We start from the raw sequence: 72,089 nt of genomic DNA on the forward strand, positions 1-72,089 counted from the left end.
CATTACCTTCTAAACAAACACGTATATTTTTTTCGTCCTCACAAACCTTTGGTGGGGCCTCCTAAGAGAAATTCCTAACATATCCCAAAGCTAGGCTGTGATGTTATCTTAAAAAGATAACTTTAAAATACAAGTAGTAGCTACAAATTGTAATTTTTTTCAAAGTGTATTCATGTATGGTAAATACAGTGTATAAGTTAGTAACACCATGTAATTTTTTCTTAAAAATAAGATAATTTACCTGCTTAATTTCTCTGATCATTCTCCCATTCACCTGGTATTCTCATTAGATGAAGCTAGAAAGAGGAGACCATTCAGATTCCTGAATGTATTAACTGTTGATGAGAGATTCTTGGGTATAATTGATGAAGTATGGAAACAACCCACACAAGGATCGTTTATGTTTCAAGTGTGGTAGAAGCTGACTAAGTGTAAAGAACCTCTCAAGGTACTTATGCAAGCTGAGATGGGGAATCTTGAACATAAAATCCAGGAGGCTCGAGATAGGGTACAAGCAATACAAATCCAATTGACAAAACACATTGATGAAACATTATTGTTACAAGAAAAAGATGCTATGCAGGAGTTGAACAAATGGTCAGACATCCAGGAAAAAGTATTTAAGCAAAAGTCAAAAGCTCACTGGATTAATGTCGGGGATAGCAATAACAAGTATTTTTTCGCTTGCATGAAGGCTAGAGCAAATGCAAACAATATATCCACTTTGAGGAATGCTCAGGGGAGAACACTGTTGAAACATAGTGACATTGAGGAGGAAATCCTTAGTTTCTATCAAGGACTGTTAGGTACTGCTGCACCTACCCTACCTTGTGTTGATATCACCATCATGAGACATGGCCCTAGCTTGAATGTGAAACAACAAAGGGAAATGATTGCTGCTGTATCTCAAACAGAAATTCAAGAGGCTTTATTTGCCATTGATGACAACAAAGCCCCAGGCATAGATGGATTTAATGCTCACTTCTTTAAAAAAGCATGGGGAATTATTAAAGAAGATGTCGCTTTGGCTGTCCAAGAGTTCTTTTTGGAGAGTAGAATGTTGAAGGTAATTAACAACACAGTGGTAACACTTATACCAAAATCCTCCCATCCTGAAACCATTAGGGACTTTAGACCTATAGCATGCTGTTCCACATTGTATAAGATCATCTCCAAAGTTATCTCAGCTAGAATCAAGGGAGTGATAGATGGGCTGGTAGGAAGTTGCCAGTCTGCATTTATCCTAGGGAGGGTAATCTCAGACAATATTTTGTTAAGTCATGAGTTGGTTAAAGGTTACACAAGAAAACAGCTCTCACCTAGATGTATGATAAAAGTGGATCTTCAGAAAGCATACGATTCTGTAGAATGGAGTTTTATTCAACAAGTATTACAAGAGCTTGGTTTTCCCAGTAAGATGATAGCATGGATTATATGCTGCATCTCAACAGTGAGCTACACCTTTCTAGTTAATGGAGGATTAACACACACTATGCAAGCAAGGAAGGGACTTAGACAAGGGGATCCCATGTCCCCTTATGTCTTTGTGCTGATTATGGAATACTTGAACAGGTGCCTAGGGACTCTGCAGTCAATACCTGATTTTAATTTCCATCCAAGGTGTGAAAGGCTAGGAATCACTCATTTATGCTTTGCTGATGATCTCCTCTTGTTTGCAAGAGGAGATACGGGGTCTGTCATGCTCTTAAAGGAGAAATTTGACCTCTTCTCGGCTGCTTCAGGATTGAAGGCAAATCTGTCTAAAAGCCAGGTGTATTTTGGTGGGGTGTCTAATAGAGTCAAAGAGGAGATTTTACAAGTCTTGGGGTACGAGATAGGGGAACTACCTGTTAAATATCTAGGGGTTCCTTTATCAACGCGAAGACTCAATATAACCCAATGTATGCCACTAGTGGATAAGATGACTGCTCGGATAACATCTTGGATGGCCAAGGGGCTCTCCTATGCCGGGAGAATTCAAATGATCAGATTTGTTTTGTTTGGGATCCAATCTTACTGGGCCCAAGTGTTCCTACTTCCACAAAAGATCATTAAGCTTATTGAAGCAATATGTAGAAGCTACTTGTGGACAGGGCAAGCAACGGTATCAAGAAAAGCATTGGTGGCATGGGAAAGAGTGTGTTTGCCTCAGGCTGCAGGGGGTCTAAATATACTCAACATGAAACTATGGAATCAAGCGGCAATTAGTAAACTTTTATGGGCATTGAGTCAACATAAGGAGAAGCTTTGGATTACTTGGGTGCACACTTATTATATAAAAAATCAGAATATGTTCACAATGGCAATACCAAAACAGGCATCATGGATGGTGAGGAAGATCCTAAATATGAGGAAGTATTGGCACACAATCATAGCTAGCCCTACTTTGGTCAAAAAAGAGAAATTTCACATACAAGCAGCTTATATAGCTTTGAGAGGACCTGTAACTGAGGTAGCTTGGAGTAGTCTGATTTGTCACTCAGTTGCAAGTCCCAGGACAGTGTTCATTCTCTGGTTAGCTTTGCTTGGCAGGCTTAGAACACAAGATTTACTGATCAAATGGGGCATTGATGTCAACGGAACATGTGTGCTATGCAAAAATGGGCTGGAAACACAAGAACATCTGTTGTTCCATTGTTGCTTCTCTAAGAAAGTATGGCAGGAGATGTTAAGCTGGCTAGGGTGGAGCAGAAATGTAGGAAACTGGGAACAAGAGTATACTTGGGTGCAACAGGCTGCTAAAGGAAGGAGGCCACAACATGTGCTACTGAAGGCTTGCTTTGCTACTACTGTTTATGGAATCTGGATTGAACGTAATACACGGCTATATCAGAATAGAAGCATAACCAGTGAGAAGTTAATTCATGAAACAAAAACTTCTATCTGTATTAGAGTTCGAAATAATAAGAGGTTGTTTGAATATATCAGTAAGTTGTAAATAGATTACTGAGAGGTATAGGAATCTTGAATTGAGGGCAGTCTAGGTAGAAAGTATCAGGGGTAATGAGTTTATCAGGTAGGGAGAAGACGAGGTTGCTTTGGTTTTGTTCAAAAGGTTGGCTGGTTAGCTAACAGTTGCTTTGTATAGACACACTTGGTGATTAATAAAATATCTCTTTAATTGCCAAAAAAAAAAAAATGTGATCTTATAGAGTAAACAATTCCATACACTGGCGGTATATATAACATAAGGTACTCAATATATTATGAATAGATTCACTTGTAACTACCTAATTGTGTAAATATTTTGCACTATAAACTTACTCTCATTACTACTATATAGTATACACGGTTGTAGGCTTAGCTAGCTATATATAGTAAACATGTATTCGGCAAAAACATAGACTTCAATAATTAGATTATTCGATCAGCTTAATTAGGAGGTCACGGGTTCGAGCCGTGGAAACAGCCTCTTGCAGAAATGCAAGGTAAGGCTGCGTACAATAGACCCTTGTGGTCCGGCCCTTACCCGGACCCCACGCATAGCGGAAGCTTAGTGCACCGGGCTGCCCTTTTTTTTTTTTAATCAGCTTAATTAGAAAGAAAATGGCAGCATGTTCATCTCAGTCAACTATTCCACAAGCATCCATAATCTCAAAGAAGCTCGTCAAACGCTTGTCTCCTACTCTTCCGACTCAAAGATTACACAAGCTCTCTCTTATTGATCAAGCTTTTAGCAACTATTACATTCCCTTTGCCCTTCTCTACACCAAACATCAACTAGATGCTATCTCAGAAAATAATCCTACTCAACTATCCCAACTTCTGGAGGAATCTTTGTCAAACATCTTGTCCGCTTATTACCCTTATGCTGGGCGGCTCAAGGATAATGCCACTGTTGATTGTAACGATGCGGGAGCTGAGTTCTTTCAGGTCCAGATCGATTGCCCTTTTATCTCGAACGGTGCAATTATTGAAGATTTGGTATTTCCCAAAGGATTACCTTGGTCAAATTGTACAGATCGCGCATTACTTGTAGCTCAACTTTCTTACTTTGCTGTGGAGGCATAGCTATTTCTAAACTTTCTTTAAATGTATGTTATATGTATTTGGCTCATATGTCTTGACGTCTTGTATCCAATATGTATTTGAGCTTCTTGCCTTGTATCTGAATATATATGAAGACAAATATATTCAGATACAAGACACTCACGCCAAATACATATGACCAAATACACTCAGGTCAAATACATATAGATACAAATATGAGCCAAATGCATATGGCGAAATACACTTAAATGCAAGGAGAAAAAGTTAGGGAAAATATGTAAGAAAAGAAATATTGTTGGCCGGGTTCGAATCTGGGTGCCCAATAACCACTTTACCCACTCCAACTTTATGTATTTTGGTGTAGTTATGAATGGTAATTTATAAAATCACTATAGTTACTAAATATAAATAAATTAAAAAATAGTTATTATCAATAATTATCTCTTAGAAGAATCTACACCAAGTAAATTATTATCAATAATTATCCTTAGCATATTTCTCTGGAAATTTACTTGCCATGGCTACCCCTAAGACTTAATTATGAATAATAACTATCTTATTTAATATTTAATTTTAGCAGCTATATTATTCTAAAATTACATTTCATAGCTACCCAACTATATTTCAATTACTTTGTTTCATCATCTCCTAAATAAACGGTCCATTAGCTATTCCATCGGTCCATGAGATCTCACCTCTCTCTTTATCTCTCTCACCCTTCTCTTTCTCTCTCTCTGTTACCTATCTCACTCCCAGATCTGTTTTAACAGAGGGAGTATTATAAACAACTTATTTGGCATTTGAAATGCAAAAATTAAAGTTTAGCTCCTTTTGAAGGGCAATCCGTACAATTTCTTCATTGTTGTTACATATCGTTCAAAGGGTTTTTTTTTTAATGCTTCCGCCTGAGCGTTGAATGTTGCCGGTGGAGTTGGTGGAAGTGGTGCTGGTGCCTGGTGTGTATAATCGGTGGCTTGAAAGAGGCGATGATGATTTTGTAAAATATTGCTAATTCCCTTCTCTCACTGATAATGGCGCTATTCTACCGCCCCTCCAGTATGAATCCAACGCATACTCCACCTCCTATGAGAGTTGTGGAGCTTCATGCCCACCAAGTGTTTGATAAAATGTTTCACTATATTTCAGTGTACTATTTCAATATATTTCGTTGTATTTCTAATTTATGAAACAGTTTCTGATATATTTTATTGTATTCCATTGTATATACGCATACTACAATTTTATATTTCTTAAACAATCAACCATATTTCATTGTATTCCAGTGTATATTTTTCTGTATTTGGAAGTATTTCTAAAAGTTTGGAATGGAGTATTTTGGAGAGAGAAATGTGGTTGTCATGATTATTGTTGGTGGTGGAGGAAGTGGCAACAAGGAAAGCAGTGGAGGATCTCCAGCCAATGGCCGAAGCTCAGCCATAACAATTCATCTGTTAAATCTCCATGGATGGGCCAAAAGAAGAGGAAAATCCTTCTTATGTTTGCTGATCATGTGGTGTTGTTTATCTTATGAGTGATGAAGAATAGTATTGATTATATCAATATGATATTGTAGCATCATCTAGGAGCAAGAGAATAGGTTGTTGGTGTAGAAACACCATTGATGAGAGTTGTGGAGCTTCATGCCCACCAAGTGTTTGATAAAATGTTTCAGTATATTTCAGTGTATTAACAAACAGTATATGAATTTTCAGTAAATTTCAGTGTATTATTTTTGCCATTGATTATGTGTATTTCACTGTGTTTTATCTAATTTCAGTATATTTTCGGTGTATTATTTTTGCCATTGATTATGTGCATATCAATATATTTCAGCGTATTTCTATTTGGAATGGAGTAATAGGGGGAGAGAAAGACATGAGCTTTTATTGAAACATCAGCCGTTATGCGTGAAATATGGTTAATTTAATTTGACTTACCATTTAAAAAGAAAAAGAAGAATTTGTTCAAAAATATAGCTTATTTTTATTCAACCCGATTTTGTATGTCCGTGTATTTCACTGTATGTCAAAAAAAAATAGAATGAAATCAAAATTACCTTGTTGATAATCGAATTTTTCAACTGTTCTTCACTACGACAATGTAAAATCACTCGTTCGTGAATTACAGAGTGTATTAGCTCGAATCAGATTATTGAAAAAATTTCAAAGATTAAAGAAAATTTTACTGTATTTTTGGAAAGAGAAGATGCTAAGTTTTTTTGAATTCAAAAACTTTTGAATGGAGTGAATGTGATTGATAGACGTTAGCTGTAATGGAACCTCATGAGGTTTGCGAGAATCATGGAACCATTAATACAAATTACCATATAATTTGAAAAAGATTTTTATTGCCATAAATATAGTCGTTTTTTACTCAACGGTCGTGTTGTATTTTGCTGTATTTCAAAAACGCGAAATTCAACTGAAATACAGCCAAAAGCTGCTACGAATTATAAATCTTTAACTTGTAGCTATAACTTGTTAGAAACTACTAAAAGGTAGCTGTTTGTATAAGTTTTACTATTTCTCTCGAACAAGATTGGTGATGACTGATGGGTCTTGTGCTTACAGTCTTTTTCATGATTGGGCTGAGATAACTCGTGGTCCAAATTGGCCCAAACCATCTCTTTCTCTTTAATAAATATGCTGAACAATCTATTTTCCCTCCGGACCCCACTACTGGTCCTTTCCTTTCTCCGGTATTCATGTCAAACAAAAGTGATTTTGTACGAAAAAAGGTAATGCTCACTAACGAAAAATTACGTGACCTAAAGGAGATGGTTGTTGCAGAATCACAAGTGAAAAATCCATCACGTACAGAAGTTGTCTTGGCCCTTCTATTTAAATGTGTCACTACCGCAGCAACGATAAACTCTGGTTCGTTCTCACCATCTTCGATGCATCTAGCAGTTGATGTACGAGCAAAAGTTGGTTTGCCCTCAAATGCTATCGGAAATCTTCTCGATATCTCTTCAGCATCAATAACTAGTGAAGATAACACGGAAGTATCAAAATTAGTGAGTGAAATGAGAAAGTCAATTGAGGTGGCTTACAAAAGGGACAACATTAATGACAACTTATTTGTGCCCTTATTACTTGAACTAGCTAAATCAAGACAATTATATCAAAATTATGGGGCTAATACGTATCAATTTACTAGCTTAGTGAAATTTCCATTACATGAAATTGACTTTGGATGGGGAAAGCCTACAAAAGTGTGCGTCCCAAATGGTCTAAATTGCAATTGGGCGCTTTTGTTGAGTAACCAAGGTGGAGGACTTGATGCATATGTGTCACTGAATGAACCAGAAATGTCTCTTCTTGAACGTGACTCCGAGCTACTTGAATTTGGTTCTATAGTTCCAAGTTGTTAGAAATTTAATAAATTATATTTACTGTGTGGTTTGTTTCTATGTCTAATTTGTTGTAAGTGTCTGCCTTCTTGTTTGCTTTCACCGTTTTCATTTGTCTGTCTTACTTACTAGTTGAAGAGTGAAAGAATATCTTTTTTGATAATTATTTGTGTGAATACTTTCTAAATATTTTAAATTGTTAGCTACTGTGACTTATACTAGTACTTTTTATATAATTTCTAAATATTCAAATTTTATTAAAAAAAAAATGAAAATTCTATGTCCTAATTCACACTGAACATTACTCCCTCCATCCCAAAGTAAGTGTTCAATCAATAAATGCAATGTGAAGTTTATCAAATTACCCTTATTTATTAGATGATTTTTAGAATTGAGCAAATATTAAAGAGGATTACTTCTTTAATGCTAAGAGCATCGTTGGAAATACTTGCAAATTTTTTTCTTGAATTCCTAAGATGAAACTTATCTTGGGACTAATTTTTTTTGCTAAGATGACAGATATATTGGGACGGAGTGAGCAATTAGTTTGAGCATCGTACTCTGAATCAAGACATATATAAAATTAAAACTAGAGGAAATACTCCCTCTGTTCACTTTTACTTGTCCGGTATTTTAAAAATAAATTTTCATTTTTATTTTTCACTTTTACTTGTCAAGAAAAGATAAAAAAAAAATCTTATTTTATCCAATATTAATTACTCACTTCAAATTATTTTTCAACTAATTAATATTAGATACATTGGTAAATTATACACTTAATTTATTATTTCTTAAACAACATAAAAATTAAAAATGGACAAATAAAAGTGAACAGATAGAAGAATTATCTACTTGTCTTCCTAGGGAAAGAAAATGGTAAAAGCATGTTGATTCCTGCCACCAATTCAATGAGTAGAAATGGTATAAAGCTACTATAGCTAGCTTTAGTACCATTTCTACTCATTGTATTCTCTTTAATTTCTGTAGTGTAAATTGGTTTTTGTCTTTCCTCTTACTCCACTTCACTTAAGAGTTTGAGCAACTTAACATAAATTAATTGGCTGATTAAAGGGGGAAAAAGTCAATGCACTGTTAATCAAATATATTGTGTGCAACAAGCTATGTTACTGGTAAAAAAAAAAAAAAAAAATCAATATAATGCTATTATCATTTTGTTCCCACCAAAAGGACTTAATATTGAATCCGGCAGACCTCGCCGCAATTAATTTGGGCATGGGCAGAGCACAAGTTGGGTTTAAAATTTAGACTACTAACATTTAAAAGGATCAGAAAGTGCACTACACATTATCTTAAATGTGTAATATCTTAAGATGGGCAGATTTTATTTTTTTTAAAGTCACGTGACATTTTTTAAATAAAAAATAAGCTAAATAATTTTTTTAAAAAAATCATCAACGAAAAGGGTATATTTGTGTCATTTGTGTAACGACAAGAATATATATGCACTACTTTTTAACGAGAGGTATATCTGTTCTAAATCGCAAAATTAAAGGATGTATTTGCACCTTTTCCCTTTATGGAGTGGGCCTAATGCAGTACCTATGTGGCACATAGAAATCGCATAGCCTATAGAGCACTTCACCTTGACACTCTTATGTGGCGCCTATATGACGATTGACGAGCGTTCGTCTACTGTTACTTCAAATTTGTCCTTCAAATATTCTAAGGGGTCGTTTGGTACATGAGACAAGGATGATAATCCCGAGATAAAACTTGAGATTAACTTTATTTCATGTTTGTTGGGGTATTGGCTAATCCTGAGATAACTTTTAGGGGTCGTTTGGTTTGAACACAAGTTATGATGCGATTAATTATGTTGGGATAAGTTATACCGGGATTATTTATGTTGGGATTAATTATCATGATATTATTTCTTATTGATTGTTTGGTTTGTTGTATTAAAAGTAACATGCATTGCATAACTTTTAAGAAAAAATTGTTTGTTTACAAAAATACCCTCCACCTTATGTAGTACAAAAAGGGTTTTGAGAACCTCAGGGCTATTTTAGTCAATTTCACTATTTTATCCTGGGATAAGTTATCCCAGAATTACTATTCCACCCTCTGATAGGTATAAGTTATCCTAGCACTATTTTTAATTCTGGGATAACTTATCTCACGATTAGTAACCAAATAAAGGATAAGGTGGTACTAAATTTTTATCCCATCACTATTTTTACTTATCCATCATACCAAACCATCCCTTAGACTAAAATGGTGGCTTAGTTATCCCATATAAAATGTGGAATAACTAATTTCATGGAATATCCCACCTCGTGGGATATCCCGCCATTGTACCAAACGACCCCTAAATGTTTTAATGCGCTCCCTCATGTGACGCATTTCTTGGGGTCTTGCCTTAGAGTTTCCAACTTAAAATCATTAGGCTCGTTTTGAATATTGGAAAATCTCTTCTAATAATTACTTCCTTAGGCATGTTTACATGTCTCGAGATTTATTAGATTTAAAAAAATTCCTTTTCTGATTGATGTATAATATAATATGCTGTACAAAAGTCCCTATATATACAATTTAGCTAGTATATAGTGAATAAAAATCTAACAAACTTAACGCCCGTCCTATTCTAATTGATTGTACAATAACTGCACTAGTATTTGCATTTGGTATAAAAATACTTGGAAGATTCAAGAAGCTTCCAAGCAGGGTAAAGTACGTATAAATACATATTAAGGAGAAATATTTACGAAACGTGACGATAGTTTTCTATATACAAAACATAAAATTACAAACCCTATACAAAACATGCTTTTTTTTTTTTTTAAAAAAAATATATATATATATATTTATTTATTTATTTTCGCTCAAAATTTATGTATGAAATGTGTATATCTCGCCCAAAGCTTAAAAAGTTCACTCAAAATTTAGTATATGAAATGTTTATATCTCGTTCAAGGCTTAAAAATCCGCTCAAAATTGTGTGTATGAAAATGGTATGAAATTTGTATCTCACTCGAGGCTTAAAATTTCGCTCACACTTTCTTGTATAAAGTTCATGTTAGATTTCTGTAAAATTAATACAACTACAACAACATTGTATACAACTTTGATACAACATTTAAGACTTAAAATAATCGCTCAAATTTTTGTGTATGAAATATATATATCTTGCGCAAGGCTTAAAAAGTTCGCTCAAATTTTGTATATGAAATGTGTATATCTCAATCAAGGCTTAAACATTACGCTCAAAATTTTATGTATGAGAATGGTATGAAATGTGTATATCTCGCTCAAGACTTAGAATTTCATTCACATTTTTCGTATATAAAGTTCATATTAAGTTTCTGAAAAATTAATACAACTACAACAACATTGTAACAACTTTCGTACAATATTCAAGACTTAAACTTTTCGCTCACAATTTTGTGTATGAAAATTGTATTAAAAATTTCGCTCACACATACACATGTCATACATTTTTCATACAGCTTTCATACACACAAATTTGAGGTAATTTTTTAAGCCTTTGAGCCAAAAAAAAAAAAGTTTAAAATATTTTTTTTAAAAAAAATATAATTTTTGGAAAAATATATAAAAATTCGTCATGTTTCGTAAAATACCGATATATTTTGTAAATAAGGAAAATTATCTATATATTTTGTAATAAAAAGTATTAAGTGAGTGCCCTATGTCATTTTCCCTTCCAAGTAACTATCATCTGCACACATTAATTTGGAGCGATTCTCTTTTGGGCAATTCGCAGAATTGCCCTTCTTTTGGGGTGGTCTTTAAATTTTGCCCCTCATAGTTGAAATCTTTAAATTTTGCCCTTCGGCTAAACCTCATGGGTTCTAGGTTCGAACCCCCACACAGTTAAAATTTTAAAAAAAAATCGCAAGGCAGAATTTAAATTTCGCTATGCCACCATCGGCATACGCTTGTGAAGGAATTACCAAAGTTATGCCGGACCCGGCATACTTATGCCTTATGGGCAGACTTGGCATAAGTATGCCGGGTCCGGCATAACTTTGGTAATATTTTCACAAGTTTATGCCGGGTCCGGCATAAAAGTTTATCGATTAAAAGTATGCCCCCACCGGCATAAACTTGTTAAGGAATTACCAAACTTATGTCGGACCCGGCATACTTACGCCTTATGGGCAGACTTGGCATAAGTATGCCGGGTCCGGCATAACTTTGGTAATTCCTTCACAAGTTTATGCCGGTGGGGACATACTTTTAATGGGAAAACTTTTATAGTATGTCACATAAGGCGGAATTTTTCCTTAAATAACTAAAAGTTTGTCTTATAAGGCAAAGTTTATACCTTAAGAAAACGTTCTGCCTTATGGGGAATACTTTTGGTTATGCCTTAATTAAAAGTCTGCCCCATAAGGCATAGTTCCTAAAGGAAAAGTTTTGCCCCATAAGGCATAACTAAATTATGCCTTGAGAAAAAGTTATGCCCCCTCCGGCATAACTTTAGTTTTTCCTTAAGGACTTTATGCCGGATCCGGCATACACTCCCCCCAGTCCTACCTTGCGAAATTATTTTTTTATTTTATGCCTGAGCGGGGGTTCGAACCCAGAACCTCAGGTATCCAAGCGAAGGGCAAAATTTAAAGACCATAAATATGAGGGGCAAAATTCAAAGACCACCCCAAAAGAAGGGCAATCCGTGCAAAAAAATGTTCTCTTTTGTTAGCAGCCCAATAACCTCTTGAACACGGGCCTTTAATTGGATCTACCAGCTAATTCCGTGAAGGAAAAAAAACCTAATAATACTATTTAAAACTACATTTTACAAAACATAAGGATACTTTTTCTTATTTACAAAACATAACACTTTAGTTACAAAATATACCAGTTCTGGAAAAATTAAAAGTCCACCCTCCCCCTTTTTTCCTATTCTCTGTTTTATACCGTACATATCCGCCCCACCCTTCCCTTTCCCTTCCCATTCTCCCTGTTCTATATTTCCTCTGAAACTCCACAGCCCCACCCTTCCCCTTCTCCTAGTTCTATATTTCCTCCCAAACTCCACAGCCCCACCCTGTCCTTCCCTTTTTTTCCGTTCTCTGTTTCTGTTATACAATGAAAGATCATCAACCAAATCATAAGTCTTTAATAAAAATGGCGGGATTGGTGTTTTTTTTTCAGATCTGTGTTTTTTCAAAAATCTGTGTTCTTCAAAAATGCCGCCGGAGCGTGGCTTGAACTGACTAATGTATTAATCTCTAGTTCTCCAATTGGTGCGAAGCAACAAAATCAGGGAAATTTACGCGAACTTTTAAGTCCTACGCGAGATTTGAAGCGTGGTTTTTTTCAAATTTTGAAGCGAGATTCAAATTTGTATTAAAATTGTATGATAATTGTACGCCGAGTTTGTATGAAAATTGCATATTAAGTTTTCTATGTTGGTGTTGTTATTGTTGTATCAAATTTGTATGAATATTGTATGAAAACTATATTACAATGTTACTGCAGTTGTTTTCAATTTTCAAAAAGCTAACATGAACTTTATACAAATTTACATAGTTATATACAATTTTCATACCCTTTTTATACAGTTTTATATGAGAAAAATGTGAGAATTCTAAGCCTTGAACAAGATATACATATTTGATACAGTTTTCATACACAAAATTTGAGGCAAAATTTTAAGCCTTGAGCGAGATATACACATTTCATACAGTTTTCGCACACAATTTTGAGCGAAACTTTTCGCATAGGTTTTGTAAAAAATCTATCGTTATGTTTTGTAAACTGAAAAGTATTGTTATATTTCGTAAATATACCCCATTCTTATATATATATACGTCATTCTCCTTTCTGTGAAGCCTTCTTATTTGCTCCGGATTAGTTTGTCTTTCATTTTCTTTTGATATTCCTTGGTAATGTTAGTTCCTACTAGGAAAGTAATATAACATCTTATCACTACTTCGATTATTCAAGCGGGTTCTTACATGGTTTATAATTGATCAAGAAATTGAACATCATATTTCTGGTTCTTAGATAATATGCTCTATGCTGAATGGCGTAAATGATGAATATACTTGCATATTCTTGCTAAATGCAAAACATTGCTTGATGATCTTGGAAGGTCACTTGTACAATACATCTTCACAGAAGCCAATATTGTGGCTGATTTTTTGTCTAAATATGATTGTTCTAGTAATATTGCTTGTACTATCCTATTATATTTGGAAAAAGGCAAAAAAAATGTCTTTAACGTATTAGAATAGTTCAAAAATGTCATCCTTCCACCTACTAGATCAAATTTGTCCCTCCTTCCACCAATTTGGATAAAAAAAAATGCCCCTTTTCACTGATTGGATATCCCTAATATTATTTTTATGCTTAAAATTATCTCTTTTATTAACGACACAATTACATGACATTCAATTAAATTTTAATTAAACATGTGGCGTTCAATATTTTTTTTTTAATTTTTTATATTAGTCTCATTATTATATTATACGTTAAACAACGTAGGCATCTTATGGAGATTATTTTACTTAGTTTTGTTAAGAGAATTATTGAAATTGCACCAAGAGTTTGACAGATGCCACTCGTACATTTCTATGCATAAGCAAATTCTTGTATTAGTAAGTATAGTCGACTAGAATAAAACGAAAGACAATGACTTATTTTTTATGTTGGCAGTCCAGATCAAGGGTACTGAATTTCACCCTTTTTTAATTAGTACTTGTGGCTTAACAAAACAAAATGAGTATTTGGGTAAGCTGAGTTACATGTAGTGATCATATGTACCAAATTCTCGTTTAATTCAAAATTTGTTTGGCAAATCCCACCACCAATTTGGTTTTTACGGTCCAGACTCGAATTAATCGAATCAGAAGCTTAAACAATTTTTATATACCGGAACAACAAAAAATTATTCTCCACACTTTAAACCAATCGGGATATCCCGTAACATTTATCAAACTACTTTAACAAAATTTAAACAATCAAGATAGAAGAAAATTAACAAAAAATTATGTGATGGAGGTGAGGATATATACTTTCGAAACAAACTAAATATGCTACATGTATGATTAAAAGAGGCCACATGTTTAATTAAGTGTCATATAATTGTATCGTTAATAAAAGGGATAATTTTAAGCATAAAAATAATATGAAGGATAAATTTGATCAAATAAGTGAAAAAGGCTATTTTTGGGCCATTTCTAATATGTTAAGGACATTTTTATTCAAATAGGTGGAAGGAATGGCAAGTTTGATCCAATACGTGGAAAGAGGGCATTTTCGAACCATTTTTAATACATTAAGAACATTTTTTACTCTTTTCCATATTGTATTTTACTTCTACTCCTTCATTTATATATGATTATCATATTAACGATTCTTCAAATCAGGTACTGATAAGTGATAAGAAAGTTCACTTTTTGTAATGGCTAGTATATAACTATATATATATATATATATATATATATATATATATATAGTTATATTTATTAATTTTCTGTCTATCTCCCAATTAGTTTTTATGAACAGTACTACGAATAGTACCGTGAACAGTACTATGAACAGTAAAGTGAACAGTATGAACAGTATTTGTTTTTTATTATTATTATTTTGTCACGAATCTTGTTATGCTGTTCATCTCTTTCTCTTAACGTTTATGCTTAATAACGGTCTTCTTTAACCACACCCTGGTAACCACGGCCAACATCGTCCTTTATTATTTGGACATTAAAACGGCCTCTTTAAAACCTAGGAATTTACAGGTTAATCCATCGATGTTTTTAAGAAGTTAAGAGAATAACCATATACTAAGAATAACAGATTCATGATGATAAGGAAATAATTACTTAAACATAATAATCACAAAAATAATTTACATAATAGGGAGATTAGTACAGAAAACATAGTAAATAAACTTACATGGTTTGAAGAAGGAGAGAGGTTTCCCTTTCGGGGAAACCCCAAAAACTACTTCACACTAGGGGGTAGTTATTACAAACTTAGTACTAATTTACAATAGGTGTTTATATTACACAGGTTTTAAAAGTCCAGTTTGATGGCTGGAAAGCTACTAAGTTATTGGCTCCGAATTGTATTCTTTCCATAGTATTTCTTTCTAATAAAGATGTAGGTTTAAAATGGAGGTTACCTAATACTGTCTGTCTGTATGTATCTTGGGTTGAGGCTATGCCTTTCCCCTTGTCTGCTGTCTGAGAACTGGAAGGTCTGATGCTGTTCAAATAAAAATTTAGTTAGCAGTAATCTTTAGTCTACTTAATTGGTCTGCTAAATTATTATCTTTTCCTTTTATATGTTCAAATTGTAAATTATAAATAGAAATAGTATCCATAAAGTTTAACCATCTTCGTCTACTGCTACTTTTATCATTAATTTTTTGATAGAATTTAACTATGGCTTCGCAGTCTGTTCTAACTAGTATTTCTGGTTTATTTAGGATATATAGTCTAAAACTATTTAATCCATATATTACAGCTAGAATTTCCGCATCTATACTACTCATATTTCCTTTTTCTTTATACTTACCACTTTGATAAGCACATATCTTTTCTTCATTTTTATTACTATATTTATTAGGTTTTGCTTTTAGTACTGCTCCCCATCCTTCGAAACTACCGTCTGTTTCTATAATTAAGTAGTCTGTTTCTAGAGGCATATTTAAATCGGGAATGTTCTTTATTTTTTCTTTTATTTTTTGTACCAATTTAATGTCTTCAGTATTAAAGTGTTTTTGACCATTAGATCCAGTCTTTGAATACAATGGGCCTGCTATCTTTCCTAAATCTTTTATAAAATTTCTAGCATAATTGACTATTCCTTTTTTGTAATTCTTTCACATTGTCTAGCTTATCTGGCATTTCTAAAGCTTTCTTGGCTATATGAGGTTGTAGCTTTATTTTTCCTTCTCCTAGTATTACTCCTAAAAAATTTATATAATTTTTACATAATTCCATTTTTTTTCTTACTAATTATTATTCCATTTTCTACAAATAGTCTAAATACTGTTTGTAGGTGTCCTAAATGTTCTTTAATATCTTTACTAAATACTAGTATATCATCTACATATACTAATACAAACCTTTTGTATTCTCCAAATATACTATCCATTTTTCTTTGAAAAATTGGTGGAGCTGTCTTTAATCCAAATGGCATTACTAACCATTCGAAATGTCCTTCAGGACAGGTGAATGCAGTCCATTCTATACTGTCTTCATGCATTCGTACCTGCCAATATCCTGATTTACAATCAAACTTGCTAAATATTTTCTTTCCTTGTATTCTATTTATTAATTCTGTTTTGTCTGGTAACTTATATCCATCTGTTCTAGTATTATCATTAAGTCTTTTATAGTTTATTACCATTCTTGTTTTTCCTCTTACTATTTCGCTATGATTTCTTACCATAAATGCTGCAGATCTATGTTTAGAAGTAGATCTCCGTATCACTCCTAAATCCAATAGTTCTTTTATTTGTACTTTAAAATCTTCTACATCTTGATTTGTTGCTTCAATCGAAGCTGTTTTAATTATATAGTCTGGATTTATTATATCTAATTTACATACAATCCTATTATTTTTCCAATGTTTTAATGGTCTTTCTCCTATAATTTCTATTTCATCTAGTATTTTTACTATATTATCTAGGTCTTTTTGATTTTTTATTATTCCTATTCTTTCTATTCCTGTTTTGAAATTATATAACTCTGTTTCTATGTCTATTAAAGTATAATCTTTTTCCAATGAATCCTCTTCTCCTAGAATTTCTTCTTCTTCTTGTAGAGTTAAATTTTTTATTTCTGGCTTGTCTTTACAACATGTATTATTTTCTTGACATTCTTTACAACAACTATCCTTTTTCTTTTGCAGGTCTGTAGTAGGTATCTTTTTATGACGGATCCTAGTTTCAGTCTTAAGAATTTGTACTGGTGTATGGGTAATATTTTTTAAGAACATTACTCCATCTCTTGTAATCATACAGCTGCCATTATTATGTAACATAAAGTCCAATCCTATGACAAAGTCTACATTTATATTAAGGTCTCTTACCCATATCTTATCCATTTTATAGCTTGGTTTGTAAAATTCTGAACATGTATTTATAAAGCTAATGTAGGCCTTATGAACATAATGTCTATATATGTTATGTGTTCCATCCATTTGCATGGCTGCAACTGGTTTTCTAGAATTTTTATTAAATTAGGTGGAACTATTCTTTTATTTATTATGCACTTTGTGCACCCTGAATCTACTAATGCTAATGTTTCTATCTCATAATCATCTACTTTAATCCTGGCAAGTATTTTTATTGTTCCTAATTTTTTATCTTCATTACATACGAATGCTTCATGATCTTCTATACTCATTAATTCTGCTTGAGAATCTTCTGGTATTATTCTTAATGGTTTCATTATTGGTTGTATATTTGATAATCTTATTTCTTCGTCTTCACTATCTACTTGTTTTTGTTTTCTTTTTTCTAGGTTACATAATCTAGTTTCTAATTCATTTATTCTTGTTTCTAATGTTATTATTCTTAGATTAATAGTAGGGTCTTCAATTTTCTTATGAGTTTCTTCTCTATTTATTTTTGTCTTAAACTCTTTTTCTATGCACATTGTACATCCTTCTATATAGCAATTTTTACATTTAGCTCTTTTGTCTCTACTAGGATACCATTTACAAAAGAAACATGCATTACTATCCAATCCTTTATTTCGTTCGAACTCATGGTTACAGTCTTCCGCTATATTTTCCAAATTATCTATTGCTTCTAATTCTAGATTTTCTAATCCAATTTCATTTATTAATTCTTCTGTATTTGAGTCTGACGAGTCTGTTTTGATTTTTTCTTCAGTGTCTACACTTACAATAGAATATATACTCTCTGTGTCTGACATATATTCGTCTACATTTATTAATGTTTCTTGAAAATCTTCAATTAACTGAGAATTTCTTGTCTTATTATTTATTCTTTTTAGACATGTATTTGCTAAGTGTTCTACACTTCCACAAGTAAAGCATTCTAGTTTATTTTTATAATTCCTTTCTGTTCGATATTTTCTTACATGCCTATTTCTGTCTAAATAAGATTTTCTGGCTGCTGATTTTCTAAGATAATATTTCTTTCTATTATATTGAGGATAATTTCTATTATAATGTGTTCTGTATTTTTTATGCCTTTTCTTTTTGTAATTGTCCTTATCGTGGCTTTGTGTAGTGTAAACCACGCTTTTACAAAAGTTCATTTCATTTTGTTTTAGCTGTTTTTGTATCTGTATATGGGTACATTTTTCTTGTAGTATATCCATTATATGTTGTATTCTATGTCCTATAGACCATTTTAGATTAGGATTTTGTACTACTCCGTCTCTCTTATTCCATCTATCTTCTATTTCTCTTCCTAAGGCTCCTGGTAGCTTATTAAATAATTTTTTACCTAATTCTTGGTCAAACGCATTTCCACTAATAGTGCAGTAGTAAAAATAATCGTTTAAAAATTTCTTAATATGAAACCAATTACTTATACTTAGTTGTTCTAATTTTATTACCGCATTTCTTTGTAGTACCAATAATTCACTATTTGGGTCTTCCCCTGTAATTAAAGTATGTATTTTATTAGTAAAGTTATATGGATTTGCTCCCATAGATACTAAGTGTTGAAATTCCATTGGAAAATTTTCTTTATAGGCATCCCATAAAGCTTTGGCTGATTCTCCTAAAAAGGTTTCTAAATATTTATACATTGTTTCCGCGTCTGTATCACTATATGTTTTTATATAGTCTGCTACTACTATTCTCTTCCAAAGATCTATTACTGAATTCCATCTTTGTGGATCATGTGATGTTATATTTAATATTTTACCTTTATTGCCTCCTTCTTGAAAAATAATGGGTTCTTCTATAGGCATTCTTTTTCCTGATGGTTTAACATTGTCTATAGGTTCTCCTGTTGTTCTAAAAACTCTTCTTCTAGGTACATTTCCTGTATTAGTATCTACAGTGTATTGTTCTCCAATAGTTGTTCTTTGAAACGGACTAGAACTAGATGCACTGGATTCCATTAATTCTTTTTGACTTATTATCGAGTCTATTTATATTTCGTCATCACTATATTGCATATCTTCTAATATTCTATCGAATTTATCTGATTTCTTTTGGTATATATGTTCTACTCTATATCCCCAATTATCAGTTCGGGTTTCACATAATTTAAAATGTCTTATGGTTTCTTCTATTGTTAGTTCTCCTAACTTACACCATTTACATCTAAAAAGCATATTTGTGTTTTCTTTTTGGAGTCTTTTTGCTTCATCTATAGCCATGTCTACTTCAAAATCTTTTTGTATTAATTCTATGTTCATAAAGGTTGACTCAGTAGTTTCATTTTCATCTAGAGTACTTTCTTCTTCTATGTCATTTTGTGGCGTATAATTATAATTAGTAAAACGTATAGATGTTTCTCCCTTAGAATTGGTGTACATTAGGTGAGATTCTGGCTGTAGAATCTTTTTTCTATTAAAATCTTCTAGATTCCATTCCATCCCTGCATATTCTTTGGGATTTATCTTTATGGGTTTTATTAGTCTTATTCCTCTATTTCCCATTACCTCTACTACATCTTCTACCTTAATTTTAAATTTTGTATTACTATTATTAGTCATTTTTCCTAGGAATCCTACGCATATTAATAAATTATTACCATTACACATTTCTTCATAGCCTTTGGTCTGTATTCCTATTTTTATGTGCTTTCCAAATTCTGCTAAATTCATTATAAAATCTGGGCTAATATAAAAGATTCCTCCATTATTTGTCATGTCTACCTCCGTTAGTCCTATTATTGATTTCTTCATGTCTGACCATCTATCGTCGTAAATCACTATTAGAACTTTAGTTCCTAAGTTCTTTCTAGTTAGTAAGACATTAGAACAAAGACTACAAGCGATTAAGTTCGAATTAATGCAATCTCAGAGTTCTCCATCTCAGAATAAAAGGGATGTTCACTTTTACTGTTCATAGTACTGTTCATGGTACTATTCGTAGTACTGTTCATAAAAACTAATTGGGAGATAGACAGAAAATTAATAAATATAACTACATGATAAGAAGAGAAATATAGGAGTGAGGAAGTACCGAGTAGGATTGTTAAAAATTTATTTGAAAACAACATTAATTTCCTGCTTTGTCCCTTGAACTTTTGAAAGAACTTATTGAAAAATTGGGTATCCCCCTATAACTATTTTTTATTTGTCTTACAGCTGCTGGGTCTATTAAACTTATTGTATTAACTTTAGTTCCTATGGCTGATAATTGTTCCTCTCTATAATGTCTATATAATTGTGATGTTCTTGAGAACTGTCCTATATTATATAAATTTTTTGGATTTAATAGTTTTAATTGGTTTTGTTGAAAAATTTGTATATCTCTATCTACGTCTATTACCTCACTTAGTTGTTGATTGTTTTCTTCTGGTGTTCTTCTACTTAGAATTCTTGATAAGAAATTATTACCTATTCTATTTTCTGAGAAACTTACTCTTGGTCTTTCTTGCCTTTCTGATCCTCCTTCGTTTCTTGGTCTAGCTGAAAGAAGGTCCATCTTTGTGGTTTTCTAATTACTTTAACTTTTTCTTTCTGAGGTGTTATCTCAACCTTCTTCAATTGTTCTATTAATTCTTCAACTTCTTTATTTTTTGGGGTCTCTTTATTTTTTTCTTTTTGTTGTTCAGTTAACCACCAAATGCGTTCATCTAATAATTCTAACCTTGGTACTATTATTTCTATTTTCTTTATTATTTCCAATATTAATGAAATTATAGTAATATTTTGTTGTATTATTATTTGGTCCGATTTAGCGTTAGGTGTATAATTTTTATAGTCTGCTGGTAAAGGTATAGACTTTTCTATTAATTTTGAGGCTTCTTCTTGAGCTAATGTTGGTCTATTCATGAAAGAGTTATTTCTTTTAGTTCTGCTACTGTCTTTTTTAATTCTCTAATGTCACTAGTTAAAACTTCTACTTGTTGCGTTATTTTAGAGACTATGTGGGTTGTTTTTAGTTCTATTTCTTTTAATTTTTCTGTAATAATTTTAACTAACTTTCCTATTTCTGTCTTTGTAGGTAATTTTTCTAGATTAGATTTATTAATTAGAGTCTGAACTCTCTTTTCTAATTCTAATTCTTGGGTTTTTAAGTAGTCTAGATTTTGTTCTAGTTTTTCGAATGTTCTTTTTTGCTTAGTTTGAGATGCTTCTACCACTTCTAATATTCTAGTGTTATCTTTATTATTCTCTTGTATTTTTTCACTAAAATTTATGAGTAAATCTACTAATGTATTCAACTGCTTGTCTTCGCTATGTAGTATATGTTCTCCGTTACTGAAATTGCACTTTATAATATTATGGTCTTTTAATGCTCTATATTTATTTTCTGGGTATATTCTTAGGTATTCTAGGTTTTTTAATGTATCTATTTTGCTAGGCTTATTTATTACCCTATCGAAATTTTTATTTTACAAGTTTCCTTATGGTGCTCTATAATAGTTGTAATTCTTGCTATATCTTCCCTTATACCGTGTAATTCCCACGTTATAGCAGAGATTGTCTCTTCGTTAATTTGACTTTGTAAGTGTCTATTTTGTATTAGTGATGATAATGTTTCTGAATTTATTACCTCTAAATACGCACTCAAAACTTTTTCTACTTGTCTATATTCTCGTCTTTTCTTTATCTCTCTGTACAAATACCAATGATTTATAGCTATTTGTCTGACAAAGGGTAGTGTTCTCATACAATTAATATGGTCTAAATCGTTTTTGGTCCTTTGAAATCTTTCTGGATTTTATATATCCTAGTAACTTATATTCTAATCCTGATATTATATCTATTAATTCTTGTAGTCTTAACTGGTTTTCTTTGGAACTACTTAATTTAATATATTCTGGGTATAGGTTATTTAATTCTTGTTTGACTTTTAAATAATGATCTTGCATATTAACCTAAAGGCATACGTTGTACTTTTTGTTCTAGTTGTCTAATATAGTTTTCAGTTGTCTTCTCATATAAGCGGTTAAGTGAGTCTTTGGTTCCAAAAATCTTCTCGCTCTGATACCAAACTTATAGGGGGATACCCAATTTTTCAATAAGTTAAATTTTGTGGCTGCTTTATTAAAGTTGCTTTTAATAAAGCCTTCTTTTTCTGCAAATGTCTGCTAGTCGTTGATTTTTTCAACGAATCTTTCAGCCTTTTGTATCATCATGACTATTTCCTCCACTACGTTTGTCTGATTACATACATATATAATTTTTTTTTTTTTTAAGTGTCTAAATTATGTAGTGCAATAGAATCAAAACTCATTCCCGAATCGTAGTCGTTTGGGTCTTGTGAATCTTGAAATGCACTATTCTGGAAATTTATCATATCTCCTTCTTCTGAACTATGGACTGGAGACATCCTTGGACTTGGAGATAGTTCTGGACTAGGGTTCTTGATTATATGCTTGTCTTGTTCTGCTTTTGTTTGGAAAAATCTTTCCAAAGTCTCTTTAACTATATTTTCTATGTTGTCATTTTTTTTCTTTTTTGCAAGTATGCTTTTCTTGGTAGAAATAGCTCCTTGCGTCAATGTCTTTGGTAGTCTTCTTCTTGTCTGGAGAGATGAACATACCTCATCTTCACTTTTTGGCAAAGTGACAGCCATCAACGGATTTGATGAGTCTTTACCGGCTACCGTTTGAACCGGACTAGCTGTATCTTTATCCGATACAGTGGATCTATTTGCATTCATTGGGGAATGCACACCCGTCTCATCCATTTTATTCTGATTTTTATAATTCCTTTCTGTTCGATATTTTCTTACATGCCTATTTCTGTCTAAATAAGGTTTTCTGGCTGCTGATTTTCTAAGATAATATAAATTGGATTAGAAAATCTAGAATTAGAAGCAATGGATAATTTGTATTTCATCTATTAGTCGGGGGAGAAGGGAGGAAGGGTCAAGGGGGTTCATCCGTTTGGTAAAAAACTACACTATTTATACATGGCTAAATCTATTTTTTATGTATATATACTAGACGTTGAACATCATTTGACTGTGTTACTTTTTCATATTTTAAACTTCCCTTTTTTCCCGACTCTGCCACTCCACTGCTAATAGCAACAAAGAGAAAATGACAAACAAATAAGCCATCAGGCACAGGTCAAGTGTCAATGTTTTTTCATCAATTATGCATATCAACATTAAAATATATCCTGCAAGACTTTCCTATGATCATATGTACATAGTTTAGGGACAAGAATAAACAATGGGGGCTCCGGAACCAAAATTGCTCAAAAAAAACATTTTGAACTAAAAGACCCCAACAAAAAAAAAAGTTACTAAAGTACCTATAGCGCAGTATTTTACTGCGCTATAGTACTAACGGAGACGGACCCGTTAAGTACTATAACGCAGTAAAATACTGCGCTATACTAAATACGGTGTCACCTATAACGCATGATTTTACTGCGTTATAGGAGTTTCCCTGTCTCCTATAACGCAGTAAAATCATGCGTTATAGTCCTCCACTATAAACCGATCGGGTTCAACCACTGGCCCCTCCAGTGGCAAAAAAATTTTAAAAACACCATTGGAGGCGAGCCAAGGTGGTCCCCACGCATTAAAAACGTCGTTTTCTATTAAATTTCATCCGGAAAGATTAGATTCTCGGCATATACAAGTCAAGGAGCAAGATTCTAAGTTCGAATTTTGAGAAAAAGCGGCGTACAACTCGATTAAAATAACTCTACAAAAAATCTTCGATTAAGGTTTTCTACTATGACTTTTGTTATTATTTTATTATATACATTATATTGTATGCATGTTTTACATTTAATCGTCCTTAATTTCCAAAAAAAAAAAAAATCGTTTTTTGTTTTTTGCTTTGATCGGGCAGTGGCCGGAGCCACTGTGCCGTTTTTTTTTTTTTTTTTGGTTTAATTCATTATTTGTTAAATGTTTATGAATTGTTAATTTATTAAATGTTTATGCATTGTTAATTTGTTATATGTTTATGAGTTGTTAAGTTGGTTAATTATTTATGAATTGTTAACATTGTTAATTTGTTATATGTTTATGAATTGAATTTGGTTAATTATTTATGAATTATTATTTTGTTAATTGAGTATTTGTTAAATATTCTTTATTAATTGAAAGAAGTTGATTGGTAATGAATTATTATATTGTTAACATTTTGTTTGGATGATTGTTATGTATTGTTTTGACATTTATCGTATTATGTTGTATTATATAGGACCAAATCAGTGGTTACATAAAATACAACCTATCGTCGTTACATAACAATAAAAGTAAAGTAGCAATCAAAGCAAACATTTTATTTATACTAACAACATAATATAATACAATAGGTAACAACCATCCAAACAAGTTGTAAACGATTATGAAATGTTAATCTATACAATTTTAAAAGCATGAATATATATGTTAAATAAAAAAAATTATCTTAAAAAGAATAGTTAAAGTTCTTCTTTTCATAAATACATAAGCTAACGATAAAAATGTAAAGTTTATAGGAAAATATGTGGTCGACGAATATGAACTCTTAGTTTAATTTTATTGTAGTTGTGTTGGCTATTTGGTCAACTAAAAATATATCACATATTCAAAATAGAGTTCCAAACAAATATTACTGCTAAATTTCGATTAGTTAATATAATTTATCTTTCATTTCAAGAATAATGACTAATTTAGTTTGTACAGACCGGACTTTTTCATGGATCCGAATGTTCCCCCGAGGCCGATGATCACCCGGGGCCCGCTGTTCACCCGGGGCCCGCTGATAGATCAGTATTGTCTTTGCAAGACAATCATAGGTCAGAGTTATTATGGGCCGGTACTATAGGGATATCTACTAGGCTCCGTCCCCGTAGGCTGCAGAGAGCGTGGACTCTTTTACGCGAGCACCCCTCACACCCTCGCGTGTTGGAGATATTGATTCGGGGCGGCATCTACCGTTGCGTGTCCGTTGGTCGGGTACAACATGATTGGGCGCTCATCACGGCCATGGTTGAGCGGTGGAGGCCAGAGACACATACCTTCCATCTTCGCACTGGTGAGGCCACGATTACACTTGAGGATGTAGAGGTCCTCTTTGGATTGCGGGTTGATGGAGAGTCACTGTACACTCGGTACGAGCCTCCTCCTGGTCGGACGTGGGTGACAGAGTTGACTAGGCTCACCCACTTCGTGCCTGATGCCGCGGCCCAGATATCCGGACAGAGTCGGGTTCAGCTAGTGCACTCTGCACTTATTTGGAGGGTCTGGATCCGGTTGGCGACGACACCCCGCAGGACGATGTTGATCGTCATGCCCGTTTGTACCTGCTTATTATATTCGGGGGCATCCTGTTCCCGAATTCATCAGGTGCCTTTGTCAGTTTACGTTACTTAATTTTTTTGGAGCATCTGGACCGCTTGGGAGACTACAGCTGGGGCGGTGCTGTTTTGGCGTATCTTTACAGATGCCTGTGCCGAGCGTCTATTGGTGCTGTCAGAGATGTGTGTGGATTGTTTGCTCTTCTCAAGATAATATTTAAGTGTGCGTTCCTGTAATGTCAACAAACCTCTTGAAAGGGCGACTAAAAAATCGTATTTTCTAATATCGCTTACAGTTATGGGCGTGGGAGAGGATGCTGCCTTTTCAGCCCGTACCTAGGCATCACCTCGAGATTGACATGCCTTATGCGAGGAGGTGGACAGTGGGTTATGACCGGGATGTCGATACGCACCACAGTATTCTTCCATTTCGGGACCAACTTGATCACATGATGGATGATGCGGTAAACTATTTAAATTTACATTAATAATTTAATTAAACGTCTTTTCTACATGGTGATCACTTATTTGTATTTATATGTTATGCAGCTATTTATATGGACGCCGTACGCTGCTATATTAGATGGTTTGCCCCCCTTCTGTAGGGCAGGTCAGGGGGTTTGGAGGTCGCGGTGTCCATCGATACACCTGGACATCGTAGAGGATCACATGCCCGAGCGTGTCTTACGACAGTTTGGGCATACACAGAGTATACCCCCTGATGTCCGTCATGAGCTCTGACACTACCAGCGGGACGATCGGGCTGCCATTGATGATAATTTTTTGGCTTTCATGGATGTCCAGCTCCACCGTTGGGAGAACAGGTTGGGCACTTTAGCGGTGGTCGGCCATTTGACTCCCACTGAGCATTACATGCGCTGGTATCATCAGATCACACGCCGATTGATCGGCAACCCAGCTTTGCGTCCCCCTAGGGATGTAGGATATTCAGCACTCACGGGGCAGTATGAGGCATTGGTAAGTTTATCGTATTTAGATTTATCTAATTTCATTAATTGTTACGTTTTAAAAATAAACTTTTTTTGTTTCTGTTAAATACAAATGTAGCTGGTGGCCGTACAGCGTTTACGCATCTTGGGGTTAGAGCATATGCCTTACCCTGGGCTTACGGGGCTTGCCGCGGAGATGGTTAGGATTTCCGAGGATGGTATCCGCCAGGCAGGCGAGATTAGGCGCATGGCGGAGCCTGTTCCGGAGGCTCAGTATCAGGCAGCACCGGGGGCTCCCAGAGGAGGAGGTCGTGCTGGTAGAGGACGTCGTGCTGCCGGAGGACGCCGTGCGCGTGGAGGACGCGGCGCTGCTGCTAGAGGACCTGGTGGTGGAGGACTGGTAGATAAGGCGGATGAGGCCGATCCCATTCCAGAGGGCGTTCACGGTCTAGTCCATCCGCAGCCCTTCCAGGCCGGTGGCAGCTCACCTGGAGACTCACCTACGTTTAAGCCGGCGCTCTTACTTGCTGAGATACCCGGGTCGTCATCACAGCCGGGCCATAATGCATACATGGAGGAGCGTGATAACGTTGATTGGACGATGTTACGCGCTTCATTAGCTGATGAGCGGCCGGTGAGGAATTTAGAGGGAGCCCAGATTCTTGACTTTGATGAGTTTTTGATCCCGGTTAGTATTTAAAATACTTATTTGTTCATTTAAATTATTTATTTTAAATATATATATATATATATATATATATGTTATTCATTATTTAGTAATACTTTATATTTTAGGATTCGGCGCTAGCGGGTCCATCAGAGCCAGCCACTCAGCCTGCCGAGGCAGAGGTGTCTTCTCATGAGACTACCGAGGCGCGTGTAATTTGTTTTACTTAAAACTAATTTTATTCAATATAAGGTCAATACTTAATATACATATTTGATCATTTAAAGTACTTATTATTTAATTTTTTTCATATTTTAGGATTCGGCGCCAGCGGTTCCATCAGAGCCACCCACTCAGCCTGCCGAGCCAGCAGTGTCTTCCCATATGACTACCGAGCCACAGGTAAGCTTTTTATTAAAATTTATTTTATTCAATAAAAGGTCAATATTTAATATACATATTTGATCATTTAAAGTACTTATTATTTCATTTTTTTCATATTTTAGGATTCGGCGCCAGTGGGTCCACAGGAGCTGCCCATTCCGGAGCATTCTCATCAGCCTGCCGAGGCAGATGTGTCTTCTCATGAGACTACCGAGGCGCATGTAAGTTTTTTACTTAAAACTAATTTTATTCAATATAAGGTAAATGTTTATTTAATTTTTATAACCTTTACTTGGACTTCGAACAGCATCTCGTCCAGGAGACTACCTCATATTCACCATCACACCCATTTCAGGAGGCTACAGACCCATCTCAGGAGCCTTTTCAGGTGCCCGTTGACACACAAGTTTGATTAAATAAATAACGTTAATGTATTCAACATAAATAAGAAATGATACTAATATTTATATATTTTTCAGGTTCATCCTTCGGCGCCTGCGGTGATCACTCCCGACGAGGAAGAGGTCGAGTTTGCAGACCCAGCTCAGCCTGAGGTTCTGAGCGTGCCAGCGGGACAAGATCCCAAGAAGAAACACGTTCTAGTTAAGGGCGCAAGGGCTAGGGGAAGAGGAGATGATCACGACTTGGAGCGCCCGGTTATTAAGAGAAAAAAGGGCGACGGAGACGATGGCGAGGGCGGTGGGGATGGTATAAGCCTTAGGCCTAGGGATAGTCTCCGGCATACTACATGTGGGACCCATCCTCGATAGTGTATATACATTAGTGTTGTACAAGTTATCGTAAATATTATATATTTTTTGCATATTTATAAATATTATCATTAGTCTTTATTATTGATAATAAAAAAACGTGACACATTCGAAATAAAGTTAAGCATTAATTTAAAAATAAGACGAAACCCTAAAAGATAAATAACTTAAAGCTAATGACTACAAGTCTTCAAACAAAAAAGGACTTCGAGCACTTTTCAACTATTAAAACGACAATTCAAAGTATCACGTATTCTTGATGTGTTGAGCCTATTTTATTAATTGTACAAATATAACTAGAGTTCTATATAAAATATTGAAGTTTCGGAGTCTTAAAGCATGTTTAATATACGGCTAAACTACGTAAAAAAGATAAATTATTACGTAATAAGGAGTGAATGGAAAATGGGAACTCCTATAACGCATTATTTTACTGCGTTATAGGAGTTTCTCTCCCTCCTATAACGCGGTAAAATCATGCATTATAGGTCGGAACGTATTGCGTATAGCGCATTATTTTACTGCGTTATAGGACTTAACGGGTCCGTCTCCGTTAGTGTTATAGCGCAGTAAAATACTGCGCTATAGGTACTTTAGTAACTTTTTTTTTGTTGGAATATTTTGATTCAAATTTTGTTTTTTTTGAGTCATACTCAACAATGGGTGCCCTTTCGACTCTCCAACTTTTCGGTGCCGACCACCTATCGAGTGGCAGTGACACACTTTTTAGCTGCCGCACCCTATATTATATGTACGTGCAAATAAAGTCTAGCTCCATTAACGACCACGTGTTAAACTCTTATTGACTATTCGCCTGTAATTTGCCGGCCAATTGCCAACTAATGTCTCTCATCTTTTGTGTGACAATTAATTTGTCCTATATGTACTTAAAGTATATGTCCTTCCTTTATAGTTTAGCTAACATATGTCCTTTTCGTTCAATAGTTAATTTAAATATGTCCTTAAATTAATTAAAGATTCTAATTAGCTGATTAATAATTGAAAAGGGTCACATATACCCTTGTATAGGAAATTGAGAAGATATGCCTTTCGTTAATTCTAAATTTTCCATCTCGTTAATTTGCAAATAATATTTCAAATATATTCCGATATAGTTTCCAAAAACCTCCAAACCGTACAGTTCATCTTCCCCACAAGTTCATCGTCTTTTTTTAATAAAACTTAGAATTTTGGGGACCATCCAATATAAATAAGTATTGCATCTGTATATACTTATTCATTTCATTTAGTTTGACAATATATATTATTACATGTGGTCTCGACTCTTTCTTTTAGACTAAACACATGAAAATAGTATTTTATTAATGGATGGTGCTAGTTTTGAACCAAGATCTCTATACATTTCATTATTATATCAACTAAACAATTATTTCAGTCAAAGGAGTGAGGAACGTAACTGTAAAATGGCTTTGTTTCATTATATTTCATCATTCATATCAGTGTTTTAAAAGGCGGGGCGTAAGGCGAGGCGTTTTACATACGCCTCGACGAGGCATAAGCCTCGAGGCACTGGGCGTAAGCCCCATGGGTATTTAATTTTTAGTATTTCTTAAAATAATATAATTACAATAAATATTTTTAAATAGGTAAAATTACATTAAAAAAAATAAAAGAAAACTGTAAATAAATGAAATATATATATATATATATATATATATATATATATATATATATATATATATATATATATATGTGTGTGTGTGTGTGTGTGTGTGTGTATGTATATGTGTGTGTGTGAGCGCGCGCGCGCGCTTGATTCTCACAAAAAATGATCAAAGCCCATTATACACCGCTTATAACTTGTAATTATATATAACATAATTTTACAAGTATAAACAATACAATGAAATAAAAACTATTATGAAATGCAAAACAATTCTAACATTTTAACTTTCAAACAAGGAAAAAAACACAGTTTCTTAAAACACTATTACTATCATACTATTCATTTTATCTCCCTATAGGCAAATAATCAATAAAATTTATCAATATTACAATTAAAACATAACTTCTTCATGAACAAAAAATAAAATTATATGATAATTTTGATACATAGGACTTATGACCAATGACAAGTGAAAATGTACAATTCCGCTATGTGTTTTTTTTTTTAAAAAAAAGTGATATTCACCCTTACGACGTTCTCAAATAGTAAATATCCAATACTACGACTTGTTATATGAGTTACACCCAATCTTCTATTTCTATAGATGAAAAACTATTAAGTATCATTATTTTATTAAACAATTATGAGGGTGAATTGTAAAGAAATGGATCATGGGCCTAACTCAACCCCAAAAGCTAGCTTTTGGGGTTGAGTTAGGCCCATGATCCATTTCTTTACATTCTAATTAAGGAATTTAAAATATAATTTGTGTAAGAACTGTTAGGCGAGCCCTGGGCGTTGGGCGTTAGGCGGGTTTAGGGCGTACGGTTGGGCGCTTAGGGCGTAAGCCTCATAGGAACTAAGCCCCGCACGTTAGCCCTAGGGCGTTTTGTCACTGCCCTGCCCCGAGGCGAGCCTCGGGGCGAGTCCTGACACTGCCTTTTAAAACAATGATTCATATCATAAGCGCTATGTTTGATATTGTACTTGAAGCAATTGTTCAAATTCGGAAAAATGAATGCTCGATATGTATCAAAAAGATAGACAATTAATCTATTTTTCAATTCACTTTCGGAAAACAAAGAAAAGAATTGAATAGAGAAACTCCGAAGTATTTGACCATATCAAATATGTCAAAAAAAATGGGACTCGATCTTTATTTCACATCCGTTTATTTATTTTTAGTCTGTAATAACATAGTTTAGTCCTCTTAATTAATGTCACACTCCATATAGATTCGTCATCTCTTTTGTCTGTGATTTTCTGTCCACATATTCTATCTACATATAACAGCAAAAGTTGGGACTGACATCATATCAAGATAAGATAATTGTCATTATTATGGGTCATCGACAATAAACTGTATAACTAAACTTTAAATATTGTATGTATATTCTGAACGTATTATGGGCACATACGTATGTACGTATATAAGGACCACATGAAGATTCTGAATCAAGTCTTCTACAAAGCTACCACATGCAATACTAGATTGTGTCCACTCGAATCACCGCCAAAACAGACAGCATTTGGCTTATTTCGGAAAACATAAAAATAAAATGGCTAGTTGGTACTTTATTAATGTCTATTCCGATTATATGGAACATTTGAATTAGATCAATTCCTCAAATTGTCATTGAACTTGTATAAAAGTCCCATTAAAGTAACTTTTGAATTTTTTTTGGACAATAAAGTCATCAAATTATGTCCATAATTTTTAAAAAGTAAAACAATTCATTTTTGGACATAAAACCCCTTACCCCTTTTTTAAATTATAAAATTCATTTGAATATTTCTCTTTTATTTTCAACATGTGGAAAGTTCGAACAATTTTTTTTAAATATTGCAAAATTATATCTAAGTAGACAATAACATGATACAATTGTATGGTAGTGGATATGAGCACAGTGCTTAACTATAGTTTTTTTTAACTGGTTGTAAATAATTATTCTTGATAAAATTTTCAATTATCAGAAAAAATATTTACTATTTTGATTTTCTTGAGATGAACTTGGAATATTTTAGTTTTATTTAAGTTTTATAAATAAGTGGATTACAACTAATATAAATATTTTAAATTTTTAGAAAGTATATAAATACAACTAATTGTAAAAGTATTTTCATTTCTACAAAGTAGTTATTCAACATGATCTTTTTCCTTGAGAAAATCTATCTAAATATTCTACCAATAAAGCATGTTTACTCTAGTTATTACAAAACTGGATATATATGTTTAACTTCGGCTTGAAGCAATAGAAATATCAAGATAGTTCAAAAGAAATTGACATAACAAAGAAAATCTTATAGCATGCTTAAAATTTGAACGGTTATATTGTTTTATTCTTAAAGCTTGAAATATTACGTTGAATACTTCTATTTTATTATTAAGTCATGAAAAATATTAATTTGAACAAAAATTTCGGAATATCTAAAAATTGTGTTTAGGTAATGAATTTTACAATTTATATATGAGTTAAGGGGTCTTATGTCTAAACATAGAATGATTTACTTTATTGGAAACAAGGGCATAATTTGATAATCTTATTGTCCAAAAAAATTAAAAATTACTTTATTGAGACTTTTCTACAAGTTTAATGACCATTTGAGGAATCGATAACGGAAAGAGGATTTGCGCACTTAATAAAGAGGGCCTTAGAGAATATTTTTCCAAGATGGTAATATAAAGGAATTTCTAAAGAAGTTTACAGTGCTCTGAACTATACCCCTCACTGTCCTAATTATATTTGTTACTTGAATGCTATGTATGTTCAAATCTTCTGAAGATAATCCGGTACAAGATGACTTACTTAATATATAGGGCAACTTACACAAATGACAACACTCTGGGGATTTTTTGTTAGGCATAGCTATATTTTTGCTAATTATATTTCATAGCTACAGTAACATATATTCGAATTCGGCTGTATTTCGTTGTATTTAATTCGGATGTATTCAATTAAGCTGTATTTATTCCTAACTAATTTTACATTGTATTCAACTTATTTTATTTTAAATTCGATTGTATTCAAACAACATAACTGCAAAAAAATATAGGAATATTCAGCTGCATTCAAATTCACTGTATTTCTTTGTATACAAAAAAAAAAATCTCCTTCGAAATACAAACAAAAAATACATAAGAAATACTGTAGTTTACACTAAAAATATAACGAATACAGTAAAATACACTCAGATGTGAGATACAAGAAAAAACAATACTCTCAGATTTAAGATATAAGAAATTAAATACACTCAGATCTTAAATACACCACCGGCCACGGCGCCGTCGCCGGTAAGGAAAAAAAAATACATTCAGATTTCTCTTTCTCTTTCATTTTTTTCGACAACGCGAACTCCTTAACGCCAGCGTTCGTTTTTCCGGCAAGGTGAACTCCGAATCATCGTCATTGGTTCACGGTGGTATGTCTTCTCTGATTCTAAGGTTTCCGCCATACATCTCCGATCGTCGTAGGTAAGGCGAACTCGAGAACGAAAACTGATACAAATAGATCTCCCTAAGAAGGATAACAAAGCCATTACTACAAGGCAAAAGACATAAATTGACCCTTAAACTATACCGCAAAAGTTATTTTCACACTTAAACTATGCTGGCGATCCATTACACACCTAATATATTTAAAAGTGATATTTTTTACCCCTCCAGAGCTGATGTGGCATAAAAAAAAATATTTAAATAATAGGAGAGTGAGGTCAATTTTTTTTAAAAAAAAAAATTATTATAATTTTTTTTTTTTGCAACTTCTTCTTCTTTATTCAACCATCCCCTCAACCCCTCCCCCTTCTCCTCCACATTCCCGCCACCCCCAACCCCAACCCGTCTCCTCCACCTTCCCGCCACCCCCCAAAGGGCAGTTCGTGCAATTTCTTCTTTGTTGCCCATTTGAAGGGCAGTTTGTGCAATTTCTTCATTGCCCATTTGAAGGGCAGTTCGTGCAATTTCTTCATTGTTGCCCATTTGAAGGGCAGTTCATGCAATTTCTTCATTGCCCATTTGAAGGGCAATGTGTGCAATTTCTTCATTGCCCATTTGAAGGGCAGCCCGTGCAATTTCTTCATTGTTTAACAACAATGAAGAAAATTTCCCATTTGATGCAAATTTCTTCAATATTTCCCATTTTATTTTATAGGTAGATTAGATGCAAATTTGGTGACCGGAAAATGAAGAAGATCGGAAAAAATGGAAGCTCACCGGAAAATATTGAAGCTCATTATTATTTTATGGGTAGATTAGATGCAAATTTGGTGACCGGAAAATGAAGAAGATCGGAAAAAATGGAAGCTCACCGGAAAATATTGAAGCTCACCGGAAAATATTGAAGCTCATTATTATTTTATAGGTAGATTAGATGCAAATTTGGTGACCGGAAAATGAAGAAGATCGGAAAAAATGAAAGCTCACCAGAAAATATTGAAGCTCATTGGAAACAATGGTGATTATGCAATAAGAATGGGAGTAGGGATGAAGAAGAAATAAGGATGGGGAGGAGGGGAAAGGAAAAAAATATAAATTAAAAATTAGAGGATTTTTTTGACGTGACACTGACGTGGCATTGATGTGGGGAGAGAGTGTGTACACTCTCCCCTAGTGCAACTGGTCATATTGTATCAGGGAGTAAAAAATATCACTTTTTCATATGTGTAATGGATCGCCAGGATAGTTTAAGTGTGAAAATGACTTTTGGGGTAAAGTTTAAGAGTAAATTTATGTCTTTTGCCTTACTGTAACTTTGAAGCTTTCTCTCTCTAGAAAAACAAAGAGATTTAAAGCTAAGATAGAACAAAGCCATTACTATAACTTTGAAGCTTTCTCTTTCTAGAAAAACAAAGAGATTTAAAGATAGACTCAGATCTGAGAAGAGGGAGTTGATGATGATGAGGCGGCGGCGGCGGCGAAATGGCGCCATATCTGAGAATACACTCAGATCTGAGAAGAGGGGGTAGTGGATGTCGTCGGAGCTCCGGCGCATGATTCTGGCGGCGGCGGAGAGAGAAAAAATATCTCCAAGCTAGCCCTAAAATTATCAGTCAAGATAAAAATAATAAAAATAGAATATTCTACTTTAAATATATAATGTAGCTATGATAGGTAATTCAAATACAATTTTTAACTATGAGAAGTAAATAATGCAAACTATAACTATTCAATATAATTATCTATTATAGTTTGGCACGTCATGTAGATTCCCCCTCCCCTTAATATATACATACACATATTCAATCGTCATGATACAAAAGCAGAATAATCAGAGTTATTCGAAATATTATTCAAAATTTACAGGTTACTCCTAGACATATTAAGATCACTTCATGGCACATATTTCAGTGTAATCTTATCTTTTATAAAACCACCTTCGAAAGAAAAAATTGTTTTCTTTTTAGCTAGTATCATGCCTTACTTTTGTTAACCGTCTAGTATTTGACTTTCGAATATTCTGATCTGACTAATTCAGATTCACGTTGTGTAAAACATAATATATGAGAAGAAGTGCCTTTGCCAGGAAATTTTTCATTTCCCGCACTCTAAAATTTTAATTAAAAGTGAAGATCTTGCTAGCTTTTGATCATAAATTTTGAATCAGATTTTGAAAATTTATCTTCAAATATCTATTTGGCCATAAAATTTGATCAAATTTTGAAAATTTATCTTCGTGAAACATCCATGAAAAAGAAAAGCTTTGATGTCCGGAATTTCACGCCTTAGGATGATATTAGAACAAGCTTTGATGTTTTAGAGAAATTTATTTTAATCTTACCTCTAGGTACTTTTGAACTTTCATATAATTAAAACAAAAAAGATATAGAAAAGAAATAAGTCAAATTAAGCCTATTCTTTTCTCACTCTTTTAAATGTCAAATATCTATCACGTGAAAATGAAAGACAAGTGGAAGAGCGTCATTAATTGGCCAGTGGATTCTTATGTCAAATAGAGCATGATTCATGAAGCACCAATGGACTGATCAATGGCTCCCTCCATTACGTTTGTCTTATCCTTTTCTTTTTTGGGTTTTGGGAGGAAAATATTCGAAAGTGACTAGTTTACCAACATTTATTCATATCTCAACCATTAAAATTTAAGGTAAATTTTCACCAAAGTCGCTTAACTATGTATTCTAACACAAAAGTCACACAACTATTATTTTTTCCACCAAAGTCACTTAACTATGTTTTATAATACAAAAGTCACATAACTATCATTTTTTTTTTCTACCAAAGTCACTTAACTATATTTTCTAACACAAAAGTCACAAAATTTTGAGCTTACTAACACAAATATGACACCTACTGAAAAATTCAACTTCCAATAGTTATTGTTTTTATTCTTTTTTATTTTTAATCTAATATATACAAACTCAATTAATTAAAAAAGAACCAAGCGACCCGACCCAAAATTCATATGCAGGTATTAAAATACTAAAATGGTGAATAAATTTGAAAAAAAATATCACAAAATTATTGCTTCTGCTGCAAATTGAAATAACTATTATTCCATAAAATTCTTTTCCTCCTATCCAACACAATGTAACACTTTTTAATATATATTGAAAAAAAGGGCCAATATGCCTTAAAGATTGAAAAAAAAAAGTTGTTTCGAGTGAATTAATCAAAATTAACAAATATTTACATCAAGCAATATGATATTTACGAAGGTAAATTTTTTTCAAGAACAGTTCTCCAAAATTTTAGTCGTTAAGCATATAATTAAATAATCAAGAAAAGCTTATCTACGATCATGTCCTCCTCCGATACATTTTGTTTACGCACCACAATCATGATAATTCCACCATCTTACAGTTAGCATCACAAGCCACAACATTTTATTTCCACTCATGAAAATGAACCGTATAGAAAGAGATTTTTAATTGCATTAAAATTATGAAGAAAAAAAGAAAATGATCAAACTGAAAAAAGTTAATTCTAGAATGAATAATTTATTTCCACACATTTTTGGCTTGGGAGCCCCTAGAGAGAAGGATCGTATATTTAGTGGAAGGATTGGTTATGTTTCTTTAATATTTTAATTTCTGCATATGAATTTTGGTTCGGGTCGATCTTTTCTAATTGAGTTTCTATTTATTAGATTAAAAATAAAAATTGGATTTTTCGATAGGTGTGGTTTTTGTGTTAGTAAGGCTCAAAGTTTTGTGATTTTTGTGTTAGAATACATAGTTAAATGACTTGGGTGAAAAATATTGATTGTTATGTGACTTTTGTGTTAGAAAACATGTTAGAACAAAGATAACAATAGTATAAGAAATATATAATAAAACTTGTTTGGCTTGGATGCTAGCTTGGAGGCACGTCAAGACGTTTCTTAAAGATAGTTGGAGTCTCTCCCACGAGCAAAAGGAAGAATAAATAACAACACTATCTTTGGGATTGAACTAAGCCACACAACAAGTAGGATTCAAGAACGTTGCTCTTCTATTCCTGAATCAGTGATTTCACCTTTTTTATCAACGTCTCTTAAAAGTTTTTAGGGAAATTGTATTTCTTTTAAGTGCTTATATTTTCAAAGAAAGAAACACTATTTATAGGATAAAAGAATACATAATATAAGAGCTTTTATTAAATAAAATTTATAATAGGTTCATGAATTTTGAAATGAAAATGTATTTTTCAAAAGAAACTAAAACGTAAAAAATCAAATGAAGTGAAACTTGTGTATTCACATTCATTCATTCATTCATTCTGAAAACTCTTATCAAATTTATTGTTTCAAAATTAATTGAAACATTTGTTAAAACAAAACATAGTTAAGTGATTTTGTTAAAAAAAAAGTGATAGTTATGTGACCATCTATGAAATTTATCAATATTTACTCCTACCAGTTATATCATGATCAGTCTTTCCCTCTTGAAACTCTTTGTAGCATGTCATCTTATTCGGAAGAAAATGTCACAAAATGGACCTGAAAAATATTACTCCCTCCGTCCCAATTTTGTGATAATGTTTGACTGGGCACGAAATTTAAGAATGAAATGAAGATTTTAAAAATTTGGGGTCTAAAATAAGTTATAGATATTTGTGTAGGTTTTAATCATCTTATTACGAGTAAACTAGAAAGTTTAAAATTACTCCCTCCGTCCAGTTTTACTTGTCACATATTGACTTTACACGCTTATTAAAAAGCCAAAAATAGAATGAAAAGTTTACCATATTAGCCCTAATTATTGCTAATTACCTAATGATTGAAATCAATTAAAGCTTATCAAAGAACATGTGTAGCCAACTAAATTAAGTTATGGGTTCCAACAATTCACATATTCCCCATTAAGGGCCTGTTTGGAAAGCCACCCAGGTAATTGGAATTGGGTGTAATTACACAGTTTGGCCTGTTTGTTTGACCAGGTAATTACACAGTTAGGTGGGAATTGAGTGTAATTGAGAGGGTGTAATTACACTCTCCAATTCTCAAGGGGGGGGGGGGGGGGCTGAGAATTGGATATAATTACACCCTGTAATTATAGGGTTACCTTTTAATTTAATTTAATTTTATTTTTCTATTATTTTTTTAAATTTTAATTTCTTCTCTTTTCTGATTTATTTTTTATTTCTATTATTTAATTTCTGTAATTACAGGGTTACCTTTTAATTTATTTCTTTTTAATTTTATTTTAATGTTATTTTCTATTATTTTTTTAATTTTAATTTCTTCTCTTTTCTGATTTATTTTTTATTTCTATTATTTAATTTCTTTTTTATTTTTACTTTTTAATTATTTTTATTTTTTAAATATATTTTTATTTTTATAGTATTTATATTTCATTTCATTTCTTCTCATTCCCAACCTTTACTTCTTGTGGTTCCATATAATTTCTCGAATTTTTTTTAGTTTTTTATTTTATTCATTTAGCATAACCGTGTTAATATTCTAATTTTTGAAACTACATCTCTTAATATTAGAAAGAATGAGTCATTAACAATCTTGACATGTAATAAGTGACGTTATTAAAATAGAATTTCGTTGTGAATGAGGTTATAGACTTATATTTTCCCTTTCTTTTGAATTATAGGAGTATTTACTTATGTTACGTTGAAACTTACTTATGTAACGTTGAAACTTGACATAAGAGTATTATGTTAAATTTTTTTCTTTTGGATTTTGAATTTGGGTTATATTTTCGATTTTAAAAATATTTGCTTTAGTACTATTGACTTGTTATTTCACATTGCATGTTGTTTATTTTTCACTTACAGTTGATAGAATTTTGTCAAACATTTGAATAATGTTATGGCATTATATTTATAAATATATTTTTTTTTTTGTCAAACATCCAATCCCATGATGTTCTCACAAAAAAGGTATGCTTTTAAGTTTTATAATCAATTAAAATAAAAATATTATTAATTTGAAATTATATATCAATTATTTTTTACAATATTAGTTACAAATAGATGATTATTAATTGACATATTTTCAAGAAACAATGTATTATTAAATAACTAATTGAATATCATTTATAAAGGCATATATTTTTTAAATATTAATTTTAAATTTTTTATAATCAAATGTTATTTTTAAATTAAACTAACTGTGTAATTACACTTGTGCAACCAAACAACACACTTGTAATTACACTGTAATTACATTATGACAAACAAACAGGTCATTGTAATTGCAATACTGTGTAATTACAAGGCTGTGTAATTACTAGGGTAGTAATTACACCAATTCCAATTACCAGGTGGCTTTCCAAACAGGCTCTTAGTAGTGTTGGAAAAAGGAATTGGAAAATTTGACTTATTAATTACTAAGGGTAAAATAGGAAAAAATTAGTAAATTATCTCTTGAATTTTTAAGGTGGACAAGTAAAATTGGACAACTATTTTTACTATAGAGGACAAGTAAAACCGGATGAAGGGAGTATATTGTTACTAAATATAGAAACGTGCACTCTTCTTTAGACTAACTAAAAATGAAAGAGTAGCTTATTTTTAATTGAATCCTACTTTAAGGAAATGCTCTTTAAATTAAAATTAGATGCCTGAATATTGAAAGCTATTTTTCTCTAAGTGAACATTCAAAAATGTATTATATTGAAAGATGGTGATGTTTATTTTGAGAAACAATGAAATTGATGGTTGGTTCGAAAACGCAAACCATAACTTTCATTTGTTTGAAACATAAAAGGAGTAATTTTATACTGAGTAAATTTTTGCCAAAGTTATTATTATAATTTTTATATCAAAATGATTAGCTTTTTGCTTTTCGCAAAAAAAAAAAAAAAAGTTGATACTTATAATCTTTTAGTATATGTTATATAAATATTTAATTTTGGATCCAAATACAAATTAATTTAGGATGCGATTAACTCTATCAATACTGTAGATAAATTAGTCATCTATAAGTAAAAAATACAACCGCTAATGTGAGGCTAGGGATAATAAGGATATTTTGGGAGACGTCATTGCCAATGTTACTACATCCCAAAACTAATAACTATTCCTCTGTTCTAGTTACGCGTATATTTTTCTTTTTAGTCAGTCTCAAAAAGAATATTATATTTCTATAATTAGTAATAATTTTATTTTTTTCTTAATCTTTAATGAGATGATATAACCATATATATATTTAAAGCTTATTTTAGTCTTTAGATCACGAATTTTTAAAAGAATGTAATCTTTTAAAATTCTGTATACCCAATCAAATAATACCACTTATATTGAGACCGAAAAGGCAGTTTATTTAAATTCTAGCATTAATAATATAAATTATCATACAACCAGATTATTTGTGAAATAATTTCTTTAATAAAATATTGTGACCTGATTAAAATTAATTACTAACATGCCATAGTAATAAGTCTGGATATATGTTAAATATAAAGTACTACTATATATTTTTACACTATTGGTCAAGATTACTTAAATCCAGACCCAACGATAAAAAGTTTGACCAATTAAGTACAAGTACACATAATTAATATATTCCCAGTTTTAAGATTCTGTATTTATTAGACCACTGTCCGCTTTCTTTTTCTGTCCTACGCGGCTACACCTCAAATACTTCTTTCTCTTATTCTTGTTTGTCCATAGAGAAAAAGTAAGTGTTGTAAAATAATTTATCATACCCATATTATCAATTTGTTCATTGATGTAAATTTTAAGTTCTTCTATTTATTTGATCATCTATGTCAATTCTTTTTTTCTTGTTCCTTGTTTCTTGAAAATTAATGTATTTTCCTATGTTTTTTGGCACCCTTTATTTAGCTCAGGTAACAGATAGTTGAGATGAGAATTTTCTAGATGGGCTAAATTTATGCAAATTTTCTTGATTAAGATTCTTAACTGTACATGTTTTGATGTGCAGATACAGTGAATATTAACTGAAAGCCTGAACAATTATATAGGGACTTCTCAGAAGTTTCAAAGAGATTTGCAGATTTTATTTTAATCTGATATAAGGTATGTTGTTCTGACGTGTTTAGTTAAAAGGGCTGTGAATTTGTTTTTTCTTATGGAGTTTCCACTGTTTAATTCTACTATATCATAAATTGATTAGAAAAAAATATGTTTAGTAGTAGTTATGTAGCGTGTAGATACAGTTATTCTGCCTGAAATGCTTCGAATAGTACGATCGAGGGATATCAAATTTCATAATATGTTTTTTTCTTAATCAAGATTTTTTTCTTAAAGACTTGTTTTACTTCAAGAACATTTTTTTAGGAAAAAAAAAAGGTTATCTCTTGATCAAGAAAAGAACTTTGGAAGTGACAGATGTGGAAATCTCGGATCTAGATTTTTCTCATATATTGAACTTCTAGAAATTTTTAATAATACTCTTAACTACTCTCTTGTTTAATTTTACTTGTCCACTTTGAACTTTTCACGCTATTTAAGAAATAATAAATGAACTGCATAATTTTTCAATGTACTCATATTAATTGGTGCATATTTTTATTGGATATGAAAAACGACTTGAAGTGAATAATTAATACTATGGGTAAAACAGGAAAAAATAAATTGGCTTTTTTTAATTTATTTTTAAAATAGTGAACAAGTAAAAGTGAACGGAGGAAATATTATATAGAATGTTTTTCTTCTTGTTTTCTCGTGTGGGGAAGTGTTGCTTGAATGTCCCAATAATTTAATTGGAAAGCCTGCCACGTTAAATATGGAAAGGCAATTAGTCAAAGAGAGCAGAATTTTGTTCTTAATAAATAAATTTGTATATGTTCATAAATCATAACAAGATTTATGTATTTTAATAAAGAGAAGCTTTTGGGACTTGTCTGATAAAAGCATGAAATAATAGGCTTCTGACTTCGAAGGGAAGAAAAGTGGGTTAAAGCAAATAGCGAATTTAGGAATAATGTTCGTAAGTCTAATACCGTAACTAATGATGTAATTTTCTCTAAAGTTATTAGTCCCTACTCCCTATTTGAAGCTGCTTAATTTTAGTGTTTTTGAGCTGTTATTCCATTATTTTCTTTCTTTCTTAAATTACAAATAAAATGGATGCCAATTTCTCTTTTTTTAATAAATTACTTTGGCATGACAGATACTAGGGTGTCAAATAGGCGGGTCAAGAAGAGCTGAGTAAACCCCTCCAAAAGTTACTTGGCTAAAATGGGTTAAAAAGTGGGTCATAAGTTAACCCGCCCAATTTTACTAAGTTTTAATTTTTTCTTTTGTAAGTAATTTTTTTAGTACCTGATAAAACTATATTTTTTGTTTCTTATGGCTATATATATAACATACTCATATAAAAAAATTGTCTTTTTAAAAATATTTTGATAAATTTCTCATGGGTCAATTTGGGCTGCATATTAGCCCATTTTTATGGCTGAAATGGGTTGATCTAAATGAATAGCGGTTCAATGATCAGTCCAAACTTGGGCGATTTGAGCTGGTCATGTTCTCATGTGCTAATTTTGCCTCCCTTAACTGATCTAATCTACAGCCTAGAATTGTTGGGTTGGGTTGGATTGTTTGAACTTCATTTGCTATATTATAATGGATGTCTAGTTTGTTAGATATTCTTAAGTGAAGCTTGAAACTTTGTAACTTGTTTTCTTTCTTTCATGCAATAGGTGGTCCTGACATTTCTTTGTTGACAAATTTTTTGTAGTAGTAATTGATGGCATCACCAGACTTGCATACACCTTGGCTATCATCAGCTATTGAATCTTTTGGTGGATCCTTCAACATACACACAGAAGATGAAGGCACAGCTCACAGTGTTGTAGAATTTCTTGAAGATCCAAATTCTTCTGATTGTAATGTACCTCCTAATATTCCGAAACCCCCTCCAGTTCCTGGTAAAATCCATTCAAAAGCCGCTAGTTCTCGACAACTTGCTAATTATGATTGTGTCCCAAAAGAAACAATAGATACATGGGACAAGCTATTCAAAGAAGGATATGGAGCAGATGTGCATATAATTACTGAGGATGGATCATTTATTCCAGCTCATTATCCCCTTCTGGTCAGTATGCTTAATTATACTTTGTATTCCCTTGGGGGTCATTTGGTTGTTGGTTAGAGTTATGCAGGGATCAGTTATGCAAGGATTAGTTATTCATGTATTAGTTATTCCATCTTCTACCCTGCATAAACTAATACATAGATTTACTCACAACTTATACATGTTTTATTTATGTGGAATTGTATGATGATAACCAAATACCGTATTTGGTGTGCTGAATTTTAGACACAGCAAGTAAAAAGCCACCAAACATAGTATTTACTATACTAGTTTTAATACATGAATAACTCACTTCCTAACCAACAACCAGATGACCCCCTAATAATATCCTATCAATCACATACTGTATGCATCGTTTTCCTTGCGGCATGCACTAGATCACTATTTTGTTATTTTCATTTTGATTGGATACTGTTTTGCACTAAATTGGGATTTTACAGGATTACTGTACTATTTTGTATCTGTAAAGTAGGGCCAGAAAGTGGTTACACTTGTTAGCAATTATACGACAAAGTCCAATTTTTAACTTCTTGTTTTGTCTATCAGGCTTTGTTATTAACAATGCCCACTATTTATTGTTCTTTCTCCCTTATGATCTGCATAGAGTGTTGCATCTCCAGTGTTGGGGAATCTTCTGCAGCAATCCAAAGTAAGGAATGGTATTAGATGCATAAAGATCGCTGGGGTACCTCATGATGCAGTCTATGTGTTCATCCGTTTCCTCTACTCAGCCTGGTATGCAGAAAGTTTCACCTCGTAGCTTTTTGAATCTTCAATGAGTTTAATCTTTTACCTTTTCTTGCTTTGCAATTTTGTTTTAAAGTTGTGTCTCAAACTTCTGTTGGTAGTTATCATCAATTGAAATTTATGTCGCTTTTTTCACCTAATGCAGTTACGACGAAGGAGATATAAAGAAGTTTGTTCTGCATCTGTTGGTCTTATCACATTTCTACTCAGTACCATCCCTTAAAAGAGTGTGCATAAACCATTTGGAGCAGGGTTGGTTGACCTCGGAAAATGTGATAGATGTGCTTCAGTTAGCGAGGGACTGTGATGCACCACGACTTGCTCTCTTTTGCATTCGTATGGTTGTGAGGAACTTCAAGAGCATATCATCCACTGAGGGTTGGAAAGTAATGAGACGCGCTAATCCCGCACTTGAACAGGAACTTTTAGAATTTGTTGTTGAAGCAGATACGGTAAGATGGTTACTGCAAGTTTAGAGAATAGTGCATTCTCCTTATTTGGTATGAGAAGCTATAGTAAAAGTAGATAATCTTATTATTGTTTGTTTTTCAGAGAAAAGAAGACAGGCAGAAGAAAATCGAAGAGAAAAAGGTGTATTTGCAACTGCATGAAGCAATGGAAGCACTGGTTCACATTTGCAGGGATGGGTGTCGAACTATTGGGCCTCGTGACAAGGTGCTTAAAGCAAGCCAGGTGGCGTGTAGTTTTCCTGCATGCAAGGGGCTGGAATCTCTGGTCCGTCATTTCTCTAGCTGTAAAACTAGAGTTCCTGGTGGATGTGTACATTGCAAGCGAATGTGGCAGCTTCTTGAGCTACATTCACGTATTTGCGAAGAACCTGACTATTGCAAAGTTCCTCTTTGTAGGTAAGGGAATAAATTTTATGGTGATATTTTAGTAGATAGAATCACATTTCATGAAGCAGATATTATTTAAGGGAGAAGAGTAATTTATCCATTTACTATGTGAAAAGGATCAATGTTACCCTCCGTTATTGGTTATACTATTGGTACAGAAATACCCTCAATGTTATTCAAGTGGCTCAAATATACCCCTCCTCCGTTAGAACTGTCCAAGGTGGACGCCCAATCCCACGTGGCACTGGCATGTTGGTGAGGTGGACACCACGTGGCATGCCACCCCACCACCCCTACTCATTTTACTCTTTCCCTTCATCTCCTTCTTCCACTACTACAAGATGCATGGAATGCATATAGAACATTTTTATTTTACTCATTGGAGCCTCAAGAATCAGCACAAAATTATAAAGGACGCACGTTGCTTGCAATAGTAGTGATTCTCAGTTTGAAAACCAAAAACCAGTAAATGGTTTGGTCAACTACTTTCCTTCCGTTTGAATCTTTCGCTAAAAGTTATGCACTGATTACACAATTAATTTTGTTGCTTCAGGCATTTCAAGGTGAAAATGCTGCAACAGACCAAGAAAGACGAGTTGAAGTGGAAGGTGCTAGTAAGCAAAGTGAGAGCAGCAAAGAATGTAGTGAGCTTATTCTCATCTCGGCGGTTAGCTTTTTAATGACCATAGAATAGTATATATGATGCTTATAACAACATATGGCCAATATTTTAGCTGGCCATACATATACAAGCTGTGTAAATTACAGCTAATTCATATATAAAATATCATGTAACAGTTGCTATTTCTGATTAATTTATGGCCAGGTGTCCTCTTTTTCATAAGCCAGTTGGTACAAAAAGTTCTAATGTATAGCAACTCTTATGTTTTTGTTAGTTGGAGTTGTCTATCATATTTTTGATGAACAAGAAGAGTATTACTATAAACTTGAAGATTATGGTTCAACTGCACATTTGTGTTCTTTAGTAGTGGTTGTCTTCTTTCCTTAGGTTCCTGGTTGATCAGCTAGGCTGTTGAAGTAACATTGAATGTTTGTTTTTGTTTAATATATTCTCCCTATATCATTTATATGTGACAATAAGTAGACAAGATTATAGGTTACTCAAAACTTGAGAAATAAGGGAATATCGATGACCTTCGTTGAACAGAAAGTTAACTGTCGACATTATTATCCATTGTTGAGGTGTCATAGCCGGTTGAATGATTGATAAAAGCAGTCTTTGCTTTTCGATCAAAGGATGTTTATGCTATCATTTTAGGAGATAGAAGTTGCTACGCCATATTTTCAAGGTTATAGCCTAGCTAAAAAGTTATCCGGGGTGGGTCTTCTAAGGCAGGTTCCGCTGGTTCAACTGAACCCATTGATTGCGCCTTGAACTATGTGTACATATTAAATGGTATTCATATAGTAAGATCACATTCATTTTAAATTCACAACTCTAGAACCTGGATTCGCTTTTATGATGTAATAGTAAAGTGCAACTTCAAGAGCATAAACTAATAGCATAACAACTTAACTCCAGTCTCCAACCACCCCATGAACTATAAAATCACAATGTTATTCAATTCTTTTACTTCCTCAATGTAATACATATAACTCTTTTGATACAGTAAGATCAGAGGCGAATCTAGGATTTCAAGAGGATGGGTTCACCATTAGCTATGAAATTTTTTGATCTCTTTTGCCTTTGGTTCGTTGCAGCTTAGCGCCTATGTTTTTTTTTAATTTCTTTTGCCTTTTGGGACTTGGGGTAATTAGAAGGGGGAAAAAAAGTCATTAGATGTAATATAAAAAAAAACACGTTTTTTACTTTTGGGTAATAGAATTATAGAAGAATAACTATTTAGAATAATATAAAAATGAAAGTTAAAAGACTGCGTTAGAAAATAAAATCAAAAAACAAAAAAGCGCAAGAGCGCGGGTTTGATCCCAAGACCTTGAGGAAATAAACATAGTCTCTAACCAGTGCTACACTCAGCCTAGTTTGACTATGTGTTCTTTCAGTTAATATTAGATATATTTTCAAAATTATACACATAATATATCAAGTTTAGTCGAATGACCATGTGTTCACGTGACCCAAATTTTAAGCATAAATTCGCCTCTGAGTAAGATCTCAGTATAATGCATATAAATACATATAGAGATGAAAGACCTCCAGGATTTACCTACATATGATATACAAAATACAGAAGAGAAACAAAAAGTCCACCTGGGACATCAAACAGGCATATCTAGTTGATTCATCTTGCTCTCTTATTAACCGTCAATGTTTGCTCTCTTATTTTCCCAAATCTTTGCACACTTGATCAAGGATAGAGAGGAAGTCCCTAACTACCATAAATATCCTGATCAGTCGAGATTCTTCCTTGGCGGCCAAATCACCATGGAAATATTCTGTTAGCTCCTTTACCATGGATAGAGCTACATCCTCTTGGGCTTGTATGTTGATAATTTCTCCCTCTGCTTTATTCAAGAATCCATTCATCGACTCGGAGAACTTTCTACTACTTTCATCTAAAACCAACTCTTGATTCAGCTTTAGAACATCAGTAATCTTAGCAATTCCTGCTTCTAGTTTTGCAACTTCATTGCTAAGAATATCTGAGTCCATGGCAGCTGCTTTCTTCACATTGGCGAGCTCATGGCTCAAATTCAAAATAACCTGAAGCCCGTTTCTAAATTCAGCCTCATCGCGACTGGAAGATTGATGATTCTTTTCTAGATTTGGAGTCAGATCAGCCTCATCAGCATCAGAAAGACGAGGACCTTCTGCTCTAATAGTTTCATGAATAACAAAATGCAAAAGGGTGGTTTTCCCGTCAGCGCCTTTAATATCTACGAGCTTAAGAAGGGTATCAAGCTTGAAGGCACGTGCATCACCTCTGTTCGTTCCCACATTCATGCGGTTACCGGTTTTGAGTACAGCTTCCAGGAGCTTTACAAATGTCTTGCTATTCCTTAATTCTTCACATGCAGTCTGCAATAATGAAGTAGAGAAAAAGTGACAGAAGTGACTTTTTGGGCATCAGAATCTCTACTTGTGGAAATAAATTAGTAGTAATTGAATTGAAGTTAGAAATTCATATGCCTATATCATTGTATCGGCCCAAAACCTCGCTCATTGATCTTTACGGTGCTTTCTCTGTCTCTATCAATTAAAGCCTTATATTCATAGAAGAACGTTGCTAGGCTCTGATGACACTCTTTTAGTTAGTGATAGGAATGGAGACAAATATTCCATCTATTTTATCTATTTTGATATTGAAATTAGATTTTTTGAGATTGACAACGATCATTCTTTTCTGAGTGAACTGGAAAGTTATTACTGATCACATATGGCATAACAAGAAGGATGAGACACACTGAAGGCTAGAGAGAAAAGGTTAATACCATTGTCAACTTTCAAAAACTTCAGTTATTTCAGATGATCCTACCAAATATGCATGTTAGTCTAAACAGTAATATAATGGATATATCAACTTGAATATTCCAATCTGTTGATGACAAGTCTTGTGTGCCGGTGCGCGCATGTGGCCATTAGAATGGCACATATACATGAGGAAGAATGGCAATTTCATAGGAAATTTAAGTCAAACACTTTGAAGTTGCATAAGCAGTTTAAAATGTTCTATTTCAAAAGCAACCTCCTCCTTGCACTTGACCATAAAAGTTTTTATGGTTAGAAAAACAGCGAAATCAAAACAGCTCTAACTCTAAAAAGTATATTCAATGGGATCTTAGATGGTAGCAAAAACTAAAGGCCACTAGTTCAAGTAGACAAACTTCAGACTATAAGTCATACCACAAGATTTATCGTCATACAACTGCAGGCAAGGACCGATGTAGCCTTTTGGTACAGGTTCATCTAAACCCATAACTTTCAACACAGTATGAATCAACAACAACATACCCAGTTGGATCCCACAAAGTGAGGTCTGGGGATGAATGTATATGTAAAAAACTACTAAAATCTCAACAAATGTTAGATCTGAACCCATAATTTTAACATTGCAACGAGTTCAATGCTACAATTGAACCCATTAAATTTAAATTCTAGATCCGCCTCTAACTATTGGGTGTATGTTGTAATTCCAACAATGCTGCCTAGGTAGGCGAGTTCAGGAAAATGGCACATGAGAAGTTAGAAAGAATGATTTACCTTTAATGTCTGAAATGATCTCTTAAGGTATTCAACCTCTGAATCAAAACTAGCAATGTAAAGCATTGCATCCACCCTCTTGAATGCAAATGGTATATCTAGCACTGCTTTGAGAAATTCCTCAGCAGGGCCTAACTGGAACTGCGATTCATCTTTGATATCCTTCAGCTTCTGTTCTTCTTCTTTCGTGGGAGCCATCTTTATTAGAGTCTCCAGTAGCTCCGTTCCGAGTGTGTTAGCATTACCTTGTTTTTTTTAAGTATAAAGAAGATATATAAGTAGTTCCCTCATGCAAAAACCCCTTAATTTTAAGATCATTACATATGGTATTGCACACTTGGGATTGAGGCGTACAATATCAGTAGTACTAGTTGTATTGGGATCAAAACAACAAGGCGTCATGCGAAAGCGAACAAAGCCAACTTTGAAAGACGATAAATCAGACAACAACAAAAAATGCATTAAAAGATGCATAATCATTTAATATGGTTGGTCAATTGACCTATGATAACATTAATATAAAAGAGACTATAAAACTATGGAGAAAATAAACCCCTCTAAATAAAGTTGTTTTAGTAACTACTATTGTGGATGCTATTGTGCTATTTTATAAGAAGGAAGGATCGCAATCTTCAATTTATAGAACTACAAAATTTCTCCTTCAAGAAAATGATGAAAATGGTAAGAGTCATTTTCCACCAAAGAAAACATTTTCTACCAAGAAAAGTAATTCTAACTATGGTAGAAAATCAGGCAAACCATAACAAGTTATTGTAGATATGGAAATGCATGCGCAATCAAAGCTCATCCATAAACATGAAAATATGTTAATGACTAATAGGATCTTGTTATAATTTTCTTTTTTACTTTTTGGCATTGACTAGGAGGAGGTTTAAGGGGCAGACAAGATATGTCATTAAGTAACATGTAAAACAAAAGGTTTGATGAGCTAGCATCAGAGCTCATTCACAAACATGAAAGTGACATCCCAGTGAAATAGTAGCTATGGCTCAAGATGTGAATGATGGCCACATAATTAGGACCAGAATTAAATGTCACCATGCTTGTTATAGTGCCAATCTGCAGTTCGTTCATTTAAAACTAGAATGTGAAACCACCGAAAGCAAAGTATGGGACCACAAAATCATGTTCCAGCTCAAAGAAAATTACTCAAAGCTGTCCCAATTTATATGACACCTTTTTTTTTTTTAGTCTGTCTTAAAAAAAAGTCACCTTTCTATAATTAGAAACAACTTAACTTTAAAATTCTCCGAAATGATTTATAGTCACCCAAATGTCTAAGGTTTGTTTCAGACAATAAATTTTAAAGTCTTCCTTTCTTTCTTACGATTTTGTGTCAAGTCATACGGTGTCACATAAAAGGCTTTAATTTTCATTTGATTGACAAGTTATCATAATTTGAATAACCTATCTGATTAAGTGCAATACGATTGAAGCCTAAAATAATAATCCAACTACTAATTACTTTTGAGCATTTGGGAACAATCTTAAAAAAATGTAAAAGCAAGAATCCATTATTTTACCTTCTACAAGCGCTTCATAAACTTCATCACTAGTGATCTGAAGTGCTCTCAACAAAATTGCAATATTCTGAGACTTCTTTAGGTGAAGCACCTGGTTCTCTTGATTCATCACAGTAATAATTGGGTGCCTTACACCATCTTTTGAATTCAAATTTGAAGAATTTACAGTGAATAATGTTTCAAACATCTCCTCATTTAACCTAAAATAAAAAATAAATGGTGGGAAAGAAAAGAATTACAATCAAAACCACTCATCAAGATTAGGAAACATTTTATTGATCAAGATTAGGAAATATAGACCAATGAACTAAAATCCATTGACAACAATGATATACTCAATGTTTAGCTATTAAAACTTTAGAAGATCAAACAAATTCATACTACTAATAATATTTCTAAATAAAAAGATATGGTTTAATATATCGACGACCCTTAAACTTGCCAGAAAATTTTATTTAGACACTCGAATTACGACTTGTTCCAATTGAGCACCTGGACACATGATAAAGTGTTCCTATTAGAATAGAAACACTTTATCATGGGTTCATGTGCTTAATTGGAACAAGCAGTAGTTCGAATGTCTAAATTAAATTTACTGACCAGTTTAAGCGGTTGTCGATGTATTAAGCCGAAAGATATAATAACATAGTTTAAATACTTGGAATGATATAAATTTTACCAAAAAGAGCTAGGTTTTAGTTGATCCCAAACCATTGCTCTATCTGAGCTGGCTCTGACTTTATCCCAGTGCAGAGGCTTCAGCTTTGGCTTCATACTTTCTTCATTCCTCCTTTCAACTGCTTTTGAACTTTCAGAATTGCCATTAGCACTCTGGAACAGGCGGGGCATCGATGGCCCACCATTTTCAACTAGTACACGAGGTTTAAGTACTGTCGAACTTCGGGCATTGATGGCCCACCAGAACCTCAGCTTTGGTGGCAGTGGTGGTGGTGGTGGAATTTTTATAGGTACATACCTCCCTGAGTTTCCAAATTTACTCATAGACAACTCGGGATTCTGCGCTGAGGAACTTGAAATTTGAGAATCAGGGGAATTATGAGTACTGCCAGAAGATATTGAAGATGATGACATTGACATCTGTTCCACTGGTGGAAAAGTAAACCTCGACCGTGCTGGAAATTTTACCAAACTCTTCAATTCTCCCGAAGGACTATTTGATAATGAATCGTTTGAAGAACTGTAACTCATATATTGATTCTGGTTCTGCGAAGAACCTGCAAAAGGTGCATGGAAACTCCTCTGCATGAATTCGGGACTACCTGTTGAAAATTGCTTCTGTTACTGCAACTTTACTAGAATAATAAGTAGTTTAGTTGCAGGAGAGGTCTTTGTTTAAATTTAAGTTTAATTTAGTTAGATAAGTTTAGTTGAAATAATTTACTAGGTTTATTGAATTTTATTCTGCAGATTTTTTGTTTTTAAGTTGGCTATTTAAAAACCTTTATGCTTAATGAAATTATTGAGAGACATTTTCAATCAACACTTTCAACCTTTTTGTTGCACCATCTTTCAAAATACCAACGTTACCTTTATCCCCAGAGGATGCTCCGGGGGAGAAGAATTCTTCCTTGTCATCTTCAAATGATCCAGCCTCTCCAATTTTAGGATGTTGTTTGAAATGTTGACGTGCCAATGGAGGGAGAGGGTGGAGTTCCGGTGATTCGAGTCTTTGGTAGTTTGGGACAAAGTCATCATCTGAAGCTGTAGAAGATTGAGCAACATCTTCATTTACTTCTCTAAAACTCACAAGCGGCAATTTTTTCTTAGTTGCACGACCGATGTCTATGTTAGAAGGGGTTGTATTAGGCAAGACAGGCTGGAGACTATCACTTCTCTTGTCATCATCATAGCTTTTGTCTTCGCGTTGGGGACGGTGATGATAAAGGAAGAAGAAAAGAACGAGGAGAGTGACGAACGCAGCAGAGAGGATTGAAACGGATATGAGGATGCCAATGAATTTGCTGTTGATAGAATTATTAGAGGAATGTGAGGAGTGTGGGAGAATGAGTGAGGAAATGTTGGCAGGGAAAGTGGTAAGATCATCGAAAGACGGCGAAGGAGGAGGCGGAGGAGGAAAAAGTGAGAAAAATGGATGAAAAGGAGGAGAAGGAGATGGAGGTTTAGTTTTATTAATGGATGAAGTTGAAGTTGGATGATTGAAGGGGAAAAAAGGTTGATGAAGAAGCCTACGATGGTGGTGTATATGAGTGGCAGAGGAGAGAAGGAAGAAGGTAAAGATTAGACTAAGACTGAATAATGGAGAGTGCATTGTATATTGTGAGTTGTGAATGGAAAATTTTCATTGAACTTTCTCTTAAGCTATCACACAGAATGAAGATGGATTCTTGATAATAGTGGGACTCGCTATTAATTACATAGACAAAAGGGAATGGTAATATGGAGTAGGATGAGACAGCGAGGTGTAAATGCCATGCTCTTTGATGAGTGGCAAATGACAATTGTAGTAAGTAAGGTAGCTGGGGTGTGATATTGGGTGAAAGCCTTGATTATGGGTTGTTATAGAGTAATTGGATGGTGATGTTGGTAGGGAAGCTTTGTTAAGAGCTTAAAAATGAAAGGTTTCGGATTCAAGCCTAAGGAATGGAGAAACTTTTGGTAATGAGGTTTCTCTTTATGGGTGGGTCCTATCAGTGGTGGAGCCAGGATTATCACTAAGAGGTTCAACATATGAAAAGTCAAATGGGGTTCAACATCTACTATATAAAAAATAATAATTTTAATCATATATAAGCAGCGTAATTTTCCGTCAAAGAGGTTCTTCTAAGCCTTACTTGGCTCTGCCCCTGGGTCTTACATGGCGCGATTCCGAATCAATAGTAGTAGTGGATTTCAGATACCGGATGCACATAGTCAAATGTAGTGCGTCTGTTACCGGTTCATCCAAATCAATAACTTTGGCTCAGACCGTGTATATAAGTTAGAAAATTGGCTAAACATGTACAAATGATAGATATCGAACCCAGTAAATCAAATAAGTTGTAGCAGAATTCCGAATTCAAACCCGTAATGTTCAAATCCTGGATCCACATATGCGGAAATATAAAGCCCACAAAAAAGAACAGTGTGGGTTGGGGGTACTGTTCTTTGTAGAGAGACAAATACTTAAACAGAGTCTTCATATGAACATCAGCAGCATTGTCCTTGGTGGTTTAGAGGTAGGTCAGTGAGAGAATGTTAAATAACAGGACATGAATGAGAAAAAAAGAATGTTGTTGCAGACAATTAGGAAGGTTGTACAATATCGTGACAAAAGAAATGGTACGAGAACATGAACAAGAAAAACACTAGCAGAGAGAAACTCTACCAACGGAAGCAACTTTAGTACTTGAGTTTGCTTCCCCTAAAAACTGAAAGAAAATGTAATCAAGATGCTTTGCAAGTCAATTATGTGAGGTATAGCTACTAGTAGTGTTAGCAAGAATTATTTGAGAGATAAAAACTTATGGATGGTGACACACTTTCTCCTTTTTAGTCTGTTTAAAAAAATTTATAACTTTTCTATATTTAAAAATAATTTAACTTTATGAGATTATTTATAACCATATAAATATCTAAAACATATTTTGGACTACAAATTTCAAAAGTCTTTCTTTCTTTCTTTCTTAAACTTCGTGCCAAGTCAAATGGTACCACATAAATTGGGACGGAGGGAGTAGAACATAGGCCTCATTGTTTTTATTAAGATTAAAACGTTTCAATTTAAATAAATATTTGAATATTAAGATGTGCTTTGTATTTGAATGTGAAGATGTGATTTAAGAGTTAGTTATCTGAATCTGGATACAAATATGACTGATTGAACTTGTCCTTATTTAAAAATTAATAAATATAAAATTCAATAAAATATTATATTATATTATATTAATCTAATTCTATATCAACAAAATATCTTTGAAATATATATGGTGGTCGGTGATGGTGATGGCTAGCAGTGGTGGTTGTGGGAGCCGATTGGGGATGGTGTTGTAGGTACTAGTGGTGATAGCGACTACTAGTAGCAATTGATAGTGATAGTTGGTGGTGACGATTGATAGTTGTGGTAGATGAGAGTGATACCTAATGGTGGTGGTGAATGATAACGGTGGTGACGATATATAGTGGTGATTGGTGATTAGTCGTGATGATTGTAAATGGTAATTAGTGATGGTGATGACTGATTGTATTGATTGGAAGCGGTGGTGTTGTTGTGGCTGAGGATGGTATTGTCGAAGGTAATAAATAATGGTGGACAAGGACAGTTAGAGGCGAATGGATGGAATCGTTGTAGACATCTTAGTAGATGTTAATACTTTGTTACAGATATATTGTTTTGATCAATTTAGACCCATTAAGTGATTGTAACATAAAAGAAATGCATTTGATAGTTAAATGATTAAGATGAATACTTTCATTAAATGCAAACAAATGAGGCCTAATTAATTAAATTCTCGAATTTTAATCAAATAATCAATAAATGCATGATAAAGGTTGGGAGATGAGGAATCACATCCATTCCACCACCCTTTTTTAGGAATTTTTGGGTTCGAGCATTGAGGAGGAGCTTATATCAACCTGATAAGCCATACTACCACGTGTTTTGGTGTTTTGATGATTTGAAAAACCTACTCGAGGAACTAGTTACGATGATAGAAAGACAAGGTCTCCTGAAGTGTCGCATAGTTAACTCTACAGCTGTAAAGCTGCTGTCACTGTAGCAGTACAACAGAGCAGCATACAGCAGCAAAGTTGCTTTATGGGCTATCACCTTCACTCTTCCTCTACATATTCAAACATCATGCTAAAGTGAAGATTTGATTCTTGCAAAATCCAGAAATTATTCAGATCTAAAAGTGCAAGTCTCCACCCATCAAGGTGTGTTCAAGAACAAAGCTTCAACAAATCCAAGGACCTATTCTTTTACAACTGAAGCTGTGTTAAGTCCTAGGAGTGTTAAGTGTCACACCCGACGAGGAGCATGACGGGCACCGACCTATAGGCCGGATACCAACTGGCGTAACCGTTACCATGATTATCATATAATAGGACTCAAGTATGACTCGAAGGACACCTGCACGCAGAAAAGGGTCAAATATAGAAATATGCAATAATCCAACATATATATATATATACACATTAGCGAGCCGACAAGGCCGCTGCATCATCATGAGTGTCATAAATCCGGCAAAACTATCAAGAGAATATGAAAACCCAAAACAAAGCCGACAAGGCCAGACATAACATCTATATACCCCACTGTGTCTATGAGCCTCTAAGAGTACATATACCTGACGTACTGGACGGGACAAGGACCCGTTGTATCCAAAGATACATATGCATAACATGTGAACATAACATATACCAAAATAAGCAAGTCCGGAGGAATGGTACTTACTGACGCCGCTAAGCTGTCAACCCTACTGAAGAGGTCCTCTGCTCTGTCTGTCAGGACCTGCAGCACTAAATGCAGCATCCCGTGTAATGGGACGTCAGTATGGATAAAAGTACTGAGTATGTAAGGCAGGAAACAACATCATAAGTAAGACATAAATATAGAAGAATAGAAGTAACCTGAGCCATCTGAGGATGTTCAATATGCAATGCATGAGTTTAAAAATCATATGCAAGTATATATATATATATATATATATAGTACGCCATCATCGTATTATCATCATATCATCATCATCATCCCCCGTCCAGGGCATCCCGCGTCCAGGTAACATCATAACATGTCCACTGCAGTGGTGTGCACATCTACATGCCTGCCCGGTCGACTATAGCGCGGCGCGGTGTAGTAGAATAGTTCAATATATATATATATATATATATCTGTGTGTGTGTGTGTGTGTGTGTGTGTGTGTGTGTACATGAGGATCCAATGAACTAACATCGGGCCTTTTGGAGTGACGTAAGGTCGGTAACCTCCGAATATATTATGGAACTCGTATCGAATCCAAAGAAATAACTTAAGAATGATAAACATGATAATAATTCAAGAATCATTGAAGAAGTACATCAAACTAAGTGGGAAACAGGTAAGTAACCCAATAAAGAACATCTATAAGAAGTGGTACATGATTGGAGTGAATTGTTATGGAACGCTCGTGTTCATGTTCTAGTTGGATTCGTGCCAAAGAAAAAGGGAAATGAACACCTTACATACCTTATTTGTCAAGCCGCCACTCGAAAGAGTCTCTTATTCCAATGCTCGCCCTTCACCCCAACCTATATTGAAAGATATATCCTTAATCATATTCCATCATGTTCATACATCAACTTAGATAAGTTGTATGTCGAAGGATGATTTGGGTTATGAAAATTCGGGCAGCATTTCCTTTATTTCTACTACATCCCAAGTTTACAACAACAACAACCAACCTAATATCAATTAAATCAAATTCAATTTCAATCATTAATTCATCCAATCAACTATAATTCAATACAAGGTTTATCGTCTTTCGCTCAATTCACTAAATATGTTATAATCTAACGAATATAATTTCGAATCAATGTAATTCCATGGATATAAAGAGAGGATCTTACCTTATTAACTTCCAATTGATCCTCAATGGCTTCAAACCCAAGATCCCACCGTCTTTCATCTTACTTCGCAATAATCACGATAATACAATGTTGCCACGAGCTTCCCGAGCCTAGGTTACATAACCTCTTTATGATTTCTTGGTTTTTAATGATAAGGAATGTTGGGAGATGATTTTAGGGTCTTTAGGGGTCATAAAATGTGTAGAAGAATGAGGAAAGGTGAGAGGTGGAGGCTTATATAGGTCATAAGGTCGGTTTTCACCGCCTCAATAATTGCCCTTTGCGATCGCAAGGCCTTTGGCTCGCGATCGCGGAGAAGCTTCTGGCAGCCTATTTTGAAACGCCCATAACTTTCTACTCTGATATCGCATCGACGACCGGTTTGTTATGTTGGAAACTAGACTCAATGAACTTCAATTAACATAGCTTATGCGTTCCATAGCTCCTCATATTCTAGGAGATACACCTCCCTAAAATTGGACAAAAAATTCTTGCCAAGTTATCCCATAATTTCGACAAACTTAATTGCTTCATTTCGCTTGATCCCGGAACCCTTAGATACTCTCTTAACACTTGTTAAAGGGCTTGGTTAACCTTATAAAATTTCCATGACCTCTCCGGCTTACGTTACTTTACTTATGACGCAAACAACGTGATTTTTTTTCGAGGTGTAACATCATGTTTCTGTTCTTTTGTTCTTGAACCTGTAAACCTACTCTTATCAAAAGGAAGCTGTTGTAGGTACTTTGAATTCTCAGTAGTTATGCATAGGTAGTTTACCTTCATTCTATTGAGTGGTACCCTTGGCTAGAGTTAGTCAAGGTGTATTAGTGTGTTTGGCTGGAGGTAGTCAAACAATGTTGAACTTTCAAAGGCGGCTTATAGGAAGTGCATCTTCACAAGCATTTGAGTGGTACACTAGGCTAGAGTTAGTCTAAGTGTATTAGTTGGCTTGGCTAGAGGTAGTCAAGAGTTCCTTGCAGTAGGGGTACTGTAAGGGTGGAGGGATTATGTGAGTTAATTCCTAGATTGCAAGAGTTGTAATCTGAAGTTGCTCGGTGTAGTAGATTTAAAATCCTACGTGGTAGTTCATGGTTTTTAATCCCTTGAGCAAGGAGTTTTCCACGGTAATATCCTATGTCATTTACTTACTGCACTGCATCAGGAAACTGGTAAACAATCAGGTCCCTTATATATTGTTTGGTTGACGCACAATTCTTATCAATTGGTATCAGAGCAGGTTCCTTCTAAAAAGTTAACATCTAGAAAGGATCATTCACATGGCTGCTCTACCAAACAAAGGAGAGAAGAGAAAGAATCTGAATGCTGAGGGAAGAAGTGAGTCAAGTGATGATGACGAATTAGAGATCGCATATCTCACTCATAGATTTCAAAAAATCATTCGGAAAAGTGCTGAATCCCTGAAGAAAAGGAGTCACAGTGAAAACCTCAAGGACAACTTCAACAGAACAGCTACAAGAAATATGGAGCTTGACAAAAAGCTCAAAAGGAAGGAGGCAGCTGAAGACTTAATAAGGCAGGCCTTGAATGCATGGAAGGACTCTATGAGGGAATTTGAAGAGGAAACCGACTCAAGTGATACATCCAAGTCTGGAGTTAACAATGACTCCTCAATGAGTGTCTCAGATCTCAGTGTTGCAAAATATTCTAGCGCTAATGATGAAACCAAAGAAAATGAGGTAGATCCTCTTGACGATCAAGCAAGACTCGAAGGTCACTCTCACAAATGTCACGACCCAGCTAGGAGCCGTGACGGGTACCCGGGGCTAGCCACCGAGCACCACTTGTGCTATTACTCATCTTGCTCATTTAATGGTCTTTTATCAGCTTTATACTCAAATTGTAGGAAAATCATATTTTATATGGAAACATAAATACTTTTAAAATACATTTGCCTCTCGGCCATCAAGATAATATATACATATAATAGCATCTCGTGAGACCATCTAACCCACACTGCGCACCTACGAGCCTCTACTGGAGTGCTAAGCATAAGGACGGGACAAGACCCCGTCATGCCCAAAAATACATATACATGAATATACACAAAAGAATCGTCATAAGCAACTCCGAACAAAGGAGTGCTTTCAATCAGCTGACGGCTACCGCTGGTCTGGGTCGAGCTCTCCTCCCTGTCTACCTGTGGGCATGATCACAGCGTCCAAAGAAAACGGACGTCAGTACGAATATTGTACTGAGTATGAGAGGCATAAACAATGAAATAGAACAATGACATAAAGAAAATATCAATATGGAACATCTATATCTAACTGTCATGTATAAAAGAATTAAGTCATGCTGTCTTACTCATACTCGTCATCATATCATGTATGCATAATGTATAAGCTGCCCGCTCATATAGGTGCGGTGTAGTAATGTATAAGTTGCCCGTTCATATCGGATCGGTGTGATTATCATAACATTAGCCTGCGTCCAGGCCTCCCGTGTTCGGGGTATCATCTCATGCCGCCCACTAGTGGTGTCTGCCCATGCCATTTGGCCATGGTGTATCGTATAGCTGCCCGCCTTAGCGGTGACTGCCCGGCCACCTAGGCGTGGTGTTATATCATCATCATACATGCTCATCATAATATGCTTATCGTAACATACTTATCATAATACATGCATAAGGCTTATGAACAACTTTACTTTATCGGGGTGACGTAAGGTCGTGATCCCCCGATTTCATTATGGAGCGATTATCGACATCATGCCTCACCTTGAAGGAACTAGCATATAAGGTGAGTGTGAGCAATAAATAACATCATGCCATTTTAGGATCATCATATCATATCTCTTATCTTATATTACCATTCATAGATATAGGCTTTTAGCTTTCCGGAATATAGGAACTCATGAAGAGGAGGAAAATTATGCTATGAGATTCATGCCATTAGAAAGAAGGGACTACCCTCACATACCTTTGACGTTTAACTAAGCTATCATTCACTTGTTCTCCTTCGATATCGCGTTTCTACCTTCAAAAGAGAATTCACATTTACGTTAGTTAATCGACTATAAGAACGTGCTACTGTTTCTAGGGAAAATTGGGCGGCACTTCCTTTGGTTATACTACTTTTCCCATATTCTATATCAACTCCCACACGCTCACAACAACATTCACAATATCGCAATAAAAAATCATCATTTATATACATTGACCACATTCCACCATTTCTGTTCAATTTCTCCACATTTATAGTTAGAGCTTACCATCGCGTTTCCTCGTATATAATACTTATTTCATGGCCTAAATGTCATTTATAAAGTATTCAAAATCGCAACACTCCATCATTCATAATCCAACCCCACTACTATCCAACCATGAAACTATTCACTCACAAATGACCCATTTCCTATGTCTTTTACAATTCAAGTATCTTGACCTTCTAATACTTCAAACAACATGTTTTAATCATGAAACTTACCTTAGATGATGGTTGAACAAGCCTTGAATGGAATTACTCCTTTAGCACCAAAACCCTACTTCACCTCTTTTGGGTTTTCTTGAGAAAAATGAACTTTATGTGATTCTTACACTTGATTTCGTGGGTTTCATGTAGTTGATCACTAATTTCTTTTGGTTTTCTTGTGATGAAGAGTAGAGAGTATTCTATAGGCTTCTTGAGAGAAATATCGTGGAGTGGAAATGAATTGAATGAGGTTAGGTTTCCTTTTAATGACTTAAAATCTAATCCGGAATGAACAGTGGTCGTAAACTCAGTTTACGGTCCGTATTCCAGTTTACAGGCCGTATATCGTGGTCGTATTTAAGCATGTCAAAACCAGAAAGGTAAGCTGAGGATCATGGCGATTTGCGATCGCAGTTTACGGTCTGTATATCAATTTACAGTCCGTATTCCAAGTCGTATTTAACCATTTGAACATTTGGCAAAAAGTTGAAGTTTCGTGAGTTGGAATACGACCTGGTGGTTTACGGGCCGTATACCACTTTACGGTCCGTATTTCACTTTACGACCAACTGGCCAAAGTGCAAATCTGCAACTTTCAAGTCTTCAAAACCTATAATTAGCCATTGTGGAGCATCACCTATCTCTTGTTCCCATTGCCTTTGGAATCTTGCTTAAGGTCGTCAAACGTCATTCCCTTCGCATTAAAACATCGTATACTCGTATTCTTCGTTAGTCTATTCGTTGTACGTTCATGGGGAAATTTCCGAGGTGTAACAACAAAAGATTAATCTCCCTGGTAAAAAAATTAATAAATGAGCTTCATGGACTCATTAAAGAGAAGAAGGAGATAACTGAGAAAGTTGACAGTACAGAACAAGAGAGGGATGACATGGTAGTATGCATCGTAAATCTACAAGAACAAGTTGAGGAAGTTACTACAGAAAACCTTCTTCTAAGCAACAACATCAAAGAGCTGATGAATACAACATCGGGAGAGAAGGAGGTATCAGACAAAGCTCAGGGTGAGCACTAGAGCAAACTTGAGCAAATCAAAATAAACCCTGAAGCTGAGAAACATTAGCATAAGGAGCCTCAGGAGAACCTGTGCGAAGTGAACATCAAGCTAGAAAAATCTTCTTAGAAGACCTGGTCCTCAACCTTTTCCATAGGTATAACTAATATAAAGGACATACAAGAATGTGGATCTTAAATGACCACTGCCTCCTATCATTCCCTTGGCAAAAGTAATCTTAAAGCAGAAGGATCAGGGTGTTCTCATTGTAAACAAGCCAGTTCCCTAGAAAAGAATCATCCTATCAACACAAATGCACCAAGGAGAAATGAAGACACTGATAAACAGAAGACAAAAAGCGAGGAACCTGATCACCACCAGAAAAGAGAAGATCTGCCTAAATGGAGAAAATGAAAGCGTATGCTTTTGGAAGGACCCCTTCCCGCAACTTTGTAAATGGCTACTTCAGAAGGAGATGCAGCAAAGGTGCAGAAGGCTCAGAGTAAAAATGTGGAATCAAAGATGTCGTGTCAGAGCAAACATGAAGAGACATGATCCCTCCTATTTCTCAAAGAGAGTGAGATGTTTTTTTTTGTTCTGGTTGAAAAGTGTTCCTCTGCTACATCTAACTTGCACAAGTATCATTACAGGTCTACACGCATGGATGTCTCAGAACAACGCAAGCTTAAAGACATGGCATAAGCCGGAATGATTGCCCAGATTTTTTGGAAAAAAAAATGACATCAACAAAAGGAGTCAAGAAACCCGGTCTCCGCAACTCAGGTTAGTAGTATATTTTGCACCTGCATAAAATTGAAACTATCATTTAAGTGCCATTTCATCAAAACTGCTTCGCTGAAATGCTTAAAATCTTCCTCCGAACGTTACACCTTTTCTAACCCGGCCCAATCATCACTTTACCCTATTCAAGTACCCATAATCGCTTCTCTATTTCCTCACTTGAAATCAGAAATTCAAATCACTCTCTCATTTCTCCTCGTCGTCACACAAACTTGCTCTCTCTCTCTCTCTCTCTCTCTCTCTCTCTCTCTCTCAAAACCTTCTTCATCCTTCTCTAAGTTAAAATCTCATAATGTCTAACAAAGAATTCACCTCTCAAGCCCCTTCTAAGACAAACCTCACCTCTTCTCCATCTAAATCCAAATATTCACCCAAATTTAATCAGCCTTTGTCTTCCCTAAAACCCCAAACTTGCTCAGATCAGAATCCCTTTATCACTTCACCAGAATCTCCTATCACTAGTCACTCCCCTAAAGAGTCATCACTTCCACCAAAAGCATCAGACCAAGTCGAGAAATCTGACTCCGTCAGTAGCGAATACACCGCGTCTGTCTCAAAATATTTTCGAGATACTAATGAGATGGAGGGACAAGAAAATGAAGTAGAAGTTACTAGTCAATCCATCGAGAGAACAGAGAAATCTAGTCAAGAGAACGAAAACCTGGTCTCTCAAGACATGCATAAGGAAGAAATTGTGTGCAATAACGAGGAGCACACCGGAGAAATCAACAAGGGAATTGAGGAAGATAGAAATGTGAAAAAAGGTAACTCTATTACTTCTGGGTGTCATAGAGAAGTAGATGATTTAATAGAAAAGTCAGTAGAGGAATCGCCTATAAAGGTAGAAGGGACCATCTCTAGGATTGGTCAAAATTGATCCAGTAAGTTGTATAGTGATGCCGTTCTTATGGCAGGTTTTGAAAAAACCTTAAGTGAAATGGGGGATGTTAGACTTTCAGAAAAAGAAAAGGAGAGACCTGTTCTTTCAATACAAGAAATGTCTGAATCTGAACACATGACAATTACTGTGCGGGATGAGGTACCAGGTTCTCCCACCGTGAACCGAGACTTGATGTTAAATCCTAGACCCGTATCCCATAATGTTTTACCCTTCGCGGAGATTGCACCTGAGACAGATCATGGTCAAAATGATCATGCAAATGAATCTGATGAAGAGGACATACCACTTGTCTTCAAGTTAAGAAAATGATCTGGGAGTAAACTTGCATCCAGAGTGAGAACTACTTTTGCTCGAACAACACACTCAACTCCTAAGGCAAACAAAGCAAAAGATACTAAGAAGACCAGAAGCACTCCGGTGAAGAGTCGATTGACTGATGAAATTGAAGTGGTGGATGTAGAAAATGCAACCGAAAATGATGATGATGATAAAGAAATAGTGGAAGAAAGGAAGGACGTTTCATTTGAGGAGGAAAATTCTGATAAAAGAAAAGGAGCAGAAAACACCAGTTGGGGGTGACAAATCTAAATCCTCAAAGAAAAGGAAAAGTTTAAGCAATGAGGAATCTGGTTCCTCAAAGAAACAGAGAGTGGGAAAATCTATAACTCAGAGTGAAATTAAAAGAAGGGAAAATCTAAAGAAGCAAAAGGTATTGCTTGGTAGGGTGGTTGACCCAGAAATCGCTGATAAATTTGGAATAAGGGGATTGCTTGAAATTATTGATTTGTAAAAATGGAGCCATCTGTTTGCTCCACCAATTCCAAATATTTACGAGGCACAGGTTAGTTGAGTTCTTTGCTAATATCTACTATTTTGACGACCATGGCACTCTTATTGCATCGGTCAATGGAACAGATTTTGAGTTAATCGAAGAGGTACTAGGAAAAATCCTCAAGGTTCCCACTGAAAGAATAAGGACTATCATTGGGTCTGCTTCAAGCAACTTCAAGGTTATGATTGCCCAAAACATGGTTGAAAATTGCAGGTGCGAGGGCAAGACTTATGAAGAAGGAAATGAAAGCAGAGTATCAACTCATGTTCGAGTTTGTCAACAAAGTGCTACTTCCAAGGGCTGAGGGTCGCACCATTGCCTCTATCGTAGACCTGGTTCTTATAGAAGCATTAGCCAACTTTCAACCCATTAAACTTCCTGCAATCATGATTGAGCACATAATCAAGGTGGTGAATGCACCAGAAGGAAAACATGGACTTCCCTACGATTTCTTTCTGACCAAAGTACTTGAGCATTTCAAGGTTAGAACTGACAAAGCACCAAGGTATCCAAGAAACACATGTTCTCCATAGCAACTCTAGAAGAGTCTGATTGTATACCTAGGAAAGGCGGCACTGGAGGCACCTCCATAATCTCGACTCTACTTGAGGCACAGGAAAGGATGACTTCTGAACTACAAAGGGTCAAGTCTGAGAATGTGCTTCTTTAGGCTCAATTAACTAAAAGAGAGAAAGAAGTTGGGTCCCAAGATGTCTTGAAGGATGCAAGAACTGAGATTGAGAGGCTCAAAATAGAAAATTAGAAATTAACTCTGAAAGTGGATGAGCTCAAGGATCAGATGCTTCAGGAACAACGTTCAACAGTGAACGCATAGATAAACTTCTGAATGCTCTGACCTCCTAAAATCCTTAATATTTCCACGATTAAAATCCCTCCTTCTATGCTCTCCCATTCTGATTACACATGTTTGATTGATATTTGGCACCTATGACCTTTTTTGGTTATGCACTTTCTGATCTGACTGATTTGGGCATTCAATCTGTTTTGTGTCTGATAAATTGCTTGTCTAACTTCTCTCATGTTGTGTTGACTTTGTGGCTCTGAGTTATCTATGCTGAACTTCGTTTTACTTACTTTTCGATGATGCCGAAAGGGGGAATAATTGGTAAAATGAGATTGGATATAATTAGTAAAGAGGGATTGGATTGATCATTGTCCTGTGATATGTGTACAATTGATGGGATTGATAGTTTAATCATTTGTTGTTACTTCCTTGGTTGCTGCTATGGCCTGGTTCTCAGGGGGAACAAGTGGGAATCCGGTCCTCAGAGGGAATACAACTTATGTGTTTGTCATTATCAAAAAGGGGGAAAATTGATAAGTCATGCTACCTTGTGTTTTGGTGTTTTGATGATTTGACAAACCTACTCGAGGAACCAGTTACGATGATAGAAAGACTAGGTCTCCTGAAGTGTCGTACAGTCAACTCTACAGCTGTAAAACTACTGTCACTGTAGTAGTACAACAGAGCATCATACAACAGCAGAGTTGCTTTATGGGCTATCACCTTCACTCTTCCTCTACATATTCAAACATTATGCTAAAGTGAAGATTTTGATTCTTGCAAAATCCAGAAATTGTTCAGATCTAAAAGTGCAAGTCTTCACCCATCAAGGTGTGTTCAAGAACAAAGCTTCAACAAATCCAAGGACCTGTTCTTCTACAACTGAAGTTGTGTTAAGTCCTAGGAGTGTTCAGTTTCTGTTCTTTTGTTCTTAAACCTGTAAACTTACTCTTCTCAAAAGGAAGCTGTTGTAGGTACTCTGAAGTCTCAGTAGTTATGCATAGGTAATTTACTTCATTCTATTGAGTGGTACCCTTGGCTAGGGTTAGTCAAGGTTTATTAGTGTGTTTGGATGGAGGTAGTCAAACAGTGTTGAACTCTCAAAGGCTACTTGTAGGAAGTGCATCTTCATAAGCGTTTGAGTGGTACACTAGGCTAGAGTTAGTCAAGAGTGCCTTGCAGTAGGGGTACTGTATTAGTTGACTTGGCTAGAGGTAGTCAAGAGTTCCTTGTAGTAGGGGTACTGTAAGGGTGGAGGGATTATGTGAGTTAATTCCTAGATTGCAAGAGTTGTAATCTGAAGTTGCTCGGTATAGTGGAGTTGAAATCCTACGTGGTAGGTCGTGGTTTTTAATCCCTTGAATAAGGAGTTTTTCACGATAATATCCTGTGTCTACTGCACTGCATCAAGGAACTGGTAAACAACTAGGTCCCTCATATATTGTTTGGTGGACGCACAATTCTTTATCACAACCCTCATGATCGCAAGCCTCACTTCCACGATCAGGGTGCACCAACAACTATTTCTGGTTCAAACTTGTTCCAAGATATCATCAAGACCTTCAGGTCTCAACTCAAACCATACCTACAAGCCACAAATGACCGTATCAATATATGCATTTTTCCAAAACAATTTGAAACAGAAATAATCAAAACGAGGGATCTGATTACGCTATTACACGAACTCTTAGTGTTGGAGTTTTAATATTAGGTACTATAATTGTGTGCGTGTTGTGTTCTTGTTACCTAAAATATTTGAAATTTGGTTACTATATCTTAATTCCTTTTTCCAGGAAATATCTTATCTTTTTCTTTTTATTGTTATATATAAGTAAAATTCATGTACTTATGTTGTCCATAACTCATGTTCACCTGCAAGCCCATTTTCCAAAGGAGACAATTTTAAAATTCATGAAATTTCTGCATCGTCAGTTTGTCACCTATTACTACCCAGACTTTTAATAGGGGAAGAGAGGAAAAAAGAAAGAAGGGAAAATCGGCTACATAAAGTCGTTTGGTGAAAATTAATACCGTCTCCTTTTACTTGTCCTGTATGCTAATAATAGTTGTCCATTTTTACTTGTCTAGTTTGAAAAACCAAAGAATAATTTACTATTTCATACCTATTTTACCCTTATTATTAATTATTGAGTTGAAAAGTTTAAAGAATTTTCAGTGGCTGCACAAATTTTAAAGTATGTTTTACTGACTTCAATCATTAGCTGACTTAGCAATAATTAGGCGTGATATAGTAAAATTGTCATTTTATTTTTGACTCCTTAAAAGATGTATAAGTCAATACATGACAGGTACAAATGGACGGAAGGAGTATAAAGATAATTTGAATGATTGAGCAACTTCATCATTCGAAAGCACTACATATTTGACTTTGCCTAGGATATTTGATAAAAAATGAATGGATGATGATAATGGACAATTTCGGCAAATTTTGGTTGGCAGTTATATTAATGCTATCTACGATGGCCCAAAAAATTAATTGCTATAATAAGAGCTGTGAGTACGTGAAAATTACTGCAACTTCAACATGAAACATGATGAAACAAGTACCAAAAAATACAACTGTTTTGTTGTTCAATAATAATGAAATAAAAACAAAACATTCTATTACCATATGCGGATTTAGAAGTGCCATCACGACTCACGAGGGACATAAAGGTCCTACATTATCTTGTGTCTACTGACGTGTGATAAACTTATTTATGTTTTTGTCTTAGATTTTTAGTTGTTTTGTTAGGGTAGGGGTCACACCTTAAAAAAGGGTATAAGACAACGAGATCAACTACTGACATAAGAAGGTTGGGAGGAGACGAGGAAGGGCTACTCCTCGAGCCGGAGGCATTTATCTGTATAATTTATTGATGTCGATATAAATATGTTCAATGGCCTGTAATCGTCCGTTTCCCCCTCGTTCCTATTCATGAGTTCTTAAAAAAGAATACAAAAGAAAAACATACATTCTATTTTTATTTTATTTTACCTATGCGATTGTTCAGTTACCTTTCCTGTCTCTATTTCCCTTATTTTCGGTTGCTTCTGCTGTCTTTTAATAAATCCTTTTTCTTTCTTTGTGCAGTTTTCAGTAAGTTCTTTCTCCTTCAACAGTAATTACCTATTCTATTTGATCATGCAATTTGTCATTGATAAAAATATAGCCAGCTGCGGATTTCTTTTGCCTGAATAACATATTGGTAAATAAACCGAATATTTCCATTTCTCTCCCCATACATTCTTAAAAACTCTTGCATATCAAGATTTGGACATGAACCCTTCTTACAGTCAACCCTTAGAATTAAATAAAAACTTAAAATGACAATTATCTAATTATGCAAGGAATCAAGGATCTTAACTAAAAAGAAGAAAAATATCTTTTTTACCAGCTCCTTAACTTCGTCTTCTGAATCTACTAGTCTACCAGTGAGGGTGAAATGGAGAACCAAGAAAATCAAGATCAAATCTAAGCTACGATTTCATCTCAATTCTCAGCCCATTAGCTTTAGTTTCGGCCATGTATATGTGTTAAATCCCATTAAAGAAATACACATAATCGATTTCAAACTCAATAAACTAGATGGGATGTGATTAAGATCCAAATCTGAACACACAAAATTCAAATCATGGATCGCATTTTGACTAGACTTCTAGGTGCTATGGTGTATCAAAGAGAATGCAACAAAAAAAGACTAATGAACTGTTTCATTGGAGAGAAGGAAGGCAAGGAAGAGGAACATTGCATGATTTTCCTTTCTCAAGACAAGTGCTGTTATTTATTCACACTAGTTATAACTGCCACTACTAGAAAAGGAGGTTTTTCCCCCCGACATTCAGTGGGAAATTTGTGCTATAAAACATGATTTTCCCACCCCATTCCCACTGAACAATCTCACTGGAAAAATGCATGGTGGGAAACATGTTCCAATTGAAATGCTGGGAAACTTCATAAATATTCCATGTGAAAACTCTACTATTTATGTTTTTCCCACCGACATCCAGTGGTTAATAGCCACTGAAGATTTTTCAGTGGGAAATCATGGGAAAATAATGATTTCTTAGTAGTGTGCATTATATCAGGCTGCCTTATAAAAGGTTGCTCATTCTCATCAACTAACTTAACATGATACCATAAAAATTGTTTACATGATAGCCGTAAACCAAAACATAAACCAAGTAAAACGACAGTGCTCGACCTTTCACATCCTTCCCAAGATTTTCTTTTAGACCCCATAGAGCAGTAGCAGTGGTAACAGTATCACCAATATTACAAGCCAATCATCTAACAAAAATGTCCGTCCCATCTGCAAAAAATTGGAGGACCCTATAACATCGTTTGTCCACAAAGGTCAATTTGGAATTAGAAGGAATAAAAAAAGAAGCATTGCATTTACTTAATCGACGTTCTATGTTGATCCAAACTCCGAATACCATTTCTCATGTCGTTGAACGTCCCCTGCAGAAACTGTGGGCTGTATTTTATCTAAGCTTCTAGGAAGTCATCCATCGTAACTGGAATTTTAAGAATATCGGCCTTGGATATGTTCTTAATCTCATCTGTGGTTTTCCCTTCTATCTTTCGTCTCATGCCATTTAAAGAAGCATCTCTGCAGATGTTTGTTAGATCGTCTCCACTGTAACCTTCTGTTCTTCGTGCCACTTGCTCAATATCCAGACCAGGAGCTAACTGCCATTCATTTTTAGAATCAACAACATTTTTAGGAGCATTAGTAACAAGACACAAATCTAGGGCAGGTCAGTTCAACTGAACACATTTCTTTCGGCTCAAACAGGACATGCAATGCGAAAAATATTGGAATGGCATAATACATAGATAGACACCTTAACTTGGCCTCAACTGGTAATTAAATACCCCAGCTTTGAAATGCATATCTAGACACCTTAACTTGGTTTAAGTTTCCCGTAAAACACACTTTTCCGGATGTGCATTCATAAATTGTGCATTCTCAAAGTTAGGGTGTTTACAGGGCCAACTTAAACCAAGTTAAGGTGTCTAGATGTGCATTTTCAAAGTTGGGTGTTTAGCTGTCAGTTGATGTCAAGTTAAGGTGTCTATCTATGTATTCTGCCTATTGAAATTTATACATATAATGAGATGACACTTATTTTGAATCCACAAACTCTAAGTCCTGGATTTCCCTTAAATGAGTAGCAGTTCTCCCTCACATCTCAAGAGTAGAGAAAGTATTTGAGTTTGCTTTCAAGCCGCAATGTAACAAAAGCTAATGTATAAAAAATTTAGGACATCACCCTTCCTTGTCATTTTAGTAACTTAAAAGCTCCATTGAGATGTAACCAAAAGGTCTCTTATTCTTTTTATCTTTTGGAGAATGGCAATTACAGAAGGTCTCTTATTATTATCTTTTATTTTTTCTTTTATATATCCCAATATTGTATTCGCTGTAATATTAAGTCGTCGGAAGCAATAACATAGTATAGCTTAAGTAGCTAGTTCAGTTATTATGTATAATGTAAATTTTCTTTGTTAGTAAGAAAATTTTCAGTCTTTTATGACTTTGATCATCGAATCTATTCTTTTGAGTAGGATATATGATGATAATATAGCAGAAGAACATCTTCTTACAAGACAAAAACAATGATAGCTTACCTCGATTGATTTTATCTCTATAAGCTCCTTACGGCTCTTAAAATCAGGAAGCGGGATGTATATCCGCTTTTCTAGCCCCTCCTACAGTGAATCACCAATAAAACAAGATCAATAGCTGAAAATAAAGCGAATATTGACTAGGAATTTAAGGAGTAAAGTTAACCTTAGTGCCTCGTCAAGACTCCCAGGGAAATTTGTTGCTGCCAAAAGTGTCACCGGTTTACCTGATGTATTATTAGAGTTGTTTAATCCATTGATGTGAACTAGAAGTTCAGACTTCATCCTTCGGGATGCTTCAGTCTCTGTAACAGACCTGAGAAACAGCTTCAAAGTATTACAATTAAAACTAAAAATTTATAAGTTTAACATGCTAAAGAAGCTTTTATGCTCAAACTAATGTTGATTGTTGAGCATATATATTATTGTGGGATGTATGCAAACACAAGAGATAGGTGAAGGACAAAATATTTAGAGTTTAAGATTTATGCATTGACGTTATACAAAAATCAGGCTACTTATAATACAAATTACAAAATCTTTATGATAAAACATTAATTGGTGACCTGATAAAGATAACTAACTGCAGGCTATAGATATGATCTAGCAAATAACGGTTTAAACACTAATGCATTGCTCAGACGCATTAATTGGTAGCTTGATAAAAATCTCTACGGTTGGAAAACATACAGTACATATATACCAGTATGTATCAATTCAGAGCAGACTTAGCTGCTCAAGTGAAACTTCAGTTTTGGTAAAACATACACCTTTTATTTTCCTTAAACTTCAGTTTTGGTAAAACATACACCTTTTAAACTTGTCTGCTCTTTGTAGCTCCTTGCAAGGCTTAATTAGTAGAGGCACTTCACTTATTTACTGGGGAAAAAGCAACAACAAGCTGGTCATCTCTCTAGTTACTAGGACGTGTAAACCCGTAACATTTATCTACGCCTAGAAGTCAAAATATGTTACTCCCTCCGTCCCAATTTATGTGGCACCTTTCGGATTTCAAGATTCAAACAAGTCTTTCTTTGACGGTGATTTTTTCATATATCTTTTAAATATTTTGAATGGTCAATCATTATAACTTATAGTACTTTTTTTACTTGAAGATTCCATGCCCGAATTCACGGTCAAAATTAAACTGTTTGATTCTCGAAATTCGAATTAATGAGAAAAATACTTTTGCCAAGTGTGTTTTCCCTGTGCCAGGTGGACCATACA

The 72,089-nt window shown here is 34.4% G+C and overlaps 2 protein-coding genes and 2 pseudogenes across 6 annotated transcripts; 2 read left to right on the top strand and 2 right to left on the bottom strand.

Moving 5' to 3' along the window:
• Window positions 1-3,546: 3,546 nt before the first annotated feature.
• On the top strand, window positions 3,547-7,522 carry LOC132612129 (acyltransferase Pun1-like; annotated as a pseudogene).
• Window positions 7,523-41,011: 33,489 nt separating this feature from the next.
• LOC132609298 (BTB/POZ and TAZ domain-containing protein 3-like) lies at window positions 41,012-46,121 on the top strand. Of its 4 annotated transcripts, none has more exons than XM_060323205.1 (7): window positions 41,012-41,162; window positions 41,430-41,524; window positions 43,194-43,547; window positions 44,152-44,282; window positions 44,440-44,746; window positions 44,847-45,160; window positions 45,705-46,121. In XM_060323205.1, the coding sequence occupies exons 3-7, from the start codon at window positions 43,200-43,202 to the stop codon at window positions 45,829-45,831; spliced, it is 1,227 nt and encodes a 408-aa protein (XP_060179188.1). In that variant the 5' UTR covers window positions 41,012-41,162; window positions 41,430-41,524; window positions 43,194-43,199; the 3' UTR covers window positions 45,832-46,121. The 4 variants fall into 4 exon arrangements, with proteins under 4 accessions (XP_060179188.1, XP_060179186.1, XP_060179187.1 ...); XM_060323203.1 differs by having other exon boundaries at window positions 41,013-41,162; window positions 43,191-43,547; XM_060323204.1 differs by lacking the exon at window positions 41,012-41,162 and adding an exon at window positions 41,187-41,334 and having other exon boundaries at window positions 43,191-43,547.
• A 973-nt stretch (window positions 46,122-47,094) lies between these two features.
• Window positions 47,095-53,370, bottom strand: LOC132609300 (formin-like protein 2). 2 transcript variants are annotated; one of them, XM_060323209.1, is made up of 5 exons: window positions 52,427-53,370; window positions 51,558-52,113; window positions 50,879-51,078; window positions 49,335-49,579; window positions 47,095-48,152 (listed from the first exon to the last, which is right to left on the bottom strand). In XM_060323209.1, exons 1-5 carry the CDS (start codon window positions 53,166-53,168, stop codon window positions 47,454-47,456), a joined length of 2,442 nt encoding a protein of 813 aa, XP_060179192.1. In that variant the 5' UTR covers window positions 53,169-53,370; the 3' UTR covers window positions 47,095-47,453. The 2 variants fall into 2 exon arrangements, with proteins under 2 accessions (XP_060179192.1, XP_060179190.1); XM_060323207.1 differs by having other exon boundaries at window positions 51,558-52,158; window positions 52,427-53,368.
• Window positions 53,371-69,051: 15,681 nt separating this feature from the next.
• The window catches only part of LOC132612130 (katanin p60 ATPase-containing subunit A1-like), a 7,550-nt pseudogene continuing 4,512 nt past the window's right edge, over window positions 69,052-72,089 (bottom strand).

The sequence above is a fragment of the Lycium barbarum genome, chromosome 9, assembly GCF_019175385.1.
Source record: "Lycium barbarum isolate Lr01 chromosome 9, ASM1917538v2, whole genome shotgun sequence".
Classification (NCBI taxonomy): Eukaryota; Viridiplantae; Streptophyta; class Magnoliopsida; order Solanales; family Solanaceae; genus Lycium; species Lycium barbarum.

Excerpts from the sequence above, each read along its gene's own strand:
- LOC132609298 (XM_060323205.1), top strand. The coding sequence starts at position 43,200 with ATGGCATCACCAGACTTGCATACACCTTGGCTATCATCAGCTATTGAA. Across the intron at positions 43,548-44,151 it reads CAGCTCATTATCCCCTTCTG|AGTGTTGCATCTCCAGTGTT; the intron begins GTCAGTATGCTT and ends TGATCTGCATAG. Across the intron at positions 44,283-44,439 it reads CGTTTCCTCTACTCAGCCTG|TTACGACGAAGGAGATATAA; the intron begins GTATGCAGAAAG and ends CACCTAATGCAG.
- LOC132609300 (XM_060323207.1), bottom strand. The coding sequence starts at position 53,168 with ATGCACTCTCCATTATTCAGTCTTAGTCTAATCTTTACCTTCTTCCTT. Across the intron at positions 52,159-52,426 it reads AGCATCCTCTGGGGATAAAG|GTAGTCCCGAATTCATGCAG; the intron begins GTAACGTTGGTA and ends AATTTTCAACAG. Across the intron at positions 49,580-50,878 it reads TTATGAAGCGCTTGTAGAAG|GTAATGCTAACACACTCGGA; the intron begins GTAAAATAATGG and ends AAAAAAAACAAG.